The sequence below is a fragment of the Dipodomys ordii genome, unplaced genomic scaffold, assembly GCF_000151885.1.
Source record: "Dipodomys ordii isolate 6190 unplaced genomic scaffold, Dord_2.0 Scaffold37, whole genome shotgun sequence".
NCBI classification, from domain to species: Eukaryota; Metazoa; Chordata; class Mammalia; order Rodentia; family Heteromyidae; genus Dipodomys; species Dipodomys ordii.
In genome coordinates, this window is record NW_012267253.1 from 7,890,677 (window position 1) to 7,956,557 (window position 65,881).

Here is a 65,881-nt window from a genome sequence, read left to right on the forward strand (position 1 = left end):
GCGAGGATTCCAGTCATCCAAGGTCAAATCCCTCTCTGAACCATGTGGATGGGGGAGGATAGGTCCCCCAGAGGAATAGGGGAGCACTCACAAATGTGGGTGAGCCTCCCCTTTTAAAGGGACATGGCAGACACAAAAATACCCGGGGTGGGGTAGAATGTGGAGGCGAGCCAAGCACGCCAAATGGGCCAAATGCAATGCAATGCAGAAATGAGTCAAGTGTGTGAAATGGCCCAGATGGAATGCAAACGTAAAAACTAAACTCTTGAGATGTTCCCGCGCATACAAAATTCAAACCCTGATCTGAGGAAGAAGTAACCAATTAATAAGGCCCACGAGAAACAGACAGCCAACTCTGGGCCAGTGACTCAGTCCTGGGGGATCTGGTTCAAAGCTACCCCAGGCAGAAAAGTTGTGAGGCTTTGTGAGCTCTTATCTTGGATTAACCAGCAAAAAGCTGCAAGTGGAGGTGTAGCTCAAGTGGTAGAGTGTTAGCTTTGTAAAAAAAAAAAAAAAAAAAAAAGCTCAGGAACAGCGCCAGGCTCTGAGTTCAAGCCTTAGAATTGGGAGAGGGGGAAAAAAAAAAGCCAACCAGCAAAATACAGATATACTCCATAAAAGCCTGCCTCAATCCTGTACTGCTAAAGTAGCAGCGACTCTTATTCTTTTTGTGAGTGACCTCTTGCTGTCAGTTTTCCCCTAGCTTCTGTCCTAACAAATCTCTTTTTCTACCTATTATCTTGGTAAGTTCCTAATAAAATATTTGTTTTAACATACGTAGGAGCATCTAACTAGTAATCCTCTGCCTCTACTTCCCAAGTAGCTGTGACTATAGGTATAAACTACCATGCCTGGCTCACTCAGCGTTTTGATGAGTACTTGTTCTCACTGGGCAACAAAATGTGTGTCATTTTTCTCCTTTAACAGCTGTGACTTGGACTGCGAATCTAACCCTTTCATGGGAGACATTTGTTCTTCTTGGTTGACCTGAAATGTGAGCAGGACTTGGGAGGTGCAGCGGGGTCTTCAGAGTTCAGCACCTGCCAATGCTGCTAAATCTTCCCCTAGCTACTTCCCTGCGCACTGCTGTGCAGAGAAGGGGGGGTTTGAAGACCATCCTTAGCATACTCATCATCTTCTCATTTAGATCATTTTGTTGTCTTCAAAAACCCTCATGCATAGTCCAATGAAAGTTTTAGGAGAAATCTGGGCTCTGAACATTGTCCTCAGAGGAATAACTAAGCTTTGAATTCAGGAAAATGGAAGGCAAGACACAGCCATTGTCGAGCGGATGATCACTAGAATTTGAGGTCTTCCTTCTGTAAAAGCGGGGAAAAGGGCTTGGTGGTCTTCATTAGGGAAAGAGAAATGTCTTATCAAGTAAAACACATTCCTGGCATTTGTCTCAGAAAGGAGCTTGAAAAGAGTCCTGGGAGTCTTTTATGACATTTTCATTTCCTGCCAAGTTATTTAAATACGGGTTTGGATATTTAATTTTTGCTTCTAGATTATCTAGCTCTATATTTGTTTCTATAGACAACTAGCAGCAGTTTGTCACAGATAAACAAATGGACGGATGAGTGCATAGATATCCTCCATGCCACCAAATCCAGGATGCTTTTTTCAGTCCCTATTTAATCTAGAATCTGTCTTCATTTGGCTCTGTCGTCTTCCATGCTCTCAGTTTCCTCTTCCATCTCCCATCCTCCTTAATTAGTGTGTTATGTCTTTTTCTTCTACTGCTAGCCCTTTAAGTGTTGGCTATGATCCCCTCCTCCCCCCTCCCTCTCTCCCTTTTTCTCTCCTTCCCTTCCTTTGGGGAATTAGGATTAGTACTCAGGAGCTTTCATGTGTTTAGGCAAGTACTCGACAGATTGAAGCACACTCAGCTCTTTTTGCTTTAGTTATTTTTCACATAGGGTATTGAGCTTTGGCCCAGGCAGATATTAGAGCATGATTCTCCTACCTCTGCCTCCTGAATAGCTGGGACCACAGGCATGAGCCAGCACCTCCTGCCTGAGTTAGTATCTTTTGACAATTCCTTTGGAGAGCCAAGTGCACACTGGTCATGATTCAGTCATTCTGTGACTTTGCCTGCACTAGCCTGGTCTGGCCTAGTGGTACCCTGCACTCAGAGTCACTTCTGTTTTGTAGGTAACTACCCAAGGGACCTCAGAGAGGAGGTGTGAGCAGGGCAGTGGGGAGGCAGGCGGCTCTGACAGACAGACAGCAAACAGCTCAAAGGGTGGCAGGCTACATTTTATTCATCATTAATTGAAATACCCTTCAAGTCCTCCCTCCAGTGCAAGAAATATGTTGTTTAAGAAGGCTTGGAGGCTCACCCGCATGCTCTAACCCCTCCTGAGAGAATGCACAGCGTCAAAAATGAGTTGTGAAGCAAGGGGCTTCCTGAAGGAGAAAGGGAAGGGGTCTCAGGCTGGGTTAGTGCAGAAAGCTCATGGCTTCTCCTCAATGTACGTGAGGCTGCGATTGCTCCAAAGGTCATACTCTGGTGACTGAGTGTGCCAGATCTGCTCCAGGGAGAAGAGTCCAGGCCATGAGTCCATGTGAGCCTGTCCAGGGTCAGGAATGGCTTTAGTGGGTCCTTCCCTTCTTCCCACCCCAGAGGAGGATCCGTCAGTCACTGTGATGTCACACAACCATGCAACCAAGCCCCAGTGCCTCTTCTGGACACAGAAGTGCCCTAAGCTGGCTGTCTGGCTGTGCTTCCCAGACAGTGATGTAGAATTGTGCTTTTTATTTTTCCTAAAGGAGGAAAAAGTTACAGTAAGATGGACCCATATGGCCCACAGCTCTTGTGGTTGCCACCTCAGTGGCTTCCTTCAGTCTCAGCCTCCCAGAAGTATCTCATCTAGCCATGGGGGCTCAGCTACCCATCACCCCAGAACCTACAGGGAAAAGGGTCTGCTGGGGGTATCTGTATGAGGGCTAGAGACTCCCTGGTCACGTGAGCAGCTGTATTCCAGGGGTAGGTTTAGGGTTGGATGCTAGCTTCTGCGTAGATAAGACAGAAACCCATGCATATTGTACAAAAACGCCCTCCAGGCCCTGTAGATCACTAATGAGTTAAATATGGGAAACCTTTCTTCAAGTGGCCCAGTCTGGGTTTTCCTTGGGGAAAAGTAGCTCTCGGTAAGGCTGCTCTGTGTGTGTGTGTGTGTGTGTGTGTGTACACCTATTGGGCAAATGTCCAGGGCTGTTCCCAACTTGCTGAGGACAGAGACTGCCCCAACAGGCAATGGGACCTCAGGAGACTTAGGGGCCAGACCATCTGGCTTTAATAAACCAGGACACCAAGAATGGCTTCTTCCCCTGCCTTCAATGTGAAGAAGGCCTGGTACCTGGCCCAGGACTTCTGCGTTGCCACAGCTAGAGGACAAGTGTTTCTTGGAGTCATGAATCTGTATTAGAGCCTACAGCCCAGCATGAAACAGACAAGTGTGGGCCTGAGGTTAAAAGGCAGCTCCTGGACCTGAGTTGTAGATTGCAGTGAGCTGCCAGCAGTAGGGCAGGCTAGAGACTCCCATGATGGGTGGAAGAGGCTTGGCATCTGAGGGAATGGATATTTCCTTAGCCTGAGGTTCAAGAGAACCTGCAGAAGAGAAAGTGGTCTCTATCAATGTCATTGATATTCCTTTAGTTGCTCCTGAAATGATATAGGATGGCCTATTTTTGCTTCTCAATGTTCACCATCAAACAAGTTGTCAAACCACATGTCCTGGGCTGGGGGTGTAGCTCAGTGGTAGAGTGCTTGCCTAGCATGGGTAAGATTCTGAGTTCTATCCCCAGCATCACAACAACAACAACAAAAAGAGCCAGGCTCTGGTGGCTCACCCATATAATCCTAGCTACTTAGGAGGCTGAGATCTAAGGATCACGTTTCAAAGCCAGCCTGGGCAAGAAAGTCTATGAGACTCTTATCTCCAATTAACCACCAGAAAACCATAAATGGAGCTATGGGTCAAAGTGGTAGACCACTAGCCTTGAGCAAAAAAGCTCAGGGACAGTGCCCAGGCCCCCCGCTGTGACTGAAAACAACAACAACAAAAATAAGAAAACAAAAAAGAACAAAATAAAACAACAACCAAGCAAGCAAACCAGCTGAAAACCCACATATCCCTTAGGGATGGGTCTAATGCTCCATCAAGTCTCCTGCCTGAAGAAGCTCTAGTTTTTCAAGGAAGAAGACCCAGGCATCAGGGGTACTGAGCCCTTTGGCTGGACAGGAAGGATGATGATGTGTTGTAGCATGCAGTAGCATTGAGATTGGGGCTGGATGATGGGGACCTGGGGAATTAGGACAAAAATGGACATGTGCCACAGGATGCCAAGTTAGTCTGATACTTTAGAGGACTGGTGTTTCTCTGGGAAGTTATGAGCAGGCCTTTCCTTGTCTGGCCCCTCAGACCATGCTTCTGAAATTACTTGTTCAAACTGCCCTCCCCCATCACCTCTTTCTAAAGCCAAAGTGTAGGAAAGGATTGACTCTAGGAAGCACTAGAGATGGACCAGGCTGCTAAAGAATAGAGCCAGGTCTGATGGCTTGTGACTGTGATCGTAGCAACCCAGGAAGCTGAGATCTGAGGATCACGGTTAGAAGCCAGCTTAGGCAGGAAAGTCCGTGAGACTCTTATCTCCAAATGACCACCAGAAAAGCAGAAAGTGGCTCTGTGTCTCCAAGTGGTAGAGCACTAGCCTTGAACCAAAAAGCTCAGGGACAGCATCTAAGCCCTGGTTCAAACCCTAGGACAAAACAAAACAACAACAGCAACAACAAAACCCATGATGGTTTATTTTCTCTGGAGGTAGATCCTGGTGCCTCCCACAGATAGGATTTCATGCAGTGTTATGCACTAGGTGGTGTAGCGTGGACTGGATACCTCAGACTCATACAACCCAAGTGGCTCAGTGGCTAGGCCTTAGCTGTGCTCTTGCTAGGGCTCCCTTCCCAAATGCAGGCTGCTACTTTTCAGACTAAGTCCTCATGGTCCAGATACCTCTGCCATGGGGATCTGTGCTTCCCTGTTCTGGATGGCTCAGATCCCAAGTTATTTCCTGTTGCCTAGGTGACATTTCTAATTGAAGGCTTTTTTTTTTAATTGAAGGCTTTTTAATGGTTCCTTTTAAAAGGATAAAACTGGTACTTTATTTTAAAGTTTTGTCAGAAGTCCTGTCCTACAGACATGTGCTTTTCCAAGTATCCTGTCCCATCTTATGGTCACAGCCATTGTTCAGATGGGGAGTCATAGTGGATCAAGAAGTAGAACTCTAGGAAGAGCTTATTTGGGGGGATTTAGCAAGACTGACCTGGCCAGTGCTGCCTTGCTCATTTCACCCTACATTAGGGTCTGAGTTTAGAAGACAACCCCAACAAAGATAAGAAATGACTCCCAAGTCATTGAGAATCACTAAGATCTCAGATCATTTGTTTCTTTCCTACCATAAACTAGAAGAGGAAAGAGGAGTTTGCCATTCAGCCTGACTCTTAAAGCTGAGTGTGAATGTGCATGTGTGCATGTTGGGGTGTGTATGTATGTGTCCTCAAGCTTCGGGGACATTTGCAGGGAGGGGATGTCTCACATTGCTAGATAAGACTTCCAACAGAAGCAGTACGCATTGGGTCACACCACACCTATTAACTCTGGTACCTGTCTTTCGGGTTGACATTTCCTTCGATGAGAAAAAGGGCAAAGAACTGCTCCTTTACAGCCCTAGATCTTCATATTTTCAATGAAGCCTGGGTATCTGGCCTTCCTCCCAGTTAAGGACCTACAAGCTGCAGAGGAGGAGTCTGCGAGAATCTGTCCTTCAGCTTGAGCATCCAGAGCATAACTTTAATCCTAAAATTACTTCCATCTCCGGGTTCCACCAGTTCCCTCCCTCCTGCTTTTCTCCACCTCCAATACAGATTGCATGGAGAAAACAAGCTCACCAGATTGCTGGGGAGGATACACAGGATTTAGAATGGAGTTCTAATTCCCCAAACACTTTACAGGCACGGGAGCCAAATGCACTGACATTTGTGGAATGGCAGCTTTGGGTTCCTGGTGCTGTAGGCCCTAGGTCCCCCCCCACCTAAGCTAGCAGCTGATACAACTCTGACTCAGTTGGAGGAGAGGTGAGGGGTTGGGGGGCAGGGGCTGTGTTCTATACACCCAAGATCTCTAAAAATGGGAACCGTTAAACACCAGTAGTTAAGAAAAAGAAAACACTACAACAATATCTTGTTGAGAAGAGTCAGCTATTCCTGGTTAATGGTGAAAAGCATTCCTGTGTGTGCACGAAGTTTGGGAATGAAGTGGGGGGCGTTGGGGGGGTGTCCAAGATGGTGCTTGTTACCTGGAGATGAAAACAAGACCCCCTGCAACCTGAGCTGCTCCTTCCTGCCGCCACCCAGGGTTGCTGCCCTTTGAAGTCGCTGCCCTGTGTGCTGTGCTGTGCTGAGTGGACTAAACGCAGGCTGAGAAAGGCCAGCCAAGCCCCTCACCATTTGCAATTTCCAAATCTGGGGGAAATGCCACAGTCCAAGTGGGTGCTGTGTTTCATCTCATTGCATAATACTACAGCATTCTCTGTGTGTAGTGGCTGTTCTATATATATATACACCGGGAGGCAACATATGGCTCTCCCCACCCCCACCTGTCAAAACTGTGACTACATCGCTTCTGACGACCAGAAGGAAGCTGCTAGGCCGGGCCAGGATTCTAAATGCTGAGGAGGTAATTCAGAGCCATGAAAAGCTGCACCATATGCTTTGAGGTTGCCAGCTGCTTATGTGCATGGGGAAGGGTTTGGTGCCAGTCTACAAAGCCCAGGAATGCCACTCTCCTTGCTGTGGTGTGCGCACCCGGTGGGCAGGGGAGGGGTTGTGTGTGGGAAAATGGGTCGGGTCTGGGGTGCCATTTTTTTTTCTCCCTGGAGGAGGATCGGATGAGGGCGGTGGTTCCCCCAAAAGAGTTCCCCCAAGAGATGTACAAGGAACACAGGCGCCCCCAAATTCTGCCCTTGATAACATCAGGCCTGGCCAAATTGTATTTCTTCCTTTTCTTTCTTTTTTTTTTAGAAAAAAAGTTTTCTTTTTGGTTTCACTTTATTGGATAAGGATTAAGAACGCGCCAGCTCTGAGAGAAGAGAAGCAAACGCGCCGGGCGGCGCTGGTCTACCTGGAGGCGCTGGTCTCGGCCAGCCTGTTGTTCATGATGCCCAGCGCGCCCACGCCGCCCGAGAAGCCGTTCTGGCGCGTGTTGACGCACACGCCGCGCGGGTAGCCATTGGCCGTCTCGGACAGCTGCTTCTGCAGCAGCGCCAGCGACACCTTGTTGGAGGCGGTGAGGTCGCGCATGGAGATGAGCTCGCCCGACAGGCGGCGGCCCTCGGTGTCGCTGTCGCGAGCCCCGGGATCGGCGCCCAGCGCGGCCAGGCGGCGGCGCAGCCGCGATCCCGGGGTGATGGCGTTGCGCCGGGCCAGGGGCGCACCGGGCGTCGGGCAGCAGCGCGCGCAGCAGCGGCAGCTCAGCTTGCGCAGCATCCAGTTCAGCACCTGCTTGATGAGGATGGAGATGACGTTGAAGAGCGAATAGATGCAGCACACGCCGAGCAGGATGAAGAGGAAGTTGCCCAGGCGGTAGAGTCCCTGGTTCCGGTAGGCGGCTTGCTGGCTGCTCACCAGGTCCCCGAAGCCGATGGTGCTGAAGGTGACGAAGCAGAAGTAGAGCGAATCCACGTAGTCCCAGCCCTCCACGCTGGTGTACATGGCCGAGGCGCAGCACGACAGCAGCACGGCGAACAGGCCCAGGATGAGCAGCACGTGGTACACCGAGGGCTTCCAGCCCGCCAGGCTGTCGGCCTCCGACAGCGCCGAGCCCCGGCGGAAGGTGGCCGGCAGCAGGCCGCTGCGGCGCAGCTGGCGCTCCCGGCACGCGCGCATGATGAAGGCCAGCAGCGAGATGATCCGCTCCAGGAAGAGGTTGAAGAACAGGATGGTGCCCGCGCAGCCAAACAGGCCGTAGGCGATGAGGAAGGCCTTCCCACCCACAGTGGCAGGAGTGGTCATGCCGAAACCTGGGGGAAGCATAAGGATGATCAGCTAGAGCAGGGGGTTCTTGGGAAGTGGAGGGGGGGCGTGGGTGTGGGGCAGGCTAAACCGCAGTGCTGGCCCGGCTCCTTACCTGAGTAGCACTTACACGTTTCCCTTCCTTGGTGTGACTAGATGTTGTTCCTGATCTTCTCAATCCCTAAATTGATGGAGGTGACATGCCCTTACCCTGGCCGCTGTATACACCCACATGGGGAGGGCAGGATGGGAAGAACCCTCAGGCTATAAAGCAGAGGGCAAAGGTGCAAACCATGGAAATACCCCACAAAGCCAACAAGTGACATCTGTTCTACTACTGCACACCCTGCCTCCAGCCCCAAAGGCGTTTTTTTACGCACACCTGGACAGACAGCCTTGCAAAGCCAGAATTCCATAAAGACGTCACTTTAATTAGGATTGTGCACTCTGGAACCAAATAGAGTGTAAGGTCCCAGAAAAGGGATTTGTTTATTTGTGCCCGTATTGGAGTTTGAATTTAGGGCCTGAGCCCCTTAGCTCTTTTGCTTAAGGCTCGCACTATACCACTTGAGCCACAGCTCCACTTTGGGCTTTTTAGTAGTTAATTGGAGATAAGAATTTCACATGCTTTCCTGTCCAGGCTGGCTTCAAACCAAGATTCTCTAATCTTAGCCTCTTCAGTGGCTAGGATTCCAAGTGTGTGCTACCAGTGCCTGGCTGGAAAGGACTTTATGAAACTCACAAAAAGATTGTTTGGGGGGCTGGGAATGTGATTTAGTGGTAGAGTGTTTGCCTAGCTTGCATGAAACTGTGGATTTGATTCCTTAGTATCACATAAACAGAAAAAGCCAGAAGTAGTAGTGCCGTGGTTCAAAGTGGTAGAGTGTTAGCCTTGAGTGAAATTGCTCAGGGATAGCTCCCAGGCCTTGAGTTCAAGCCCCATGACCTGAAAAAAAAAATGATTGTTTGGAGTAATACATGGTGGCTCAAGCCTGTAATCCTATCCACTCGGAGGTAAAGATTGGAGTTTGAAGCCAGTGTGGGCAAAAAAAAATTCAGGAGATTGTATCAACCAATGAGACTGGTGTGGGCCTGCTATCCTAGCTATGGAGGAAGACTAAAGGCATGTCACCTTCTATGACAAGGGGAAGCACAGCATAAGTGGACACACTGTATGGAACATAACCCATGCAAAAAGAGCCTGGAGGCATGGCTCAAGTGGTCTAGCAAGGGTGAGGCCCTAAATTCAATCCTTAGTACTTTTAAGGAGGAGGGAAGAGATCGAGTATAAACCCACGCCTTCAGAGTGTGAGCAAGGCCCAGCCACAGAATTCTAGCACTCTTTTTTCTGATCACTGTCATTCACTCTGGTCTAGGAGGAGGCTTTGGGCCAGCTAGGGGCTGTGCTGCTGGTGTGTGTCTGGGATTTTGTCCTCAGAGATCTTCCCTGCGCATGGGTAGCTGCTTATTGCTTGATACTTTTTATGTCTTAGCCTTATCACTTGTTCAAAGCACAGGCTTTAAAAGAGTTTTTATCCATTGATTTCTGCCGCCTGCCATTCAGGGCAGCACAGCGGGGGCTGCTTTGCCTCTCCATCCTGATCTGCTCTCCTTGTAAAGCCCAGAATTGCCTGTCTGCTGTGTGTGAGTGGGGGGGGGGTGCTTTAATCTCTTGATAGGAAGATTCACTTACTTCCTGGAGTCTGAGCTGAAAATGGACCCTTTGAGCAACTCTGTGACACATCTGAGCACCTCTGGCTGCAAAACAGAGGCATTCCTACTTAATTCATGTCCAACAACAGTCTGTGCACTGCCAAAGTGGTGGGACCAATCCTGGGAAAGAGATGGACAATAATTTGTCTCATTAACTTACTGTCTCCCTAAAAAGGCCAGAGTAAATATTTCTTGTAATCCTCACAGAGGGTTTTCTAGATTTCCCGGAGGAAATATCCAAGCATATGCCTGAATATGCTTAATGACTTAAAGAAAATCCTAACACAGTATTCATGTTGCAAAAGTTTAGTTGGATTCTTTTTCTTTTCTTTCTTTCTTTTTTTTTCTTTTTGTCGGTCGTGGGGCCTGAACTCTGGGCCTGGGCACTGTCCCTCAGCTCTTCAGCTCATGACAAGTGCTCTACCACTTGAGCCACAGCACCACCTCCAGCTTTTTCTGCTTACGTGGTGCTGAGGAATCGAACCCAGGGCCTCATGCATGCAAGGTAAGCACTCTACCATCGAGCCATCTTCCAAGCCCCAGTCGGTTTCTTATATTCAGAATTTGACCACAAAAGAGTGAACTGAACAAGCTGCAGTTTACCTAAGAACTTGATGGAATGCTTTTGCTATACTTCAAAGCAAGTGAAGCTCAAGTTCTTGAGTTCATAAAGAAATCAGCAGCTCTGAATTTACGTAGCTATATGTGGAATGGAATGCATATGTGTTTGTAAAGCATCATAGATTGATAGTCCAGATGTCCAGAAACAGAAGTACATCAGCCTGTTCACGATAAAGAAATGCTACACATGAAAAGAAATGAGCCACAGCTATTTCAACAAGAGTGAGTCTCATGAAAAAGAATGTTGAACATGCATGCAAAGGGGTAGGAGGGTTAGGGGAGTAATAGAGAGTGTTAGGCTGATTTGAGTACATTGTATACATACATGGAGATGTCACAATGGAGCTCCTTTTTGTACAACTGACAGATGCTACTAAAATAAAGGATATTGGACAAGAGAAGCTATCTACAAAATAATATTAATACAAAATCAGGCAAAAACAAGTTATGGTACTTTTCAGGGATGCGCATTTGGTTGGTCAACTTATAAGGAATAAGTGCTTGGAGAATGTATTGGAGCTTCTAGAAGAACACAGTCTCTAGTGTACCCTTGAATGAAGAACATTCTCCTTCTAGGGAAAGTTGTCCTCATTGAGTGAATCTGCAGGGACAGGGATGCCTGCTTGGCCTGCCAGCTCAGCCAAATCAACCCTTCATCAGTTGGCCAGTGGGGTGACTGATATCACAGCCAGATCTCCCTCAGATGGAAAGGAAATTGCTTTTGGTCGGAGATGGGATTTCCTTTCAGGGTAGGCAGAGTGTGACTGGGTAGGGATATAGGGGACCTTGAAATGATCTACTGACAGAGATAGTGATTACCTAAGTGATAGCTGTATGAGGTTTGTGTGTTTTATGAATTCTTGTACTCTCATAAGACACCCTTTGAGGATGAAAGAGGTTGAAAGAGGTGACACTGATCAACGTGAATTGTATTCATAAACTGTTTTGTTTAATGGCAACTCCCCTGAACAACTACTTAAAGACAATAAAATCATAATAAGAAATAAAACAAGACCTTTTAAATAAGAAAACTTTATTTGGACAGGAGAGAAAGGAACAGCAGAAGGGATATGACCTGTAGCTTGTTCAGTTCATTTGGGGACAGACTGACATCCATTTGTCCTGACTGAAGCCTGCTGACTAGACCAATGTACCCAACGCTTCTACTCATTCAGGAATACAAAACCACTAGTAATGGGGGTCATTTCGTTAAATTCCTAAAGAAATGGAAAAGCCTAAGCCTGGAGAATTGATGCTTTGTTTAGTTAAGAGAATATTGAATTGGATTTTCCTATACTTTAAGATTTTCAGCTGAAGTCTTTAAAGCTGAGAATAATTTGTGCTATGTAATTCCAGGTTTTAAAGAGAAGTTCTAGACAAAGCTCTGCTAGACTAAATTGGCAAATTGGGCCTGGCAACTAACAGCACATCCCCTCCCCCTCTCCTCCCAGCCTGTCTGAAAGGCTCAGAATTACCCAGGGATGGGTGGAAGATGGGCACAAGGTAGGAGATTTGTGGTGGTGAGAAGTGCTTAGGCATCCTTCACCCATCTCCAAACCGCACAATGGTTACTGGGGGTTAGGTAAGAGAATCTCTCCCTGCAGCAAGAGGAGAGCTGGGCAGCTCACTTCCAGCTAGGGCTCAGATACACCTATGAGCTTGAGTGGAATGTGAGGAGAGTTCCAGGAGAAGCAGCGTCTGAAGTATGTCCTCCAGAGTCGGAAGCTATACTAGCAAATTGTCTCCGTGGGCTGCTGACAGGGGCTGCTCACACAGACAGTGGAGGAAGAAGGCAGAATGCAAGCAGTCCGCCCTTCTAGGATGGTAGAATCCAGACCTTTTCCTTTCTTCTTTTGAGATGGAATCTCACTGTGTTGTTCAGGCTGACCTCAAATTCCTGGGCTCAAGCCATCCTCCTGCCTCAGTCTCCCTGGTAGCTGGAACTACAGGCATGCACCACTACCCCTGACTTGTAACTTGTATCTTAAATAGCTCTGAGAGGTCTATGTGTTATTGAAGACATGGGCACCGGGGTGGTGCTATTGGGAAACAGTGGAATCCCTAGGACCCCTTGCAGAGGATTTTGTGCAGTATGTCTTCCCCTGCAACGAGCATGCCCTATAGAGACAGCACAGCTCTTCTCTGCTGCCCTATCCAGAATCTGGGCTGGGATTTTTCCTAGCATCTTCTTGTGTCTCTGTCTTAGCTTTTATTCATCACAACCACTCAGTCAGCTGGTAACTGCAGTCCCTAAACAAAGCTGGAATTTCTCTGCCGAGCACACAAGTTTCAGGCTGGCTGGTCTGTAGGTTCTCTGATCGCAGACAGCAGTCAGTGAAAGTATCTCTCCTTCTTGCCTGATTTCTCAGGTCTGGCTCCTTGGATCTGCTTCTCTTCCTCTACTTTGCTGAATACCACAGTTAGCTCAGCTCCTGGGGGGTTGGGGGAGGGGAGAATGCAGTGTCCACCTGTTTTTACCCTCAACATAATGAGCTCTAGGGGATGGGGTATGTCAAGGTTCTGGATCTGATCTATGTCTTGCACCACTGCTTGGTCCCCAGTCTAGGGGATCAGACCCCGATCTCTGGCAACATGTAGGAATTCAGGCTGACTGTGGAAAGGAGCCTTGAAGCTCCAGCTAGGGAAAAGGCAAACTTTGCCATTCTGAGACTCAGCTCCCCACCCGCGTCACACCCTGCAGAGGCGTAATCTGTCCCCAGGCTCACACCAAGCCTGCTGTTTTGTTTATGCCACAATTGATCTGCCATTCTGGTTTGCAAGGAGCAGACACTGGGGGCTTTATTATGTCACTCTGACAAAAGCTGCGAAGCTCATTCCTACAGCCTGTCTGGTGCCTCCTGCGCACATGGGGCCCTGGTGACAGGGCCTGCAAGAGTTCAGCTCCCAGAGCCTGGCTGGGAGATGGGGAGGCAGTGCTGGTCTGCATTGTACACTCCTGGGTGGCAACCTCTCCTGGGCACTAGACATACTCCTCCCCTCCAGCCAGTGAGGGAGGCACTGCCAGCCCAACAAGGCAGGCAAGGAAGAGGCTCTGGGAGATGAAGATTCTCGCCATGGGAATTTGTAAGAGGTTGAGACAGCCTGAAGCCTGTGCCCTTTCCATTTGCCAGAAAGATGAGTGGCCTTGGCTCATTACCCCCTGGGACCTTTTCCGGCCGGGCACTGTATCGTCAGCTCTGAAGGAAACAAACACAATGTATAGTTCAACCTGTTATTCTTTGGAGAGAAAAACTGGCACTACCAGTCATGACCTCAGGTCAGCATGCATGATCCAGAGCTTCTAACTAACTGGGCTGTGAAATTAAAATGCAGATTCCAGGGCAGGTCCCACTTCAGAGGCTTTCTTTAGAAAGTTGGGAAATGGACCTAGGAATCTGCATCGTAACAAAGATTTCTCCATGTGTTGTAAATGAATGAAGTTATTAAGATACAATGAGGTTAGCCCCCATGCTAGTGGCTCAGCCGATAATTCTAGCTGCTTAGGAGGCTGAGATCTGAGGATGAAGGTTTGAAGCCAGCCTGAGCAGGAAAGTCTGTGAGACTCTTGTCTCTAAAGAGCTTGCAAAAAGCCAGAAGTGGAGCTGTGGCCTAAGTGGCAGAGCACAACCTCAAGCAAAATAGCTCAGGGACAGTGTCCAGGCCCTGAATTCAAGCCCCAGGACATGCATGCAACACACACACACACACAAACACACACACTAAAGCTTTTGGGTTTTTTGCATTCAAAAAAACATGTTGGGCCCTGGTAGCTTACACCTATAAATCCTATCTATTCAGAAGGCTGAGAGGATCTCAGTTAGAAGTCAGCCTGGGCAGAAAAGCTCAAGAATGTCTTATCTCCAATTAACCAGAAAAAGGTCAGCAGTGGAAGCATGGCTCAAGTGGTAGAGTGCCAGCCTTACATGAAAGTCAAGTGAGAAAGCCACAGTACTGGCAAATAAATGAATAAATAAATTTGAAGTAGTATACATTTTAATATAAGGGGTTTCAATGTGATCTGTAAAATAACTGTTAATAAACAATTTGTGATTATCTTCTTGATTAGACTCTGGTAGTTGACTTTTAGTTGTCTCCTTACCAGCCATTCCCTGAGCCCTGCACTGAGCAATAGCCAAACCCACCCAACACTGGGAATGTTTGCCTTTAGTCTCTAAACCAATCAGGTTTATCCAGTTTTTTTTTTTTTTTTTTTTTTTCGGTCGTGGGGCTTGAACTCTGGGCCTGGGTGCTGTCCCTCAGCTCTCCAGCTTGAGGCGAGCGCTCTACCACTTGAGCTACAGTGCCACTTCCCGTTTTCTGGTGGTTTATTGGAGATAGGAGTCTCACGGTCTCTCCTGCCCGGGCTGGCTTTGAACCGCGATCCTCAGATCTCAGCCTCCTGAGTAGCTAGGATTACAGGCGTGAGCCACTAGCGCCCGGCTTATCCAGTTTCTTAATCGTGATTGGCTCCAGGTGAGGAAGATCAGTGCAGGACATTTCCATGACTACAGAGATTGGTTCGGGAATTGACACATGATCCCTATTCAGGCCAATGAGAGGAGAGCTTTTCTGAGGGTTTTCTGAGTGTGATTGGCCGCCATCAGAACACAGAAGAGGGAGCCTTAGAAAACAGATGACACTAAAGAAGACTGAGGGGAGAAGGGGGACTGAAATGGGTGGTATTATTATTATAGTTGTTGTCAGTCATGGGGCTTGAACTCAGGGCCTTGGCACTATCCTTGAGCTTTTGTGCTCAAGGCTAGTGCTCTACCACATTGAGCCGCAGTACCACTTCCAGTTTTCTGGTGGTTAATGGGAGATAAGAGAATCACAGATTTTCCTGCCAGGACTGGCTTTGAACTGAGATCCTCAGTTCTCAGCCTCCTGAGTAGCTAGGATTACAGGAGTGAGCCACTGGTGTCCAACATTGGGTGAGATTCATAAGCTGAGCCAGGTTAAAAGATAAAGCTGCTGAAGTTACATAGCTTGCCTTAAATCATGAAGCAAGCTAGTGGCAGAACCTGCCTTTGGAGCAAGAGGAAGGTTCTGATGTGACAGGAGAGAGGGAGGCGAATGTATCGGGGATTGGAAGGCAAAGGAAGGGTTGTTTTGAGTAGTGTTCAACCTCTATTGACAACAAAACCACCTGGCCCGGTCCCCAGGTGTCTCAGGTCCAGTCCAGAGAGCTATAGGCTGAGGTTCTTCTGCTGGAGTGATGACTGGAGCTGTGGTAGAGCAGGTGTTTGTGCTCAGTCTAGAAGACAGGTGGGGTTTCAAGCACAAGGGAACTGAGGCCCAATGTTGACAAAAGCATCCCCTGCGGGAAGTGCTGTGCCTGGAGCCTTGGGCACACATGGGCTTCAGTCTTCTGGCAGCCCCATTACAGCTGTGTTCAGTTCCTCTGGCTGCAGTGAGTGTGCAGGAGCCTTGCTTCTCCAGCAGCCTGCCCTGCTCTGTGGACACTCAGGGATCCTCATGGCGCAGAAGAGAAGCTGAGGCCAGTGTCCTTCCTCAAGCGAGGATAAAGCCACCCACACCTTCCTCAGCAAGCTGGGGGCACAGGGAGGAACAGGCACTTTGACCACAGGCTGGGTGCAGATTCCCCATAACGGGGCCGCATGGATACCATATTTCCTCTCTCTACCCCTAGCTTCTCCCTCTGAGACTCCCAGCACTGGTGCCTACTCCAAATGTTGTTCTGAGGCTGGAAGGAGGTTGGGGGTGGAGCCATAGGCTTCCCACAATGCCTAGAACATGATGAGCGGTCCCTAAAGCCATGGGTGAGGTACAGTGTATCTATCATAACCAAGTGGCCCTGGGGATGCATTGGAGACAGGGAGCATCATCACACCTTGAGCCATCTCAGCAGCTGGAAAAGCCCCACATGCTCTCAGGCCTGCCTCTCCCACGGCCTCCTGACCCTTTTACCTCGCCGGCCTGTTTCTCACCTCTGGGTTCACTCCAGCTCCAGCCCTGCATTGCTGTACAAGGAGCCCAGGTAGCACACCATATTTTCCAGTCTCAAAATTGATTTTTCTTTTTCTTTTTTTTTTGCCAGTCCTAGGGCTTGAACTCAGGGCCTGGGCACTGTCCCTGAGCTTCTTTTTGCTCAAGGCTAACACTGCCACGTGAGCCACGGTGTCACCTTTTCTGTTTATGTGGTACCAGGGCTTCATATTAGGCAAGCACTCTAACACTAAGCCACATTCCCAGCGCCACACCCTCCCCCCCCTTTTTTTTTTGTAATGGTCCTGGGAGTTGTCTCTGAGCTTTTGTGCTCAAAGCTAGTATTCTACAGATCTACTTTTGGCTTTTTAGGGGTTTTTGTTGTTGTTGTTGTTGTTGTTGTTTTGTAGTTTTAGTGGAGATAAGAGTCTCATAGACTTTACTTTCCCAGGCTGGCTTTGAACTACAAATCTCAGATCTCAGCCTCCTGGGTAGCTAGGATTACAGGCGTGAGCCCCTGGTACCCAGCCCGAATATGATATTTAAAAAGGTACTGTTGTGGGCTGCTGTATTTGTGAGTGCTTGTGGAGTTGTCTAATCTGCAGAATTAGATGGTCAGCTCTCATGAGGAGGCAGCCCTGGCTTTCTTCCCTCCCCTGTGTGTGTGCATGCACACGTGCGTGCTGAGAGGGTTGTGTGTGTACGTGTGGTAGTGGCGGGTCTGTTTCACACTGATGCTCAGCAGCTCAGGATGGAGTTGAGACACATGGAATCAGAAAGTACCATCACCCCAGTTCCTTTGTCTGCCTTTGGCTTACTTTGGGGAGGGGGGGAACCTCCGAGATCATTTGCTTTTTAAGGGCAGTAGCCTGCGATGCCTGGTTGGGAGGGGAGCTGGGCAAACAGGGCTCTTAGGAGTGCAGGCCAGTAGTTTTTCTTTCTTGGCATTGACCAAGACACCCATGAGCTAGCCCAGCCCCCACAGCAATTCTTAACATGAGAAAGGTTTGGATGAACTGTGAGCAAATGCCTCCCCGAAGTCTGTGGGCCTCACGCTGCTTCCCTGCCGGTAGGACTGACGTCCACCCCCACTCTGTGCTTCAGCTTGGAGATTAAGCTCTTTTTTCCTCACCAGAAATCATTCAGCAAAATGAGTTATTAAAAGCTGGTTAACTACTCCTGCCTCCGGGTAGCTCCCGCTTAACAACCTCTCCTGGGGAGCAGTTGACAAGCAGGCCCTGTGGAAGTGGCTGGAAGATGACTCATTTACATATAGCCCGGCTCCATCCTGCCCCCCAGATCTGTCCCTGCATCTCTGATGACTAATCCTCTTTTGGATGAGATCATTGCCCCACCTGCCCCCTTCCCCCTAAAGAGCAGAGTCTTAGCCTCTGCCCAGGACCTTGGGAGCAGACTGAATTCAAAACCAGAGAAGGCCTTAGCTGGGGCCAAGGCCTGGCCAAGCAGAGCTTGGAAGTTCTAATACCTGTCCAGCTCTGCTTCTAGTTCTTTTCATTAAAGAGTGTCCACAGGGCATAATGTCAGTTCCATCCCATGTTACTTCGAAGTCTCCATCAAAAAGGAGCAGGACTTTAAGGACACTGGGGTTTCTACTCTCCGTTCAACTCTTCAGCTTTTTATGTTCCTGAAGCAGCGTCCCCTCCGCCCTGTCCATATAGCCACAGGCACCCTGGAGGACCTCTGTGCCTATGCAGAGGGGGTATGTCGAGAAGCAGAACCCCAGGAGCTACATAGAAGCCTCTGAGGAGCACAGAGGCCAGTCTTTGAAGGTAAGGCTGTGTGTGTGTGTGTGTGTGTGATAGAGAGAGAGAGAGAGAGAGAGAGAGTGTTGTGGGGCTTGAACTCAGGGCCTGGGTGATGTCCCTAAGGTTTTCTGCTCAAGGCTAGCTAATGCTTTACCACTTTGAGCTACAGCTCTCCTTCTGGTTTTCTCATGGTTAATTGGAGATAAGCATCTCAAGGACTTTCCTGCCCATGCTGGCTTTGAACTGCAATCCTCAGCTCTTAGCCTCTTGAGTATTTAGGATTCTAGACGTGACCATCAGTGTCCCTCTGGTCTGGCTCTTTTTAAGGTGTCCCCACACTTAGCCTTCTCTCTTTCTCCCTCACCTGTACCTGTCTCGCTCCACAGTAGGTACTCTAGAAGGCTGTTCCAAAGGAAAACACAAAGAGAAGAAACCCATGAATTAGAGCTGAAGTCAGAGAACTACTCAGGAGGGCCTGTCCTGCTAGCCATTGACCTACCCAACCTAAGGGCTGGCAGACAGTCTTAAGGGGCTGTCCACAGCACCTCAGCATAGTAGCCTTAGTGAGGTCTTGGTGGAGACCAGCATGGACCATGACCATTGGGTGGATGAGGCAGGGCTGGTTTTAACTCTCTGGTTTAACTCTGTGGTTGGGGAGGCTGATGGCTGGTACACAGGAAGTGAGAAGGATGGGAGAAACAGAAGATGGAGCTCTATCCCCAGTCCAAGTCTCCAGAGCAGAAATCATTCACTGGGGTGAGGTGGGAGGGTAGGGGATAAGATGGCTCTGTGTAAATGCGTCATCTTCTAAGGCTCAGGGATGGAAGCAACAGGAGTGAAGTAAGATCAAAATCAGAACATAGGGCCCAGCTCTGTCCACACCTCCTCGGAGGCCCAACTCAGCTTTCTGTTCAGAGAATGTGATTTTGCTCTGAAACAGATGCCCAGTACTCAAGTACTCACATAGGAGTACTTGCTGTGGTCCAAATGCCTGACGTGGGTCTGTGGTAGGAGTTTGTGTTATCTCTTGCATGATGGAAGGGCCTGGCAGGCTCTGAGTTCATATCCCAGTAGTGCCAAATAAAGAAGGAAAGGAGGGAAGGGAGCTGAGGTTCAGCTGTTAAAGACTAAGATAACAGAAAATGGCAGTGCCAGGATTGCAACTTCAGGTCTGCCGTTCAAATCCACTACGCCAGCAGCCGCGTGCCCCTCCCCGCCCCAGAGTCCCTGGTGTCTTAGGAGCACCTTTGGGCCCATTCTGTGCCCTGATACCATGAATTCCGTTCTCTAGTTGTCAGAGACACCTTCCACACTCAGCAGTGACTCTTTGCCTCTCACCTGTGTGAATCTGATTCATCATAGCACTTTCAGCGCATCAGGCATTTTGGCCTGATTTGCTGCCTTGTGATGGCCCTTGACCTGTCCACTGGTGTCCCAGAGGATTATTTAATCCTTTGTGATTTGGTACATTGCCTTGTCAATGAGCATACAAGCCACGTTCTAGGTTTCTTCCGGGCTGGGAAGTGCAGGGGCTCTGAGAGTAGTGGCGATGGTTCTCTGCGAATGGATTCTTTGTCTCAATCCTCTTTGGCTTCCATCTCAGTTTGAGTTTCACTCCTTTAGCAAGTTTTTTGAAGCATTTCTTAGTCTTTTGGCTAAGATCAAGCATACCATGGCTTTGAGACATGGGGGCAGGGAAGGGATATAATGATGGGTAATAATGTCCATGCCCCACAGCCAAGATGAACAAATTGTCAAACTGTCTCATTGTGACAAGGGCTCGCCGCGGTGGGGCAGCTCTGCACAGGGCCTCAGAAAGGTCCAATTCTGGGATTGGGGCTTAAGTTAGTGAACTGAGGGAGAGCTCAAGGTAGCAGGCTTTACTCTGGATTGGACACTGGCAGGGAGTAGGAATGGGAGTGATTCTCTGGTGGGCACTTTTCATAATGTACTCAGCTGGGGACTGGGAATGTGGCTCAGTGATAAAGTGCTTGCCTCACATGCATGAAACCCTGGGTTCAATTCCTCAGTGCCACATACACAGAAAAAGCTGGAAGTGGCGCTGTGGCTCAAGTGGTAGAGCATTAGCTTTGAGCAAAAGAAACTGAGGGACAGTGCCCAGGCCCTGAGTTCAAGCCTGAAGACTGGCAAACAAAACAAAACAAAACAAAACAAAAACTACAGAAACATAATGCTCAGCTGTAATCCTAGCTACTCAGGAGGCTGAGATTTGAGGACCGAAGTTTGAAGCCAACTAGGGATGAAAATCTTTAAGATTCTTATCTGCAATTAAGCACCCAAAAAGCCAGAAGTGGAGCTGTAGCTCACATGGTACAGTGCTAGCCTGGAGCATAAAAGCCCAGGGAGTATCCAATGCCTGAGTTCAAGCCCCAGGACCAGCACACACACACACACACACACACACACACACACACACACACACACACACATATGCAATATTTAGCTGGAAGATGTGTTCAGCATAGCACCAGACACTCATATTCCCCACTGAAAGGGTATTGGGTCATTTGCGTGGTTTGGTGATGTTCTTGTTTTGGACTGTGATGGACTTGATGGGGTGAGTAGTCTTGTTTTCATGGAGTAAGCTACTGCTTGTGCCCCCTAGCCAACCAGTTCCCTCCATTGGCTAGCCCCTGGTTCTCAGCAGCTGCCAAATGGTTTTTCCCTCTGTCTCCTAGGACAGCATCCTTTCAGATGCTATTCATTATTTTTGTAAAAGAAATGATGTCTTGTCTGCTCAATTTGTTTGGTGCATGTGTGCATGCACACACATGAACTTGATTCTCTTGGTGGTGGTGGTGGGAGAATGATTTTTAGTTTTTCTTCTGAGTACTGTTGGAAATATTTTACATTTTCTGGGTACAAATGGGATAATTTCTACTTTTGAAAACATTACTTTCAATAAATACTGTGGTTTTTTAAAAAAAAAGTTGATAAGAAAAACTTTTTGGCTGGGGGTATGGCTCAAGTGGTAGAGTGCTTGCCTAGCAAGTTGAAGGCCCTGAAATCAACCCCCAGTAAGATTTTAAAAAAAAATCCTGACCTGATGACACACAATGACCAAAACATCCTATGAAAATGACAACAAAGGGTAATTGATGCCAGGCAACAAGACACAAAACTGGGAGGGCTTCCCAGAGGAGGTGCTGCTGGATCTGAGTGGCAAAAATTCCTTAGCAAAGGAAGTAGAGGTGATGGGGTCAGGATTTGGGGGTCTGTGTTGGGACATCCACAGAGGTCCTATAGGAAGTCTTTTAGGGGGCGCTTATAGTATGAGAATGAGGACCCTTGGGAAACCTCAGCATTAAAACGTTCAGCCTATGAAGGAGATGTCATTCATTTATCATATACTGAGGGCCTACTGTGTGCCAGGCACTGTACTAGGCTTTTGGGATCCATCATCAGTCCAAACCCTGAGAGGCTAAAGTTGCCACATGGCAGATGGATAAAGACCAAACAATGCACACATAGATTATGTGGCTACAGAAAAGCAGAAATGAAGAACATAACAGGTGAAGGGGGTGGGAAGTGCCAAGGAGTGGGAGGAGGAAGGTTCTGGTATTAAGAAGTAATCAAATGATCAAGCATTGGAGAAAACTGTGTAAAAGTGTTCCAGGCAAAGGGCCTGGGGCAGGAGGGCTGGACAGAAAGAAGGCTGAATAAAGGGAAAAAGGAAAACACCAAAGAGAGGAGCCAGAAAATCCCTTACACACTCAAGTGACAGATGAGGAAATCATTGTCTTTGATTTTAGCATAAAGGATAAACAGACAAACCAATGGCTTCACAAAAAAGAGAAGGAAATGCAGTATATATGCAAGTAGATATTAAGTGCAGTGGAGATGCTGACTGTATTTAATAACTGTTCCTCTTCTCTATCAGGAGAATCCCTTGCAATTCTAGAAGGAAATTAGATGACCAGAATAGCCACTCTGGACACTGGAGAGCAAAGTGGTTATCACTGTAAGCCACGAAGAAGATGTCACGATTGTCCCCATTTGGGAGATGTGGAAATGAATCCATGGAAGTAGCATGGCTCACAGGACATCTGACTTCCTTGAGTCTGAGCCATCAGCCATCTCCTCTTTCTTAATCACCTCTCTTACAAAGTTTTTATCTATCATAAGAGAATATGTTTGCATTTTATATTTAGTTACTCTCTTTTATCTGTTAATTTTTTTTTGTTGGCCTTGGGGCTTGAACTCAGGGCCTGGCGCTGTCCCTGAGCTCTTCAGCTCAAGGCGAGCTCTCTACCATTTGAGCCACAGTGTCACTCCTGGCTTTCTGAGTGGTTTATTGGACTTTCCTGCCCTGGCTGGCTTTGGACCACCATCCTCAGCCTCCTGAGTAGCTAGGAGTACAGATGTGAGCCACCGGTGCCTGGCTTCTGTTAAAAATTTTAAGTAATAGTTACAAAACCAATGTGCTTCAGCTCCATGCCTGCAGGGGTAAAAGATGGTGATGACCAAGGGTAGAGTAGTAAGCCAAGGGGGCTACAGCCAGGAGCCAAAACAGTGTCACAAAAGCAGAGGCAATGAACTCAATGAACCTGGAGGCAGGCGGTCCAAGAATGAAGAAGTGAATGGAGAAGGGGCAGAAACTTCTAGAAGTGCCTAGTAAGATGCAACCCTAACTGTTGCTGGGATTTCGCAACCACAGGCAGCCTGCTGTGAGCCTGAGCATTACAGCTTGTGATGCCAAGTAGCTTAGGCTGTGGAAGATGCTGCTAGGGAAAGACATGGGCAAAATACAGGTAGAGGTGTGACTGTGGAAGCCACCTGCGGGGGACACAAGCATGTGGTGTGTGCCGAGGACAAGGATGGATGCTTTGCTTACCTTACCTTTAGGGAGATGGACGTCTCCATGCAGCAGAGCACAGTGGCTGAACCACAGGCCCTGGAGTTGGGGATTGGGTCCCATTCCCCCACTACTCACTGGGGCCTCCACCAAGCTACCTACTATGCTTCAGTTTCCTTGTCTTACCAGGTGGAGACAGTATTACCTGACAGGGCAGCTGTGAGTGCTTAGTGCAAAGTGATCATCATAAATACAACACAGTGCGGTGATTGATGTTAACATCCCTTCTTCCCTCTCTCTCCATGTATCCCTCACTCATCACCTGCTACTGACTTGCCTAAGATTATGAAAAGCCTACCTAGCACCAGCCATGAAAGGAGGCTGCTGTACCAAGGGGCTTAGTATCTGGCCTGGGAGGGTACCTGAGGCACAGGCTCACCCCTCAGGGTCTGCACCAGGGTCTGGTGTCTGTTAGCAGTGAGTCCCCTCTGCTGGGAGTTCCGAATGCCACTTCTAAATTCCCATGGGTCATTTGAAAACAGCAACCACAGACTATAGTGCCCTTCCTCTCACAGAAATGGAAATAATGATATCTCTCTGCCTTTGTAAAGGGATAGCAGGAACATCTGCTTTGAGATTATTTTTAGGAGCCAGGTGCTGGTGGCTCTTGCCTGTAATACTAGCTACTCAGGAGGCTGACATCTGAGGATCGCAGTTCAAAGACAGCCTGGGCAGGAAAGTATGTGAGACTCTATCTCCAATTAACCACCTAAAAACCGGAAGTGGCACTGTGGCTCAAGTGGTAGAGTACTCTCCTTGGGATGAAGAGTTCAAGGACAGTGCCCAGCTCAGAGTTCAAGCCATATGACCAAAAAGATTATTTCTGGGGGCTGGTAATGTGGCTTAGTGGTAGAGTGTTTGCCTAGCATGCATGAAGTCCTGGATTTGATTCCTCAGTACCACATAAACAGAAAAAGCCAGAAATGGCACTGTGGCTCAAGTGGTAGAGTGTTAGCCTTGAGCAAAAAGAAGCTCAGGGACAGTGCCCAGGCCCTGAGTTCAAGCCCCAGGACTGGCAAAATAAAAAGAAAAAAAAAAGAAAGAAAGAAAGAAAAAGAAAAAAAAGATTATTTCTGTCTTCTGCAAAACAAAACAACAACAAATCAGAACCATCAATGTCCATGTCTTTTTAAATTAAGTTCATTTAGTTTTTGAGTTATTGAACTTAGGGCCTTATGCATGCTAGGCAAGCACTCTACCACTAAGCCACATTTTGAGCCCAATGTCCATGTCTTTTATGGAAACCTGTGCGATTCCTTCATCCTAGGCACAGCATCTGCAGTGCTGGGCCTTAGGACACTATTCACTTTTGGTCTACCCATGCTTCCTATTGCTCAGGTAAACCATTCCAAAAGGAAGGTCAGAGGCAGTACAGCACTGGATGGATTTCTGCCATGTTGTATCCCAGACTTGATGCATCTCTCTCCTCTTCTTGCTCATGTCTTAGCCTTCATCCTCCTCTTCCTCTTGCCCACCAGAGCTGCTGTGTGTGTAGGCACTGTGCTAGAACGTGGCCAGGCCAGCTCCTTCTAGGTCTGTCACATATAGTCATACCTTTTGTGGAAATCAGACAGCTCTTACTTACAGTGACAACAATTTCTGAAAAGTTTCAAGTCTTAGTACCAAAGAGATGGAATGCCTTCCTCTGAGGTGATCTTTAAATTCAGACAGGTTCTCTTCAGCAGGGGTCACTGATTCCTGGGATCTCGAGGCATGTGGGATTGTGCCCCCTAAAGTTCACAGGCTGAGGTTTCAATACTCTGAATGTCATGGAATTGGTAGACAGATCCTTCTAGAAGTAACTACGGAGCTGAGTGTGAAAGCACACACTTTGTAATCTCTCTACTCAGGAACCAGAGACAGGAGGAGCATGAGTTCGAGGCCAGCCTGGGCCACATGGTGTCTGTCTCAAAAACCAAAAATAAAGAACAAATTTAAAAAATAAAAGGAGATAACTAAGGTAAAGGGGGCCAATGGGGAGAGAGGTCCTAAATCCAATCTGATTAATGTCCTTGTGAGAAGAGATGAGGAGACAGGTAAGTACATACGAAAAGATGATCAGAGAAGAGGCAACGTGGCCATCTACACGTCAAGGAGCAGCGCCCAGGAAGGAGCCAACCTGCAGGCCCTTGACCTCAGCTCTGCAGCCTCTGAAGCCTGGAGAAGGTAAGTCTGGAGGCGAACCTGCCAGGTCTGTGGCTCACTTGCCTGGCTGTGGAAGCCCAGTGTGGCCGTGCCCTGGCTCACTATTTCTGGCAGCAGCCGAGGCAGCAGGAGCCCAGGATACAAAGCTTCGCTCAGGAGCCCTGATCGGAGCCAGTGTTTATATTTATCCTGCTAACTGCAGGGGACTGTTTATACCCAGAGAAACAGCCTCCCCTGAAAGGTGGGGGCAGCCAAGGAGCCAGCTGCTTCCATCAGGCCTGCTGGGAAACTCCAGACTCACGTGGAGCCTCCCCTAGGCTCACTCGAATGTGATCTTCTTGCCCCTACTTCGGGCTCAGGGTCCAGGACCAGAGTTCAGTCTTCCCAGAGACATGAGGATGGCATGGGGCAGGCTGCTGCCCACTCCAGCACTACATAAGAACGAGTGACTGCAGACATGTTTCTCTCACAGTCAGCGTGATGCTTGGTACTTAATAGATGCTTAATAAATAGAGTAACAAGAGATTTTGCTTAAAAAAGTATCTTCCTTCTAGCTTGATAAACTGTACAATGTGTCTGCACCTACCTGGGAAGGATCACAGGGTGTGTTCCAAACACCCTAGGTTTATTTGGGGATTTTGTAGCTAGGATGGGCTTTCCAGATCCAATAAGAGGTTTTAGCTGGGCCCTGTATTGACTTTTGTCTTATCAGAAGGGTCACCGCTGTGCTATAAACCTTGACGTTCAGCAGGGGTGCATGAGATTAAAGGGCCAGTGCCCAGTGAAGACACCTGGGCTGTACCTGTCCAGGAAGTCAATGCTTGCCCAGTGACAGGCAAGAATGCACAGGCCAAAGCTTCCAGGGTTCCTATGCTGGCTTGTGGAAAGACTTTTACTTCTGAGTGAATAAATACACAGGTCAGTCCACACACTGGCATGTGAATATTTTGTTTTGTTTATTTTCCCTGTCCTGGGATTTGAACTCAGGGCCTGGATGCTGTCCCTGAGCTCTTTTGCTCAAGGCTAATGCTCTACCACTTTGAGCCACAGCACCACTTCAGGCTTTCTGGAGGTTAATGGGAGATAAGAGTCTCACAGCCCTTCCTTCCTGAGCTGGCTTTGAACAGCATCCTGAGTAGTTAGGATTTGGGGTGTAAGCCATCAGCATACGGCTTTTTTCCTTTTCCTTTATTAGTGGTCCTGGGGTTTGAACATAAGGCCTCATGCTTGTGATACAAGTGCTCTATCATTTGAACCACAGTCCTCAGCCTTTTAGTTTGTCTTTCAGAAAGGGATCATGCATTTTTGCTTGGGCTGACTTCAGTCTGAGTTACTCTCACCTCTGTCTCTTGAGTGGCTGGGGATTATGGCTGTGAACCCTAATTCCTGGCTTTGTTATTTGAGATAGGGATCACTATTTTGCCTAGGCTGGCTTTATACCTCAATTTCCTCATCTCTGCCTCCCAGGTAGCTGAGATTACAAGCATGCACACACCACCCCAACTGGCCCTTTATTGGCTCATGAGGAGAAAGAACAGAGGGATTGGACATTGCCTTGGACTGAGCTGGGAGCTGATGTGAATAGTGAGTCACTTCCTCATTCTCTCTGAGCCTGATTCTGGAGCTGTGGCGAGGGACATTTAGTATTTTTAAAGGGAAACACCATGAACCCTGCTATGGATCTCATGACGGCTCCTGCTGCGGGGAGGAGAAGGTTTGTTCCTCTGAGGTGGCAGGACACCAGTCACTGCTGCTGGGAGAAAGGACTCTCGGGCTGCAGCCTCCCCAGTGCAAGCACTGACTTCCTAGAAACACACCCCACTCTCACCTCCTTTCTAGCTGACTAGCTCCACTGCCTCAGAGAGCACTGCAGACACAGAGCTCTCCTGTGACATCTGCACCCTCCCTCTCCAGCCGTCCTGCATCCTACCACTCCTCCACAGATGCTGGTGTCCAGGGCCAAAGGTACATCAAAGCAATTCTCCTCACGTGCTACCTTGGCCTGGGACTCCCTTTTGAAAAGCTGTGCCCTCTGGAAAGCCTCAGCCGAGGGACATTGGATGCTCTACAATGTAGGGCTGCCTTCTGGGCATGACATCTGGGAAAGCCCTTCTCCCTCAGCTCTTTCCTCCTAGGCCTAGTGATGGCTGCCATTGTTCCTATGTTCTTAGTAGAATACAGGGGCCTGTGTACTTTCCTGTCTGAGTAACTCAGACTGCAAAAGCTATAATTTTCTGGGATTTGTTTTAAATGCCCTTTGTTGGCAGATGTGGGCTCCGTATGAGCACTCTATAATTTTCCAGCCTCCTAAATGTCCCCCCTGTAGCTAACACCTACCATGCACCAAACATATCCCACCCTCTTTCCACCCCCACCAGACAACCCAATTAGTCACACACACAGTCTTCACCAGCGCCCTCATGGGTGGTGCAGAGCGAGGTCTTATGGAGGGCATACTCATGCTTCTGACAGCCTCTCCAAGGAATACTATGTACCCAACAACAGAGATTTCTACACAGTGTCTATACATGAGAAGCAAGACCTAAAGTCTCTATTTGGAAAAGAGACTCAGAGGCAAATCTTGGTAGTAGTATTTTAGTGGTGAAAACATGGTAGTTTCCCCCCCTCCTTTTCCTTTTTGGCTTCTTTTTACTTTAAATGTCCTATAACCCCCCCCAAAATTAATAAAGACAACTCTCTTTGTCACTTATTTTTTTTAAGGGCAGGGCTTAAGTCCTGTAGGGAGGGAAGTTGTACAGGCACAAGGGAGAAAGGTGGTGGGAGGTTGGATAACCACTGGCAGAGGCAAAATAGATAGAGAGACAGTAAAGCTCAGATGCTCAGGGTGGGGTGGGGGGCTGCACAGGAAGTAGCCCTTGATCTGCTGTGCGGATTTTTGAGCTGGGAAGAAGGACCCCAGTGTGGATGCATGAAGTCTGTTGCCCTTGGCTAGAGATGAGACAGCAATAAGGGCACTTAGGCCTTGAAAGGGATGGGGATAGCAGGTGAGGACCTGAAATGTAAGGTAGCTTCCCTTGGAGGAAACACGACTGCTGCCTTCAAAGCAGGGTGGCCCTAGAGCCATGTCTGAGGACAGGCGGGGCTTGTCTGAATTACTCTCTGTTGTGTAGAATAGCAGCTTTCAGGATATGCTGGACTTCAGTTAGGACGTTACCTACTTTCTTGTGTGTGTGTGTGTGTGTGTGTGTGTGTGTGTGTGTGTGTGTGTGTGCACGCGCACACACACATGCTCCCGCACTGGGGCTAGAACTCAGGGCCTCACATTCTCAATTGGCTTTTCTTGCTCAAGGCTGCTGCTCTACTCTCTACCATTTGAGCCACACATTCACTTTTGACTTTCTGCTAGTTAACTGAGGATAAGTCTCGTAGACTTTTCAGCCTAGGCTAAGTTTAAATCTCTATCTCAGATCTCAGCCTCCTGAGTAGGTAAGATTCCAGGCATCCTTCCAGCCATCAGTACCCAGATCTTTTGAATATAAATGCCAAAAATATAATAATTCTACATCTTGTTTATACACGTAAACAACTTACTAGCACATCCCAAGGTACAAGCTAGTAAATAATTATTTAGTGGACTCATACGTAACTTATTACTGTTGATGAATAATTTTACAATAAATATATCCGATCATGCCAGAGACACCAGACATCCCAGATGTATCTCCCTTACCTTAGTCTATAAGAGAAGACTGAGATGTGGCAGGCACACTGATGGCCACCTGGTCACCTACATGAGCCTTGTTTAACGAAACTGGATGGTGAAGTCCCTCTGCCTCTGCCATCAAGCTTAAGCTAAGTCTCTCCTGCTCATGACACACATCATACTTCCGGTGGACACTTGACATGACCTACCACCTGGCCCTGCATTTGACAACTTTGCTACTGAACAGCTTTGCACCTGCTTTTTATCTGGTTTCCTACAAAGGCTTTTTTGTATCTGTATCAGCTCTTTGCCTGTGCCTTGGTAATGACCCTTGAACTCTGCAGCTTCTTTAATAGACATTCTCTCTCTCTCTTTCTCTCTGTCTCTCTGTCTATCTCTCTCTGTCTCTGTCTCTCTCTCCCTCCCTCTCCCCCTATCTCTCTCTCTCTCACACACACACAAACATACACTGTGAAGTGTAATGTGTGATCTGAGAGTTAATGTTAATAATTAAGAGTAGAATAAAAGGACCTGTGATTGCCAATAGCTATAGCTACAGAATGAATTCAGTTGTATCTGGTGCAATAAAGCCAATAAAATTGAGGTTGCAGCTGGGCACTGGTGGCTCATGCCTATAAGGCTACTCAGGAGGCTGAAATCTGAGGACCATGGTTTGAAGCCAGCCCGGCCAGGGAAGTCCATGACTTTCTTATGTCCAATGAACTACTTAGAAACAGCTGGAAGAGGCACTGTGGTTCAAATGGTAGAGCGCTAGCCTTGAGCACAAAGAGGCTCAGGGACAGTGCCCAGGCCCTGAGTTTAAGTACCAGGAGCAGCAAAATAAAAATAAGTAAGTTGGGGTTACTTGTGGATTTATATTTAATAAAATCTGATGTTATGGAAAGACACTAGTGTGTCCATCTACATTTCTGACCTAGCTTATGTCTTTCCCCAGTTCAATCATTAATAAGTAGCAATATGTTTCCTCCTAGTTCAGGCAGCACCTGGAGTCTTAGGGGCTGGCCATGGAGTTGGGGACACCAGGATTATAATCACAGTTCTGTCACTTGCTAGCTCCTTGGTCTTAGAAAGCCACATTTCTTTTGTCAGTCATGGGCTTGAACTCTGGACTTGGGCGCTGTCCTTGAGCTCTTCACCTCTAGGTTAGTGCTTTACCTTTTGAGCCACAACTCCACTTCCAAGCCACAACATTTCTTTCCCTCCACTTCCTGCTCTGTAGATGATGGCGTGAGCTGTATCTTCCATCACAGGACAGTGGTGAGGACAAAGTGACTACAGCACACACGGCGTTTCCAACAGAGCCAACAGCACAAACACCCAAGCGGCAACCACTGTGCTGACTATAGAGAACAAGGAATAACATCTCCCCCAAACGGGACAGGAATGGAGAAGAAGCGGTGGCAGAATTTAACTTAATGTCCAGGCTCAATTGAACTTAATGTTCTTTGTTTTCTTTGAGCAAATCAGTCACTCAGGGCTGAGGCCACTGTCATCATCGACTTGCTCCCTTGGGAAACTGCACCCTTGGTTCTCAGCTTCAGTACCCAGGGCATCCCTGCTCCCACTTGAGAACTGCCAGTAGTTTCCTAGGGCCTGGACCTGTGGATCCCAGAGATCTGAAGGGGAGTCATGTGGTTGTAATTTACTTGTTTGCCAGCATTCTCCAAAGCCTTACATTTCTCCTGCATGCCTGAGCTATTAATTCCAAATTATGTAAATGTTTCATGATGAGGAAAAGATGCACTTAAAAGTGCTATTAAATTAATTCAGAAGACTTTGTAGGCCAGTATGCATTTCCCTATTAATTAATGGATAGTGGAAACATATTAACTTCTACCATCTGGATACTGTGAAAATATATCTAGACTTTTTTTTTCTTTTTTCAGAGGTAGGGAATGAACCCAGGGCCTCACACAAGCTAAGCAAGTACTCTACTGTTAAACTGCATCCTAATCCTGTTTCTTAGCCTTGCAGGACCAGAGAGCCTTTTCTCTGTCAAGGGACATTTGGATATTCATAACACCATTCATGATGAAAGCAAAACTATCAATACAGGCAAAAGGCCACAGGTGGCTCATGAGAACGAACCAGATGTGTATCTATCTGTCCCATCAAATGATTCTGCAGGTCTTATATGACCCAGAGGCTGGATGCACCCCACTCTGTCAGTAATGTTACAAAAAGCTGGAGAAACTTCTGGTTACAATGATCATCTCACTACCCAATTCTATCTAGTCTTCCTCTTATGACCCTATTAAAGTGATAGAAGAGGACATAAAGGTATAAATCAGCAATAGCACAGATAACAGGACAAGAAATGTGAGCTCTAGTGGTTGCTGCCTCCCCTTGCTGACCCAGAGAAAAAACTGGCAGCTTGCAAACACTGCCTGTGCATGCATACCAAACTTTCAAGCATGCACAGATCCGTGTGTGTGTGTGTGTGTGTGTGTGTGTGTGTCTTGGGGCTTAACATCAGGGCCTGGGTGCTGTCCTTGAGCTTTCTTCTTCTTTTTCTTTTCTCAAGTCTACGGTTCTATCTCTTGAGCTTTGTGTGTGTGTGTGTGTGTGTGTGTGTGTGTATGTGTGTGTGTGTGTGTTTAAAAGAGTCTCATGGAATTTTTCTTCCTGGGATAGCTTTGAATTGTGATCCTTAGATCTCAGTCTCTTGAGCAGCTAAGATTACAGGTGTCAGTCATCGGCAGCCAGCTAGACAGCTTATTTTTCTTTTTTCTTTTTTGTTGGTATTGGGGCTTGAATTTTGGGCCTCGGTGCTGTCTCTCAGCTCTTCAGCTCAAGGTGAATGCTCTACCACTTGGGCCACAGAGCCACTTCTGGTTTTCTGGTGGTTAGTTGGAGATAAGAATCTCATGGACTTTCCTGCCCAGGCTGGCTTTGAACTGTGATCCTCCTATCTCAGTCTCCTGAGTAGCTAGGATTATAGGTGTGAGCCACTGGCTCCCAGCTAGACACCTTATTTATTTTTATTTTTATTTTTTTGTCGGTTGTGAGGCTTGAACTCTGAGCTTGGGCGCTATCCCTCAGCTCTTCAGCTCAAGGTGAGTGCTCTATCGCTTGAGCCACAACGCCACTTCTAGTTTTCTGGGGGTTTATTGAAGATAAGAGTCTCATGGACTTTCCTGCCTGGGCTGGCTTTGAATCACGATCCTCAGATCTCAGCCTTCTGAGTAGCTAGGATAATTAATAGGTGTGAGCCACCGACTCCCGGCTGACACCTTATTTTTTAATTCCTAAATGGAAGTCCACAGCTTCAGTTCAGATACACTAAGGAAGGACTGTGTAACCCATCTTTCATGGTTCTCTTCCTGGCTTACCCACCTTCATCTTCAAGAGCTTGGAAGCTCCCCCTTCAGGTCTTGTCTTTTGCATCATGGCTCAGAGGGATGAACATTGGCCACAGTTGGAACTGCTTGTGGTTTTGAACATAATACTGATTCCCAAGCCCTACCATTAGGGAGATGGTGATTGACTGGAGGGATTCAGGGTACAGCTTGTAAACTAGGACTTGTAAAACGTTCTTAGGTGAGGCCTAGGGGAATAGCTCAGTGGTAGGATGCTTACTCAGCATGTGCAAAGCCTCAAATTCAATCCATAGCACCCTGTAAACCAAACCAAACCAACCAAACCACAATGCCCCAAATTCCCAAACTCAGTGAGATCCACCGTCCAGGGCTTCAAATAACACAAATAACACACCCCTGCTCCACATTAGAATTATCTTAGGACACTTTTTAAAATGTCAGTGCCAGGCCTGACCCATAAGGATTCTAGTTGAACTGGCCTAGGATTAGGTCCAAACATTGCTTAGATATACATCCTTTGGGTGATTTTAGTATTGTCATAACCAGAATTAAGTCCCACTCAGTCCCACTCCGTTCCTTGAGTTCCTGACTCATATCTCTACCCTTGTAACTGGCATAGAAGAATCATCTTGAGTCAAAATGTTCCAAACTGAACTGTTGATTCTTTCTACTCCTCACTCCTAGCTTCTCCTTCAGCATTTTCTACTTCCACACATTGCAAATCCATCCTTCTAGTTGTTCAGATCAGAAGTCTTAGACTCTCATCTTATTTCTGTATCTGATCCATTGGCAAGCCTTGACACTCTACTTTGTGTTTGTTTGTCATGAAGCTTGAACTCAGGGCTTGGGTGATGTCCCTGAGCTTTTCTGCTCAAGGTTAACGCTCTACCATTTCCGAGCCACAACTCCACTTCTGGTTTTCTGGTAATTAATTAGAGATAAGAGTCTCATGGACTTTCCTGTCTGGACTGGCTTTGAACTGTTGATTCTCAGATCTCAGCTTCCTGACTAGTTAGGGATATAGATGTGAGCCACCAGTACCCAGCTAACACTCTACTTTTAATTCAGAATCTAATCACTGACTTTTGCTTCAGGCCAGGGGAGAGCAGCTGAATAAACACTTTTCTCCTGCCCTCATCAGTGAGAACACTGGACAAGATGTATGAGACGATTATTTCCAGACACTGGGAAAAAAAGGTAGCACAGAACTACAGTCCAGAGAGAAGGGGTACAAACAAGGTTAGCCCTTGATTACTCAGAGACAGAAGGAGGGATCCAGCCAGAGCTCAGCTGTCTTCAGTCCTGTGGAACTGAGGAGACAGAGGAGCTCAGGGAGGAGAAGGCAGCCATAACCTGGGGGTAAAGGACCAAAGAGCAGGGGAGGTGCCTGGAGAACAAGTTCCAGAAATCTACAGGGGCTCCCTTGGATCTTTGTGTAGGAAAGAATCATTCCCAGAGCTCTCACAGAGCATGTTTTTTTTTTGTTGTTGTTGTTTGTTTTTGTTTTTAGTTCCTCTAGAAGAAAGTTGGGAAGGTTTTGGGTATCAATAGAGGCCCAGAAAAGGCGTGTTTTCACATCAGGGCTGAAATAACCTTAGAGGAAAAGCTTTCATAAATCTGTCTTTAAAAACCTAAAAAGAAGCCTGATTTCTAGTCTACTTGTAGCTTTTTTTTGCCAGTCCTGGGTGGCTTGAACTCAGGACCTGGTCACTGTCACCGAGCTTTTTTTGTTTTTGTTTCATGGGGCTTGAACTCTGGGCCTAGGTGCTGTCTGTCCTTCAGCTCTTCAGCTCAAGGCGAGCACTCTACCACTTGAGCCACAATGCTACTTCCTGCTTTTCCTGTTTATGTGATACTGAGGAATCGAACTCAGGGCTTCATGCATGCTAGGCAAGCACTCTATGACTAAGCCACATTCCCAGCTCTACTGTAGCTTGTCAGTGAGAATCAAGCCTAAGACTTTTCAAAGCACAATATAACCAGCATCAGGAAAGTGAAATTCAAAGCTGGGCATGGTTGCTCATGCTCCATTGCCACTTGAAAAGCTGACAGGAGGATCACAGTTTGAGACTTATCTGGGCAAAAAAGTCCTCAATACCCCATCTCTGCTAGTTACCCTGATACATGCCTCTCATTTCATCATGGTCATGGTCCAGGCTGGTCCAGATATAAAGTTGAGACACTATTTGAATATGATGAAAGCCCAAAGTGTGAGGGGTGTGGTTCAAGTGGCTGAGCATCTGCCCAGCAAGCACAAGGCCCTGAGTTCAAACCCCAATACTACTAATAATAATAGTAAGTCAGTGACACAGCTGTGTACTGTGTCTCATGCCTGTAATCCCACTGCTTGGGAACTGGAGATCAAGAAGATGGAGGTTAGACTCCAAGTAGTCCAAAATGTTACTGAGGTTCCCATCTCAACTAATAAACCAGCCAATGGTGACATGCACGTGTAGTCCTAGTTATTGGGAGGCATAGATATGAAGATCTCAGGGTGAGACCTACCTGGGCACAAATAAGATCCTATGTGAAAAAGTAGTCTTACAAAAGAGTACTCAAGTGGTAGAGCACCTGCTTAGCACGTGTAAGGCTCTGAGTTCAAACCTATTACCACCATGAAAAAACAAAGGAATATATAATTCAGATCTGGGCTGGGCACTGGGAGCTCACGGCCATAATCTTAGCTGCTACTCAGGAGAATGAGATCTGAGGATTGTAGTTCAAGGCCAGGCCAGGCAGAAAAGTCTGTGAGACTCTTATCTCCTCAGAAAAAGCAAGAAGTGGCACTGTGGCTCAAGTGCTAGAACACTACTAGCCTTGAGCAAAACAAACTCAGAGACAGCTTGAGTTCAAGCCCCAGGACTGGCACACAACACACACACACACACATCCACACACACACATGAATTCAGGCCTGAGAGTGGTGACACACACCTGTAATTCCAGCACTCAGGAAGTTTAAGGCAAGAGGATTATGAGTTTTAAGCCAGCCAGCTTAGGTGGCATAGTGAGGTTCTTATTTCCAATTAAGTACCAAGCTGTAAGTGAAGCTATAGCTAAGTGGTAGAGCATCAGCCTTGAGCAAAAAAGCTAAGGGGACAGTGACCAAGTCCTGAGTTCAAGCCCTAATATGGGAACAAAAAAAAATGAAATGTTGGTGCCAAAACAGAGGAAAGTGACTCTTGGTCTAAGGTTCAGCATTAGCTACAGGCTTCCTGTACACAGATCCAAAGAGAGAAAGAGAGCATCTCTGAGTAATATGTGTCTCTTTATGGCGGCCTTGTAGGGGAAGCCGGGAAGCAGCATGAGGAAGCACATGGCTTCCTGTGACATGGAGAAGTGGGCCTCAGTGTAGGCCTGTATTCTCTCCTTCCTTCCTGCTCAGCTCTGTGTGGGGCAGGGTCATGAGGTGGACAGAATTAGAGCACCAGCTTGGAGCCAATAGTTAGGGTGCCCTTCAGCCATAAAAGGCCATAAAAGAAGCAGCTTTATGGAAAATAATATTAAAAAAGAAACAAAGCAGGGATTGAGATGAAGGTAATGGAGAATCTAGGGACAAAGAGTGGATGAATTAAGGCCATTGCTGTAGCTCTGTGCCACATCACAGCCCCGCCCCCAGTCCTTTCCCATACACAGCCCTCAGCAGGGGAGGGCTCTGTTGCCCCTCACTTTGAAGTTTAGCTGAACTTTGTTGCCCTCCTCATTATTAGACATACACACACATCTCCACACTCTGTTGGCATCTCCAGCCCCTCCACCAGCCCCTTTCCCTGGATCTTTAGATATCACCTGACTGTCAAAAACTAGAGGAATAGAGCAGTCTAAGGAAGAAATAAAATGACTTACATAATGTTGATCATAATATTGTTATAAATATGATGTAATAAAGGGTTCTGTAAATTTGAATTAAAAAAAAAGAAATAGAGGAATAGAGAGGCAGAGCTGGGCAGAGTGGCAGATGCCTGTAATCCTGACACTCAGGAGGTTGAAACAGAAGGGTCAAGAGTCTGAGACTAGGCTGGACTACATAATGAGACTGTCATAAAACAAAACAAAACAAACAGACAGATGACTAGCAGAGTTCAAGTAGTGTCCTATTGAATGCCAATCAATAAATCTTGCCATTTAGTTCCTGAAAGGGTCTTTTATGCCTTTTCCTCTCCTTCTTTCCAAAGGCCATATGATTCCCTTTCCCTTTTCTTTGGTCCCCTCTGCACAGTAAGGTTCAGCATCCAGGGCAGCCACATAAGCAAATCGACAAACATTTATGGACCCTGAGTCTGTGATGTAAGGGAGCTCCTTATAGTTCTAGGAAGTCCTTTCGGGACATCACTGTGACTTGTATACAATAGCTACTAAATCTGTTATGCCAGACTCCACTAACTCTCTACTCTGTCTGTATACCAGTACCTATAAAATCAAATTATAACCACCATGGATCATTTACCACTTAGAGCACATGAAACAACATACACTGACAATCTTCTTGAATGAGTTTGGAATCACAGAGCTAACTATACAAACCAAGGCATATTCCTCAAAGGACTGACTCCTGATAGAGACACATAAGCTCTTGATAAAGTGAGGGGACATCTGGCAGTGGGCTGATTTAAATGCTGGAGGTAAACAGCCAAGATGAGGGACTTCACAATTATCCGGTCGTTTCTAGGCAGTCTAGAGCCAATGATTTAGGCTGTCTAAATTGCTCGGCATAATGGCACAACCACATAGTGATTGCGTAGTCAGGATGATCTGCTAAATACTCATCGCTGGGGGAGAGATGGAAGGAGTGACATGGAGCGAGATACATTGTACTCAGAAACTGACATGTTGAATTGAAACCCTCTGTACAACCACTTAAAGACAGTTTAAAAAATAAAAATATGACATCACATTATATCCCTCTAGAACTTACATTGGCTCCCTATTGCTCCCACTCCAAGTCTAAACATTTCTACCCAGCCTTCAAGGCCCTCCAGCCCAACCTCTGCAATTCTGCAAAACTGTTCTGTAATGTTTGCAAAACTGTTCTGGAAGGTTGGCTAGTCCTGACCTTACTGGCCTGCTCCCAGGCCTACCCCCCCCTGTCAGACATAGCAAGAGAGAGAGAAAAAAAAGATCTGGAGCCAGGGTCTTGACCACAGTCTAGCTTTACCACTCACAGTGTGACTTAACTCAAATTATCAATAAATAGAAACACGACCTCACATTAGTACTCAATAGATGCACAGATTAAACATCTACACTTATCATCTCACAGAATTCTTCCAACAACCACGTGGGACAGGCACCATTCATTGTCAGGCTTATTTTATAGACAGTGAAACCAAGCTTTGGAAGTTCATTCCTTCATTTTTCCAAACACCAGGTGTTACACTAGGCAATGGGAATAGTACAGGAGGTGGGCAGAGGCCAGCCTTCAAATCTATGAATAGAATGGTTTCTGAAAGCAGCACATGCACTTAGGACAGTATGGCAGGGTGGAGGGACGATCAGCAACCAGGGGTGAGTGGAAAATTCTACCACAGTCAGGAAGACCAGGGGCAATTCTCCCCAAGGGCAAAATTTTACCTCTAGACATCACTTGCTAGTCTACAGCTGGGGAGTCAACTATGCATTGACTCAAAACAGTGCCCCGAGGAGCAGGAAAGCAAGTACAAATGTCCTGAAGTCTAATAAAAGATCCAAGGCCTTTCAGGTCATGGCAAAGAGTGGTATTTTGTGTAATGGGATGCTTGCTATTGAAGGATTTAAGTAAGTGAAATGACCTATTTTATGCTTTGAAGATCTCATTGGCTATTGGGTGAACACATTAAACAGAAGAGGAGAAGAAATTAGGGATGGGTTAGGACCCTAACTGAGTCGCTCCAGTGAGAGACATGACAGCTGGACAGTGAAACAAGTAGAAGGTATCAGGATGGGTTTTATAGGTTGTACCAACAACATTTGATGGTGATTGGATGGAGTGCCAACAACATTTGATGGTGATTGGATGGAGAAGGTTGGGAAAAAGTGGAATCAGGACAACTTGTACTAATGATATTGACTGAGATGAAGAAAGCAGAGAGGGGAACTGTTAAATAGGAAATAAGGCAAGGAACAAGAGTTCTATACTTGTCTCTTAAGGCTTATTTTGTTAAGATATAGTCTCACTATGTAGCCAGGTTGGCCTTGAACTCTTAATCCTGCCTCAGCTTCTTGAGTGCTCGGATTACAGGCAAGCTCAAAGTTAGCAAAACCTTATCTCAAAAACAAAATACAAACAAAAGGGCTGGTGGCATGTGTAAGTCCCTGGATTAAAGTAAAGAAGGAACAGGCACAGTGGCTCACACCTGTAACCCTAGCTACTCAGGAGGCTGAGATCTAAGGATCAGGGTTCAAAGCCAGCTCAGGCAGAAAAGTCCCTGTGAGACCCTAATCTCCAATAAACCACTAAAAAACTGGAAGTGGCACTATGGCTCAAACTGTAGAGAGCTAGCCTTGAGCACAGAGGCTCAGGGACAGCACCCAGGCCCTGAGTTCAAGGCCCACAACTGACAAAAAAAGAAAGAAAGAGTGGGCTGGGAAAGTGGCTTAGTGGTAGAGTACTTGCTTAGCATGCATGAGGCCCTCTGTTTGATCCCTCAGTACCACATAAACAGAAAAAGCTAGAAGTGGCGCTGTGGCTCTAATTGTAGAGTGCTAGCCTTGAGCAAAAGAAGCTTAGTGACAGTGCCCAGGGCCTAAGTTCAAGCCCCAGGACTGGCAAAATGAAGGAAGGAAGGAGAAGGAAGGAAGGAAGAAGAGTCCAAGGAAATAATGGAATGTTAATGAAGTTTAGGTCTGTGGTCAAAAGTCTATTGTTCTGGGGGCAGTGGAGGGTAAGAACTGGCAGAACAGGAGGTAGAGTTCAGAAGATAAGATATTTGAAGTAAAAAATGTCTTGGGCCATACAGGCAGTACAAGAATGCAGATAGGCTGGATGCCGGTGGCTCATGCCTGTAATCCTAGCTACTCAGGAGGCTGAGATCTGAGAATTGTGGTTCAAAGCCAGCCTGGGCAGGAAAGTCTATGAGACTATTATCTCCAATAAACAACCAGAAAACCGGAAATGGAGTTGTGGCTCAAGTGTTAGAGCTAAAGAGCTTAGGGACAGTGCCCAGGCCCAGAGTTCAAGCCCCACAACCAACAGAATGCAGATAGAACAGAATGACCTATTGCAACAGGATGGAGAAAAACCTTGCAACAGGGTTAAGGAGCCAGGTCTTGAGAGGGCCGTCTGTGGGGGACTGCTGGGGTATAGAGCGAAGTTGGTGAGTGGACCTCATTGAATGAGCAGGAGTGTGTCCTGAGAGTCCCAACGCCAGAGTGAAATCCAGACTCAGGGCCAGGCTTCCCAGCACCCTCTCCCTAACCACTACTTGCACTGCACTGTCTCTTGGCAATTCAGGTTTCTTCATTCCTAAAATGGAGACATGAATAATGCATACCTGCCCACTGGCACAATGTACATCGAGGAGTTGGCAAGGCAATTTCCATATGTTAAACCTACAATCCAAGCCAGGAGCTGGTGGCTCATGCCTGTGATCCTAGCTACTCAGGAGGCTGAGATCTGAGGACCAAGGTTCAAAGCCAGCCTGGGGGGGAAAGTCCTTGAGACTCTTATCTCCAATTAACCACCAAAAAGACAGAAGTAGAGGTATGTCTCAAGTGGCCAAGTGCTAGACTTGAACTAAAAAGGTCAGGGACAGCACCCAGGCCCTGTGTTCAAGCCCTAAGATGGGCACAAAAACAAAGCAAACCATAAAACCCTACAATCCAGTCTCTGCTTGACCACTGCAAGCACCTGCGGGACCACAACCAGTGCAGGGTACTCAATTCACTTCTGCCTTGTTGCACATGCTTCTGAACGGCCCATAGGCACCAGGCACTGCCTGCATTGACTTTAGGGACGGAGGCTGCCTCGGACATTAAAGACTCAGAAGAAGGCAATAGAAGGCAATAGCAGAGACTTCTTCCCTGCCTGCCACTGGGGCTGCCAGACCTCTTTCAGGATTAGTTCCCATGACACCTCAGCTTCTTCTCCTGGGCTCCCATGTTTGGAAAGAACCCAACAAACCTCTAAGAAAGTATATGGAGCAAATCAGCAACTCAGCAAGAGCAGTTGTGTGTTTTCCTTTTCCTCTCAGGCCAGGGCTGTCCCTGCAGCAGGGCTGGCCAGGTCCTGGTGTTAGCAGCTGAAAAGGCTCACAGGAGGCAGTCCAGATTCAGAATAGTTGGCAGCAGGGAAAAAGATCCGGCCATTTGGAGTAGATTAGGAAGGGTTTGCATTGATCTCAACTGTAACTTTCCAGAAAGCTGGGACACCCGATTCCAATAAAAGCTGCCTCAAGTATTTCTGGAGGCATTGTGGAGGTGCTGGGCTGTGTGGGCAGGGGTGGCTTTTCTTGGTTTATGGAATTACAGTGTGTTACTGATAAAATAGCCTTCAAATTTGTGAACCAGTGTCCCGTCTCCAAGGGGGTGTGTCCTGGGCAGATGAAGTGAGGGGGAACTGTGAAGTCAAAAGGTAGAGTTGGGGCAGGGGTAGGGGCTGTCTTAGGACTGAGGGATGCAGCTCAGACCTAGGCCTGAAGGGAAATTGAAGTCTGTGAAAGAGAAAGAGGACTAGAAGACAGAAGACAGGACTCTCTATTCAGACTGAATTTTCCTGCCTCTTCTTGGGGATGACAAGATCGAACACAGGGATTGTCTGGTTTGGTTTTCACTCCAGGGATTCTGGATTGGCCAGGCATCCCATGAGACCCCAGGCAGAGTCAGGATAAGGACTTAGCTGACTCACAGAACCATGCAGGAAGCAGGGGAGTCCTAGGCAGAAGGAGCCAGCGACCGAGCAGCACACCTGCCAGCCACTTGGGAGAGATCGTTAAACCACTGGCTTGGACAGACTCTCCTCTGGACCAGCCAGCTTGTGGAAGGCTTGAAATGGTTATGCCACTAGACCTTCCTTGCTGACATGATGTTCTTACAGTGAAGATTTTCTTTCTGTCCTGCCTCTCCATGCCTGCCTGACCTGAAGATATGCCTCTTTGGGCAGAGGGTTCAGGGCCATGGGCCTCCCAAGGTCCTATCAACACAAGATCCCAGAGTTCTAGTGAGTTCTGTTGCAGTATCATGCTGGTCTGCTTATTGGTTTTCCCAAGGAGGTGCTGGGATGTGTCAGGTGGAAAGCAGGCTGCCTCGTTTCACTGTGGCCGTGAAGGCTGTAGTCAGATCGAGCTCCTAGACTGTGCTTCAACCTTTGCTGGTGCCTCCCGCTCCTTCATTCCCACCACTTGGCAGACATCAGAGTGGGCTGTGGTAGTATGCCATCCAGGGATGGCAGAGAAGATCTTGGGCAGTTATGAGCCTTGATCCTTGAGGGTGCCATGGACTGACTGGCTCTTTGATACCTAGAGAGTCATTTCTACAAGCCTTTCTCTGCCTCTGTGAGATGGGATACCACATTCTTTGCTCCCCCAGGGAAGCTGCAGGGATGTGGGGAGGTTTCTAGGAAAACAGAAAGACACAGTAAACTGGTCACATGCTACTTGACAGGGAAGGGAGTTGGGTAAAGAGACTGGTGTTCCTTTGGCTAGCCTCCTCCCTTCCAAAACAAGGGAACTGCTTGTTTCCAAGCCTCGCAGCTTCTTCTCACCACTGATTCCATGCTATCCCCAAAGGGCCGAGAGTAAAGTTACCCATGGCTTAGCTCTGGGGCTGGGAGGGTAGAGGGCAGAGGAGCACTTGATGACACTAGACTAAGCTACCACTCAACCACTCATTGACCAGATCTTTAAAATGATCAAAGAGTACTACCCATATGAAAGATGATTACAGCTTCCTAGATGAGAACACAAAGAAAATGTACCTTCAAGAGCAGTCGTGTAAGAACATAGAACCACCACTTAGCTACTCAGAGTGTGGCGGGTCCTGTGAGCTGCAGGGGATGCACAGGACAGCCTTCACTTTACAGAGGGGAAACTGAGGCAAGGAGCAATATATCCCCTCACCAGGAATGCACAGCTTGGAAGAAGGTCTTGGAAGGGCCTGGAATCCTGACAGGCAGGTGGCATGGCTACTGTGTTTTTCTCTACCAACCCACCCTGGCAGTTCTGAGTGAATTATCCTCCTAGTGAAGAGAGTGTCAGAACTGGAAGGGACCCAAATGACCTTTAAAGGATGAAGAAATGAGGCGCCAGGTGATGATACAGCCTAAGTTTATACTGCCAGGGAGTGGCAGAGAAGGCCTTGCTTCTTAGGGTTGAACTCAAGGCTCTATAGTCTGGCTCTCAAGTCTATGGCCTGCAGACCTATAGTCCTGATGCAGCTAGGAGGTTTCGAGGAATTCAGGATGGCAGGTCCCACCACAACCACACTGAACAGGAGCCTGCATGGTGACAAGATCTTGAGGTCCCACCTGCACGGCACAGCGGGAGGAGCACGGCTGTAAGCCATCTTTCTAACCTGCCACATGTTACCCTGAGTTCAGGGACATTACACAACTTGAAATGACAAATTTTTCCTTGCTAGTCAAATGCTATATATACCACTCGAGCCACAACCCACACCTGAAATGTCAGGATGCTAGATGCCCCATTGGAGTCACCTCAGGATGCGTCCTCTGGGATCCTGGGTAGCAGATGGTGCAGGTCCTCCACAGAGCCCAGGCATGTCTGTCATCAATGACTGCTAATGAGCTGTGACCTTAGTCCTGAATGAGAGGTTGCCTAAGCCTAGGGAGGTAAGGCTTGCAGACAAGGTACAGAGGATCCTCCACCCTAGCCACTGGCTACCAAAGGAGGCTTAGTTGTTGCTATGGAAAGACTAGATCTGGCAGTTGGCTAGGAAATGGCAGGGTTTAGGATAGAACTTCCTAGGCTGGAGCCTAACAACAGCAGTGGCAGCCAGCAGCCAGCCAGGGGCCTCTGTGCCCTGTGTAGCTTCTAGTAGTACTTCTTCTGCACGGTGACTCGGCTTTTCTCAATCCATTCAAAGCAGGATACGCCTATAGCTTCACTGTCTCCCTCACCCCGTGTCCCCCATCCTCCTCTCCACAGGGAAAGTCTGGAGTGGGGGTGTCAGAGGCTGGGCCCCTCCTACTCCACATGATGATCCTAGAGACATCAGCAGAGCTGGACAGAGGCAAGAAGAACATCAGAGAGCCAACTGATCCTGAAAACAGAAGCAGACAGCCTGTGGCTGACCCCCAGTGGCTCTGAATCTGAGGTAGCCAAGCTAGGCCACTGTAGTTATTGAACTCTGCCTTCAACATGGCTTGAAGCTGTCCCCACCTCCAGCTCAGAATGTTTTCACAAACACACTCATCTCTTCTTCACGTACAGTGAACACTCATGCCCTCTGGAAGCCTCGCTACATGTTTGGCAGGGCCTTGGCTGGATTCTGTACTTGTCTCCTGGACAACCCCTGTCCTTCTCTGGGCCTAGTATGAAATGAGGATGGAGGGGGAGCCTGTCCTCTCTTTCCAGGCTGGTCTTGGAGGAGCTCCAGTCCTTCTCAGAAAAGTCTTCAAGGAGTAGATGGCATTCAAGGGCCGAGCCAAGGGTTGGGGCTGTGGCCTACTCCCAGTCAGAACAAGTTAGCTACTGATGGCTTTCTATTACAGGCTGACAAAATGGTGTAAACACGTGGGGAAAGTTCTAGAGGATCTTTGTGGTGCTTCCAGCTGGAATATTCTAGGAATGTACTTTTGCTCTATTTTGTGCAATTGTAGGCCATTCAAGATTGGGGCGCAGTTGAGACTGGGTGGAAGAATGCCTGCTAGTTTGACTTAGAGATAGCAGCAGACTGAGCCTATGAGCCCAGGAGACAGGAGGGAAGAGGGCCTATGTCCCTGTTTGACCTCATCGATTTCTCTTTGCTCTTCTCCCATCACACCATACTTCTACTGGGAAGCAATCTAGGAGCAACACAGGAAGCAAGGAAGGGCTGGGCTTCCCGACCCACAGCCTTGTGCAGTAGTCAAATGAGCCCCCAGATCTGAACACGCTCCTGGAGAAAACCAAGGAACTGTGTGGCCTGCTCCCAGGAAATAATGTACTGGTCAGTCTCTGCTCTGCTCTGTAGAAGCAGAGGCTCTGCTTGAGAGAGACTAGACAGTTCCTCTCTCTAAAAGGGCTGGGCACAGCATGTGAAGACAGCAGTACCCAGCAATTTCACTGACTCAGCAATTTCATTTCTGGAAATGCAGCCCAGGGAAAATATGAGCACTGTGGCATTACTCAAAATAGCCCCCAAACTGGGCACCACCCACACCCCAACACTAGGGGAAGCATCAACTAAATGGAAGATTCTGCATCCCTTCAAGTCAGCCTGTGAAGACCATGTGGAATGCAGAACCAACAATGATGAAATGTTAGCAAGGCTAGGTGCTGGTGGCTCCTGCTTGAAACACTAGCTACTTAGGAGGCTGAGATCTGAGGATGGAAGTTCAAAGCTAACCCAGGCAGAATGCCCATGAGATTCTTAGCCAATGAACCAGCAAAACAAAAACAAAAAACAAAAACAAAGTGGAGCTGTGACACAGCACCAGCCTTGAGTGGAAAAAGCCAAGCAAGAACACAAGGCCCTGAGTTCAAGTTCCAGTACCAGCACACACACATACACACACACACACACACACACACACACACACACACTCACACTCACACGACACCCCCCCTCCAATACACAGACGCACAGACACACAAAAAAACATAAAAGCAAAACGCCTTAACAAAAGGAAGAAGATAAACAGTGAAGCCATACCAACCAGATTCCCTTTCTTTTCATATAAAAGGTATGATAAGGAACTGTGGGGTTCCCTGTGGAAATGAAGAGTTGCGTTGGGGCAGTGGGATTATGAGCAATTTGTTCTCTGAGTCAGTTAATGACTAAGTGTTTACTACATGCCGGGTCCAGTGCTGAAGGCTGACTATGGGACCGCAGCTCCATCACCACCTTTAAATCCAACGATACACTTTTTATCGAATGTCCTTCAAGTCTGTCACAGCATCGTGTTTCAATAAAAACCAGTTCATGAGAAAAAGAAGCAGGGAAAGACATTTTCCTCTTTTTGGAAATGAAATGTATTTCATTTCAGGTGTCAGTCCCACCTCCGGCTACAATGCATACATGTAAGAAGAAATCTGGTAGTGACATTTCCATCTTGCAATGTCTGAGTTTCCTCTGCAGCAAATGCATTTAAAAAATGTTGAAAAAGAGGAGAAAAGTTAGGACTTGTTACTAATCTCGTGGCTGAATAATTAAGTGCGCCTAATTCTGAAAGTAGCAAGCTAAATTATGCAGTGTCAAAAGCGACAACTCTCGTACCTACACCATCCCATCGATACCGGCATGGGTTTAGCTTTACAGCTAAAAAATGCTGCCAGGAAACCTAATAAAAGGAAGCAAAAATATTTCTGTTTCTATCAAGCTGCCATTTGAGAGAGACTTTTAAATATGTACTTTCCTATGTGTAAATCTGACAGCAGATGCATAATTAAAGCCCCAGTGGAGATTTCCTTTTAATCTTTTCAAAGTAAATGAGTAAAACATCCTTTTGGATGTGAAATGATAGATTAATACTCTTTGGATTATTTTAAATATCTCAGAGCTGGAGTGTTACCTCCAGGAATATGATTTAGAACTAGAAGAACTCAAGCCACTATTTATCTTTAGTTCATATGACCACAGAAGATATGCAAAAAGCTGGGTGCCAGTGGCTCCCCTCTATAATCCTAGCTACTCAGGAGGCTAAGATCTCAGAACAGAAGTTGAAGGCAACTTCAGGCAGGAAAGTGCTTGAGATTCTTATTTCCAATTAACCACCAAGAAAGGCAGAAGTAGAAGTGTGGTTTAAGTGGTAGAGCACCAACCTTGAGCAAAAAAGCTAAGGGAAGTGTCCAGGTTATGAGTTCAAACCCCAGTACTGGTGCATGTACACACACACACACACACACACACACACACACACACACACACAAAGATGCATGCTAAAGACCACACATTCATGCATCTTCAATAAGTTACATTTGTCTTAGATATTTATTAAATGGAAAATGAATAAACAAATACATTCACATTGAAACAAACTTCATTTTAACCCCCAGGGAATATGTCACAGAGTATAAAAAGGAGAAATAATTATCCAGAGTTTCCGTTCTGTGTAAGCAATCAGTAAGAATAATTTAGAGCACAAAGTAGATTTTTTTTTTTTTTTGCTTGAGCTACTGGGACTGACTTTCTATACAGCCTCAACTGTAGCTGGATGATCACAGACAGATGGTCCTGCTGGGTCTGTTTGTATACATTTGTGTTTACACAATTGCAAACTGTCCAGCTCTGGATATGAGGCCCTGTTCAAGCCAAACGTCAGGACAAATGTTCTATCTCATTACGCTGTTCCATCTGACCTGAGTATATTCAGTCAAATTGGACCTTACTTTCTTTTTTTTTGTTGTTGTTGTCGTTGGTGGTGGTCATGGGACTTGAACTCTGGGCCTGGGCTCTGTCCCTCAGCTCTTCAGCTCAAAGTGAGCACTCTACAGCTTGAGCTACAGCACCACTTCCGGTTTTCTAGTGGTTTATTGGAGATAAGAGTCACACGGACTTTCCTGCCCGGGGAAGGTCTAGCTTTGAACTGCAATCCTCAGATCTCAGCCTCCTGAGTAGCTAGGATTATAGGCGTGAGCCACCAGCATCCAGCTGGACCTTTCTTTATGTCCCCCACTAATTGAAGGCCTATTCCTTTCTTGCCTTCCTCTGCATTCACACTCTTGAGAAGCTGAATGCATGTACACCTGCCTATACTCTTGTGCAAAAATAGGCAGAAAACAGCTAGTGGCTCACACTTACAATTCTAGCTACTTAGGAGATTCTGAGATCAGGAAGGTCAAGGTTTGAGCCTCACTCAAGACCCTTCTCAGCCAATAGCTGGGCACTTGAACTCACACCTGTCATCCCAGGCTGAGATTAGGGAGATCACAGTTGCAGGCCAATTGAAGCAGAAATGTTCATGAGACTCCATCTCAATGGAAAGAAGCTGGACAAGGTGGTGTATGCCCATCATCCCAGCTATGATGAAAAGTGTGAAATAGGCAGATTGAAGTCCATTCTTATGCCAAAATAACCAGAAAAGGGGCTGGACATGTGGCTTAGTGGTAGAATGCTTGCCGAGCATGCATGAAGCCCTGGGTTCGATTCCTTAGTACCACCTAAACAGAAAGCTGGAAGTGGCGCTGTGGCTCAAGTGGTAAAGTGCTAACCTTGAGCAAAAGAAGCTCAGCGATAGTACCCAGGCCCTGAATTCAAGCCCCAGGACTGGCAAAATAATAATAATAATAATTAAAAAACAGAAAAAAGGGCTTGCTGGGGTGGCATAAGCGGTAAAACATCCCTAGCAAGAACCAAGCAATGTTCAAACCTCAGAACCACAAAGAGGTGGGGGTTTAGAAGACAAGAGGCTTCAGTCCTTTACCAGAGTTTACCAAATGTTTACTCTTTAGGAGTAGCCCTGTTTCTACTCTTCTTCATCCTGGTCTTTGCTTACATATGTTTCTAACTTTACAATCTGTAAGATCAGTGTGACTCTTTGTTTTCTCTGGATGGAATCAGTTGCTTGCCTGACTAGCAGACCAGTCCCTGTTCTGGTGTCAGGTACACACTCTGTCCCTGTCTCTGTCTCTGTCTCTCTCATGATCAATACTTAAGTCTTAGGCAAGACTGTTCCCATCAATGATATATTTGTGATTCATGAGACATGCACTGTGTAACTTGGACTTTGAACCTAGCTAAACTCTCATTAATGATGTCACCTTGGCCAAGTCTCTCTCCTTTTTTTTTTTTTGTTGGTCATGGGGCTTGAACTCTGCCTGTACTGTCCTTGAGCTCTTCAGCTCAAGGCATGTGCTCTACCACTTGAGCCACAGTGCTACTTCTGGTTTTCTGGTGGCTAATTGGAGATAAAAGTCTCACCGACTTTCCTGCCTGGGCTGACTTTGAACCACGATCCTCAGATCTCAGCCTCCTGAGCAGCTAGAATTACAGGCGTGAGCCACTGGTGCCTGGCTGGCCAAGTGTCTTAGCACTATGCCATATAGGTTTGGATCAAAGATCTTGTTTCAGTCATCTTTATTGAGGATGACAAAAATAGGCTTCCGTCTAGCTGCCCCTGTTGGAATATGTTTTAACTCTTGCCATGTAGAATAAATTTTAACCTTTCAAAATACAGCTTGACACACATAACACTTCATATTTATGAAATGAAGAAGGGCGAGGAGCTCTACTGAAGACTAGATGAATCATTTAGCTAAGTTTATATGATCCAAAAAGAGATTCCTGTTTGATTAGCCAGTATAAACAGTTGAGCCAAATCATTTTGGTTCCCTGAATTCTACCCTGCCACATAAACCATACACACTGTGAGATTCATTGATCAAATAAAGCTAAGTATGTGCTCATTTTCCTCTTCAACGGACAAGGTGGCAGGCAAAGAACCCTGACTATCCACTTAGGACTATCCATTTAGCTCTGTGAGCTGTTGAATCCATAAAAGCATCAGGGAGTAATAAAAATTGTCTCTGAAGAGCCAGGACATTTAAGGGAAAGGAACTATGTAAGCTGAAGAGAAACTGACATACATAGGTCTTTACTTAAATCTCATCCAATTGCCATTTTCAAAAAGAAGACTGAAATGATAATCATGCTATTGAGGGATTCAGTAGAACTCATTTGTTTGACAGAAGTGACCAATTTAAACCACTACCCTAGGCTGCCACAGCAAGTGGATAGCTGGTGGAGACTCTGCTATCCTGTGGCTTGAATCTTGGTATCCACACAGCTTAATTCTGTGCTGTCCATAGGCTTGTTTGAATGTTTCTCTATAGATTTTGGAAGCAGCGTGCATGGTCATTCATAGCTCAGCCACATGCTTCACTGTGGTCCTCCCACACTGCTTTGCCTACATTTAAAAACACAAATCAAGAAAGAGAGCATAGTGTTTTTTTTTCTGCTTGACAAAAATACAGCCCATTCTGCCAGTAGATTAAAGAAAGGCTGGAACAATTTTCCAACATGCTGACTTGATTTTGTGCACAGAGCCGAGAGAGAAGCTTTAGAAGCTGTGGCTGGACTCAGAATCACTATCTCTGACAGGGCAGTGAGTGGAAGATTGATGGGAGCTCATCAGAGAGGCATAGTGACCAGAGATCACTGGAATGGGGGTTTATCTGGATGGACTCACAGCTCACATAGGAAGATACTACAGGCAGCTTCCCCTTTGGCCTGCGGGTTCCAGTAGAGCACATCATTTGGAAAAAGATTCTGTGACACCTAATATGTTCACAGGTGTGCCTCTAGGTGATAGAAAGCAAGAGTGTGTTTACAAAAGGAAGAGCTGAAGTTAATAATGAGCTATGAATGTATGATGTCATCCTCCAGGACTAAGCATCCTTAGTACTTTTAAAGCACTTACCAAAAAAAAAAAAAAACCCTCTAGTTGCTATAGCAACTTGATGCAGCTCTTAAAAGGGGCTTTTTTAAGGGGGTCATTTTATATCTTCAATCACCATAACAACGTGATATAGCTTTTAAAGGGTATTTTTATCCAATTGTGTATACTTTGGACTCGGGCCATATTTGCCTTTCTATTTAAAATAATCAGATGGAGCATGACACATGAAAAAAAATCACTGAAGAGAAGGAAGCCCTTTCATAGACTTTACATATATACTCAGAGACATCTCTAGTTGCTCATATTCTGCGCATGCATGCACCCCCTCTCCCAGCCTCTGAGCAGCCAGCCATATGCAATGGCTGCCACTGGTCAGTTCAGTCCATGTCCTCGGCTGGCATAGGGGACCACCCTATGCCATGGAAGGTGTGTCTATGAGCTCTTTCACTTCTCAGCCCTATAAATACAGGGCCCCTCCCCCATTCAAACAGCCCCTAGAGAAGACAGTTTCTTGCAGTGACTAGTTTAACCAGCCAAGTGCTTCTCCCTTCCTGAGATTCAAATAAGTACCATCAAAGTACAAAGCTTGTAATTCTACTGCCCTCCGTACAGGTGAATAAATGAGGAGGGGACTGTGTTTCATATGATAGCCAGGGAAAAGGGTGAGCTGGGAAGAGTGCATGCCAAGCCAAGAGGAAAGAGGTGCAGTGGATGGCTCTGAGGACTTCAGAATTTCTCTCCAGGAGGAGCTTGGAGGCTGCAAACTAGCCAAAAAGGGAGGAAGTAATTGGGACTTGAAAGAGTGTCTACACAGTATCATATATCAAAAGTGGCAGAAGCCAAGCTGAAGTTGCTCATGCCCGTCATTCTACCTACTTAGGTGGCTGAGACTTGGAGATAACAGTTCAAAGCCAACCTTAGCAGAAAAGTCTGTGACATTCTTATCTCCAATTAACTAGCCAAAAGCCAGAAGTGGAGGTTCAAGTGGTAGAGGGCCAGCCTTGAGCAAAAAACCTACGGGACAGTGCTCAGACACTGAGTTTAAGCCCTTGTAGTGTTACATGAGCGTGTATATACGCGCGTGCGCGCACACACACAGTGGCAGAAAGGATCGTGGAAAGTGCAGGGGAATAATCTCTGCTCCTGGGCACACTTCGGTATTACAGCTGGTAGGGGGAAACAAAGTGACAAGGAAGCAAAGAAATAGAAGGAGAAGCTGGAGGTAAAGGGAAGAGAAAAATCAAAGTGAGGGGCAGTGGATACAGAACCACGAAGCTACAAACCTGGCCTCTGATTTAAAGGGCTTTACTTTGAGGAGGGGGAATCTTAGGAGATCTTAGGAAAGTGGCCCCTTCACGGGGGGGAGCGGGGGTACTGGGTAAAGGAGGGGGACAGTGCGAAGGAAGAGGAAATGAAAATGTTGGGAGTAGCGGGAGACAGGGCTGCCCAAGTGATGAGAAGACTGAGGCCAGGCTGGTGTGGGAAAGCAGGAAGGAGTCTGCGGCATCAGATGGGTAATTGGGGAGCTGGAGTCCTAGGCAAGGCCCATTTCTATCGGGACATCAACACACTAGGTAGGCGCCAGGGACGGGCCACCCTCAGGCCACTTTCTGAGCAGAAAAGAGAAGCGGGGACGGTAGGAAGAGGGATGCGCAGAGAGGACTGAGCTTGATTAAAAGTAGGCACTGGGGCATTAAGACAGAAGGGCCCGGGGAGTGCGGCCCGAGCCAGCGAGGGTGGAAAGGGGAACGTGCAAGGCGCACCGAGGGAAAACGCGCGCGCGTGCGCCAGGGGCGCACCGGCTCACCTATGGTCGACACCACGGTGCCCACGAAGTAGAAGGCGCCCGGGAAGTCCCAGCGCGGGCGCAGCGCGTCGGCGCGGACCCCGGCGGCCAACGCGGCCTCGTAGTGCCGGAGGAAGGCGCGCAGCTCCGGTTCGGCCACGCCGTGCGCCGCGCTGAAGTTGCGCAGCGTGGCGCCCCAGCGCGCCCGCGCCTCCGCCTCGCTGGGGCTCTCGAGCGCCGAAAAGACGGTGGCGCCCGCCACCAGGTAGAGGCCGATGAGCGCCGCCAGCAGCACGAAGCGACCGGTGTCTTCGTTGAGGTGCGAGCGGCGGCAGCAGCAGCAGCAGCAGGAGGGGCGCGGCAGGCGGCGGCGGCAGCGGCGGGGCGGGGGCCGGGGGCTGCGGGAGGACATGGTCCGGAGCTCAGCCCCGGAGCTGGGGTGGCGCTTGAAGCCCGGGCCGCGACATCCCCCCCGCGGGAGCAGGAGCGTAAGAATGGTGGCCAAGGGGTCCGGGGGGGCCGCCGCAGGAGCCCCTTTGCCGCCTCCGCCTTCTCCCGGGGCGCTTAGGCCACACACGGGTCAAGTGGTCCAGCGGGCGGCCGGCTTGGGGCGCCCCTCTTCACCCCCCGACGCCTCGCCGGCTCCCGCAGCTCCTTACCCCCTGCCCTCGGGCACGGGACTCGGAAGCTAGGCCCCTGCCGCCCTGTGGTCAGCGTCCACGGGGCCCCAGGCCTCATGCTCCCCTCCAGACAGGCCTTGGGCTGCGGGCGGGACGAATCGTGGGGCTCTGGAGCCTACGACTGGGACGCGGTAGAAGGGCGCAGACAGTGTCCTCGGGGCGGGGGGGTGCCCCAGGAGGCTCTCCGGGTCCTGCGGCTTTGTGGGTGCTGGGTGCGCGATCGATCAGTCCTGCGTCCACCCCCGGGGCTGAGCTAGCGGCGTCGGCTTCCGAGCCTCCGAGTCTGGGTAAGCACTCCCTTTCCCAGCTCCAGCCGAAGAGCCGCCTGGCACCAAGAGGCGGAGTCAGCGGAACCTGGGGCGGGGTGTTGGGGAGCGGTGAGGGAGAGAGGGAGGGAGGGGTGAGGGAGGGAGGGAGGGAAGGGTAGGGAGTTGGGCTGCCGCGATGCCTCGGGAGGTGGTTCTGGCAGCGTCCATGAGGGGCACGAGAGCAAGGGTCCGAATGCGGAGCTGCTGCCACCTCTGCGGGGAACCCCGTCCCGTCCCATTCCCTGCGCGGCGTCTCCGGAATCCCTCCTTTATCACCAGCCAGCCGCGCGGAAACTTTGTTCAACTTGGAGCTGCGAGGTCTCTGGGGCCGGGGGACCACGGAGCGCGATCCCTCTCGCCAGGATCTCCGGCTGCAGTTGGAAGTTTCAGTTCCCCTCGCGCACTCTTTTGTCCTGCATCCAACTGCAGCGCTGGGATTCGGCGGGACCCATTTGGGCTTGGGGAGGGAGGAGCGGTTGTCGCTGGGCTTTGGGCGACCCGAGAACCGGGACACTCGCGGCCCCCCGCCCGCCGGGCCGAGCGGGCGGCCACCGTCAGCACCGCGGACAGCGCATCGGTGCCGCAGCCTCGCGGCAGGCGGCGCCTGGGCTGCGGGTATCCTCGGTGCTGCCGGGTGAGGCTGATCACCCCGCGGCGGAGTACCCCGCCAGCCCTTCCTGCTTTCCTTCCCGCGTGTCCCTCTCCCCCCCCCCATCCCCAGGCAGGTGCGGTCGCCAAAGCTGCGTGCCGACAGGGCGGGGACGCTGCGGAACCGAGACGGAGGACTCGGCGCGGGTGGGGGACTGAGGGCACCCGGGGAGGAGGCGCCCTGGCCTGGCAGGCTGCGGGGCTCGCTCGCCGCTCCAACTCGCCCATCCGGGGGCCTCGAGCCTGCGGCAGAGCGGAGGGAAGTGGCTTGAGAAGCTGGCTGGTCTTTTCCCCCAGAGGCTGGCAAGGAAAGGGTGTGCTTTCAGGGCTCCTGGGGGGAGGGGGAGAAATGTGGCCTTCTCCTTCCCACCACCCGAGGGGAAAGACAGCGGGCGCTCAGCGCTGCTGCGGCTATGTCTCTGTCTGACACAAGCCAGAGTGGCTGCAGCCAGAAAGTTCTGAGGTCACACGAATGTTCCTTTGGGGGAGCCAGCCCCTTCCTTTTCTTAATCTCCTTCCACAATCCTTGGGATGAGGAACCGGACCATGATATATACAGATGGGGAAACAAATGGAAGATAATGATGATGAGGCCTCCAGGTGGGTGAGCGAACTGTGACCAAAGTTAGAGCTCCAGCCCTCAGGCCCAAACGCAGGCTGTGTGGTCTTTACTACAGAAAAACCTCAACTAAGGTCTCTCCTCAGACGGATGGTCCCAAACACCAGCCCCTGCCCCCCACCCCAACGGGGTGCTTGCATTCCCCGAATGAACTTCCACCACTCATGAGCATTTCTCAGCGATGAAATTGGGGTCCTCTGACCCCATACTTGACAGATGGGCTGAGGGCAAGAGAGCAGCCAGAAGTCTGTGAGGCGCCTGACTTGGCATGTGGATTATGGCAAACCTTTCCAGAAATGCCGGTCCACTAATTATTGGAACGGACTGCACTCCTTTCTTAGTGCAGACAGGCCGCCACCCGGGTCAGAACTGCACTGGGTTGCACTGGAGGGCACAGAAGGCTAGTTTTGCAGCCATTTTTTTAAAGGAACGAAGCAAGGGAGGGAACGAATGAGGGAAGGGGAAGAAACATCCACTGATGTCTGAGCCCCTCTTCTTTTTCTGAAGCAGAGTGGCAGCCTTATACAAACATAATACAGTCAGTGCAGACCCTTCTTGTCAACTGCTCTCCCACTCTTTGCCTGTCCTGGGCTCTCCACAGGTGTTGACCCAGGAGGCACTATACCCCTTGCTGACAAGATTAGCTTAGCCATGGACCTCAGGGGCTGAATTCCATTTGGCTGGTCAGCTTAGAAAGAAGTGCTGAGAGGTGTCATTTAGGAGTTGGCCCCGAAACCTCCAGATGCAGTTAGAGGACACTGCCAGGCCGGTGCTTCTTTGCCCAGAATCCCAGAGCAGGGACAAGGTGCTCTGCTGCAGTGTCCTGTGCCTTTGGGACCAGCTCCTCACGCACAGTTGGAAGAAGGAATGCCTGTCCTCCAACTTGTTATTCTGGCTTGATTAGCAGCAAACCTCTGGCATCCATTTCAACTCTGAATGACCCAATCAATTTATATAATAGGGAAATAATGAGTTCCCTGCTCATAGACATGTGTCCTCTAGGAAATAAGGCCCATGATGAATGTGGCTTTTGCCTGCTAAGTCAATAGTTAAGCCATTGACTGCCAGCTGGCCATCCTCAAAGCCTTTACCTCAGCCCTCCTAAGGACAAGGCTTGCTGCTGCAAATGTTCCTCCACATTGGTCCATCCTGCCTGTACCAGCTAGTCATTGCTTTGATCCCATCTGATCTAAGTCTGTGATTGATACCTCTTAAATCACAATCTCCAGTGGCTCCCTAAGGGTATAACAGGCATTTCGCCTTTAAACCCTTGAAATTGCCACTCAAAACCCTTAATGATGCAATTCTAGGCAAATCACTTCAGCCTTGCCTGCTATCTCTTACTTATTTCCAAATCAGCCATCAGCTCTTTACTTGTGTTGTAGCCCATACTGGAGTGATATCTTTATTCATCTCTTCTCCAGTTCTTCACATAGAGAGCTCTACTCAGCTTAGATATTTTCCAGGAAACTTTGTAGAATATTTTGACCCAATCATTTTCCATCATCTCCACCTAAGATTCTTGAGTCTGCCATACATTCAAGCACATTACATAAAACACTTGAACAGGTGCAGCATTTCTCTTTATCACTTTTTCTCTCTGTGCCTTTCCATCGTTTATAAAACCCAAGAAGATGGTGTAGTAGCCATGCTTGTAATTCCAGCACTTGGGAGGCAGAGACAGGAGGATCTCAAGTTTGAGGCCAACCTGGGTTTTATCACAAGATCCTCTTGAGACAGGACATGGGATGTAGGCCCCTTGAAATAAAATTATTCCAAGAAAAGAAAGTCTGGCTCGAGTCTTGGACTCAGACAAGAGTATAAATGCTTCAGGGTGGTACAAGATACAATGAATACTAGATGTCTTATAGGCCCATTGCCCAGGAACTGTATGAAATTTGGAGATAGAATTGGGTAGCCCTGGTGACCAAAGTGGAGCTTTATGGAAAAGTGCAACTGAGCAGACACACAAGCAATAGCACAAATGGTACAAGATCACATACAAGAGCATGCATGAGAGCACATACTATGTCTTACTCTTTTTCTTTCAACTGATATTTGAAGGGAGAGCTCCTTTAGATTCAATAAAATTCATGAGGAATGTTAGTCTTTATTCTTATTTATCTCATACTTAGACATTCTATCTCATACATTTATCTCATACTTAGACATTATTGAAAGTAGGATATTGAAGTCTCCAACTATTAGGGTAAATCTGTCTGTTGCTCTCTTCAAATCTATCAATGTTGCATCATTCATCTGGAACTCAGTTGTTTGGTGCATATCTATTTAGCATTATTACAGTTTCTTGATGGATTATTTTGTTAATGTGAACTGCACAACTGAAAGATGAGGGTCTTTTTCCTTTTAGAGTGGGCGTCAGATATCACATACAAGTGGAATTGAACTTGATGAAGGCAGTTTCATGATAGGTTTTCACTTTCTCCTCGTGCATTGCTACTTGGTGAGGCATTAGTTGTGTTTGCAGAAGAGAAGAAGGACCAAGGAAGAGCATCTCTCCAGTTTCCACATCTGTCTGTGGGAAGAATGCACTATATATCTTCATGTTGCCATGATGCTTGTGAACTAATGAGGCATCTAATAACTCTGTGTTTACAAGGATTTAGAAGTGAAAGGCAGAGTCACAGGGTGCAGAGGAGCTTCAAGGCCACTAGAGACCAGTTTTATCTTCAAGTCTTCCTGTCTAGCCAGGTGCTGGTGGCCTATGCCTGTAATCTTAGATACCCAAGAGGCTGTGATCTGAGGATCTTGGGTCAAAACCTGTCCAGTCAGGAAAGACCATGAAACTCTTATCTCCAATCAGCCACCAGAAAACTGTAAGTGGTGCTGTGGCTCAAAGTGGTAGAGCACTAGCCTTGATTAGAAATGCTCAGGAATAATACCCAGGCCCTGAGTTCAAGCCTAAGACCAACGAACAAACAAGAACAACAACAACAGCAACAAAAAACTCCCCAATCTTCCTGTGCAGAAAGCTGAGGTCTCCCTGTCAAAATGTATTCGTGGGAGCCCTCTTTTACCTTCTTTAAAAAATATTTTATTGTTATTATTAAGGTGTTGTACAGAGGCATTACCATTTCACAAGTCAGGTAATGAGTACATTTCTCCTTTTGGACAATATCAGTCCTTCCTTCACGCTCCCCCAGTTTTCCCCTCCCATCCCTGCCCACAAGTTACATAGGTCATTTTTCACATAGTATGTACTGAATAGCATGATTGCATTTGTTCACCCTTCCTCCCTCCCTTTCTTTCCCCCTCCCAGTCACCCCTAAAAGAAACAACCCAAAGCAAAAACAAACATCACCACCACCACCAACAACAAGAAAAACAATAAGTCGGGTGCTGGAGGCTCATGCCTATAATCTTAACTACTCAGGAGGCTGAGATCTGAGGATCAACATTTGAAGCCAGCCCAGGGAAGAAAGTTTGTGAGACTCTCATCTCCAATTACAGAGAAAGCTAGAAGTGGCACTGTGGCTCAAATGGAGCAAAAGGAGCTCAAGGACAGCGTTCAAGCCCAGAGTTCAAGTGCCAGGACCAGCAAAACAAAAACAACAACCACCACCTCATTTTTCCATTTCCTGAAATTTGTTTCAATAAATGGTATTTTAACTATTCAGAAAAGTTGTGTTCCTCCCTAAGAAATCCTCCTTTACTCTCATTGTTTTTGTGTAAATGACTAGAGTCTGGTTTAGATTATGTCCGTTATATTTTAGGCCTAGCTTCCACATATGAAAGAAAATGGGTGTTTATCTCTCTGAGGTTGGCTTACCTCACTTAGCATGATTTGTGGTAGGTCCATCCATTTACCTGAAAAATGACATATTCTTACCCTTTCTAATGGCTGAGTAAAATTCCATTGTGTATATATATCACATTTTATTGATCCACTCATCTGGCTGTTTCCATATCTTGCCTATTGTGAATTAGTGCAGCAATGAACATGGATGCATGTCTTTGCTATATCCTGATTTGTAATGATCTGGGTAGATGCCTAAGAATGGTATGGCTGGGTCTTTGAGTTCTTTTTAGTTTAGGAACCTCCAAACTGCTGTCCAGAGTGGTTGTATTAGTTTACATTCCCACCAACAGTACAATAAGGTTCCTTTCCCCCACATCCCTGCCTGTGTTTACTGTTGTTCAAATTCTTGATGTTGGCCAATCTAACAAGAGTAAGAATCTCAGAGTTGTTTTGATTTGCATTTCCTTTATGGCCAGGGTTGTTAAGCATTTCCTCTAGTGTCTATGTGTCTATTTGCCATTCTTTCTCCTTCTCCTCCTCCTAATTCTTGGCTCATCTTTTTTTTGCTTGTCATGGGGCCTGAACTCTGGGCCTGGGCGCTGTCCCTCAGCTCTTTAGCTCAAGGCTAGCACTCTACCAGTTGAGCCACAGCACCACTTCTGGCTTTTTTCTGCTTATGTGGTGCTGAGGAATTGAATCCAGGGCCTCATGCATGTAAGGCAAGCACTCTACCACTGAGCCACCTTCCCAGCCCCTTGGCTCATCATTTTTTTTTTTCCCAAATACTATCTCATTGTTTACCTAGGCTGACCTGGACCACGATCCTCTACTTATACTTCCCATTCACATACCACAAGGATGCATCACTGAGCCCAGCTTCTTATTGGTAGAGGTGGGACCTCATGAACTTTTTGCCCAGGCTGGCCTCCAAACTGTACCTTATCTCTGCATCCTGAGTAGCTAGATATATAGATATAAGTTACCGTACCCAGCTCTCAAATGGACTTTTGTTATAAAATTTGAAGGCTATATAAGTAATGCACTATTAACTTAGAATAATTGGAAATTTCAGAAAAGAAAATAGGAATGATTCCAAATTCTATCCTATTGTCCACAGTTACCACTATCAAACATTTAAATGACTCTTCTGCCCAGTTGAATGGCTCTGACTATATATAGATGCATATGAATTGACTTGATTGAAATCAATGTGTGTGTGTGTGTGTGTGTGTGTGTGTGTGTGTGTGTGTGCGCGCGCGCTAGGTCTTGAACTCAGGACCTGGATACTGTCTCTGAGCTTTTTTATTCAAGGAGTGCTCTACTACTTAAACAGTAGCTCTACTTCCTTTTTTTTGGTGGTTAATTGGAAATAAGAGTCTCACAGACTTTCCTGCCCAGGCTGGCTTCAAACTGCAATCCTTAGATCTCAGTCTCCTGAGTAGCTAGGGTTGCAGGTATGAACCACCAGTGCCTGGCTAACTTATCGCATATTGCTTTAAAGTTGCTTTTAAAGTTAATTGGAGATGAGTCTCACAAACTTCCTTGCTCAGTCTGGCTCCAAACCATCATACTCAGATCCCAGTCTTCTGAGTAGCTAGGAATACAGGCATTAGTGTGGTGGATGGGGTACATTGAATCAATGTATGGAAATACCACAATGAAAACTCCCTTACACAACTAATGCATGTTAATAAAAATTTAAATTATTTTTAAGCCAAATGCATGACTCATGCCTATAATCCTAGTTACCTGAGAAGCAGAAGTCAGCAGGATCACAGTTCAAGGTCATCCTGGAATAAAAGGGAGACCCTATTTCAAACTGTCATCACAGCACTGCAGGGAGTTTAAATAGGAGTATCATGGCCCAGAACAGGCTTAGCAAAAAGCAAGACTCTATTCAGAAATAAATAAAGCAAAAAGGGTTGCAGGTGTGACACAAACTGTGGAACAAGGAGAATAAGATTGTAGAACAAGATTTACACCCCAGTACCACCAATTTTTTCACATTTAGCATTACACAGATCTTTCAGAAACTTTTCAGATATCTCTATTTAAAACTACAAGTTGAGTGCCTACTACATGTAAGCACTCTTTTAAAGGTTTTTGGGTGGATCATGTTAATAATTATATATAAAGTATCATCTATTTGCCTGATATCCTCCCACATGAAGTTTTAGCTGAATCTCCTTGGCAGATATTGCTAGATTTTTCTTTTTAAGATTTCCTTCACTTTCTTTTCCCTGTCCTTTTCTCCTTATACTTTCCCATTAAAATATCAGGAAATGTCTGGGTTTGGCTTCTTGAGGAGACCACTAACTCCCATGCCAATACACATTCCACCTCTTTGTCAGCAAGAAAGTGCTCATTTTATTTGGATATCAATGGACCTAACCAAAAACCCTATTTTCAATCTGGAAGCGAGCGGCTCCCACCTGTAATCCTAGTTAATCAGGAGGGTGAGATCTGAAGATCCTGTTGTGGGCGGTGAGATGCCTATCTCTATTACCTAGCAAAATTCCAGAAGTGGAGGTTTGACTCAAGAGCAAAAAAGCTAAGAGAGAGTGCCCTGATCTTAAGCCCAAGTAGTGGCACAAAAATCAACAACCAACTTCCTTAATTCCCTGTCTCCACCATACTTAGGTGGAACTGTATTTGTTTTATTTCTGTTTTGGAGCTAGACATTGAACCCCAGCTTTTGCACATACTCAGTGCATCCCTTGCCACTGAGTCACACCCCAGACATTAGATTTTTTTTAATGAAAAAAATATTGTCGGTTATGGGGCCTGAACTCTGGGCCTGGGTGCTTCAGCTCAAGGCTAGCAGTCTACCACTTGAGCCACAGTGCCACTTCCGGGTTTTTCTGCTTATGTGGTGCTGAGGAATCGAACCCAACGCCTCATGCATGCAAGGTAAGCACTCTACCACTGAGCCACCTTCCCAGGCCCCCCCTCCACCCCAAATCTTTAAGTAATTGTACAAAGGATTTGTCATTCAACAAAGGAGATTGTATTTTTAAGATCTGGCAAAATATTGTGTAAGACTCCAGGAAGATTATGCAAAGAAACCCAAATTCCATTGGAAAAGTGGTCCTTTTATCCTTTCTTCTTCCTTGGATATGCTTCCTAGAATGTGAATGTGATGGCTAGGGCTCCAGCTACCATATTGAATCAGGAGATATTGATCTCTTTGGAGATCAAAGCTACAACATAAATGAGGGAGATGATGTAATAATCTCTATTCTCCTATTTTATAGGAGAGAATTAACCTCAGGTATTTGATTCACTGTTGCTCAAGTCTCTTTTACTAATTAAATATTCTGGATGCTCAAAAGTTCACTTGAAATGAGTATGAGATGGCTTATCTGTTCCATTTGCTTTGAGTTTCCCGTTATTGTCCAACCTCCCTTCTCTCAGATGTTTTCTGTCCTGTGATCTTATCATGGTTTGTCCCCACTCAATTCCTCCATGTTCTTGTAACTGGGAGAAATGAATATCAGTAACTTTTATTTATTTATTTTTATCCTAAAACAAAAACAAAGCCAGAGTGCTGAGCATAGGAGAAAGAAGCTCTGGGATTGCTCTAGCTAACTTTGAAGTGTTGGAAGGAGTTGGAGATCTAGCAATATTGGACTGGACTGATGCTTTAGGGGAGTTAGAACATTTATTTTAGCTGGGAAGCTTTTCTTCAAAAGGGAAGGGGGTGAGGCCTCTTGAAGAGAAGGAATGGAAGCAGCACTGGACAGGACAGACTGTGGACAGAAATTACTTGTTTGTTTTTGTTTTTATCAGTCATGGGGCCTGAACTCTGGGCCTGGGCACTGTCCTTCAGCTCTTCAGCTCAAGGCTAGCACTCTACCACTTGAGCCACAGCGCCACTTCCAGCTATTTCTGCTATGTGGTGCTGAGGAATTGAACCCAGGACCTCATGCATGCAAGGCAAGCACTCTACCACTGAGCTACCGTCCCAGCCCCATGTGGACAGAAATTATGAAAGCAACTGTGTTTGTAAGCAAACCATTCTTCATCTGTGAAGAATGTGAAACATGAAAAGACAAGAGATCAGTTCATTCAATGGCAACAAGAACTCCTGTGTTGAGAGTGATCATAGCTCAGAGCATTTGTATCTTAAACTTTCAGAACAGAGAGGAAAAGTGGGGCTGGCCCAGAACTGAACCTCGAGGGTATGGAAGCTGAAGGAGGGGTATACAATGGAGATGATGGCTACAGGGGTAGGACTGTTGGAGGTGGGGTGGAGAAGAGATATACCTTTCCGGGGGATATATAAGTCTGTTAGGGCTCTTAGGGCCAAGAATATTCCTAAGTATGGAGGGTCAACTTTAAAGCTGAGCATATGAGGATGGTCTTCTGCTTCCCTGTTTCCTTCTCCCGCCAGATCTCTGCTCTGTGCCAAGCACCATGCTATTCAGGGTCCCAAGTCAATTCTGGTTGCCTCTGTCATAATAACTAGGTTGGAGGGAGAGCGGAAAGTGTCTTTGGGGATGCTAAAACCCAGAGGTGGATGAGAAGCATTCAGCCTTGGCACATTTGCAGCCTCCAACCCCCACTGGACTGGCTGATGGACTCCATTTTGTCTCCCACCTCTGTTTTCCCCTAAGGCTCTGAGTGAATGAGCCCCCTGTGCAGTATATTCAGCAACTCCCTCATAGAAGAATTTCTGGGTAGAGAGATGAGGGAGCGTACCCACAGAGAATGGAGGGACCAGCTCCCCAAAGGTTTGCTGGGAAAACTCAAGTCTTTGTGAGCATGCTGAGCAGAAAGGAAAGTGCTGAATACATTCTCTTCCTCAGACACAATTGCAATGTGGGAGGTGTTTGTCATTATAAGCGTCCTCATTATGTTATATGTAGAAAGCATAATATACTGTGACTTGAGGGTCAGAAGCCAGCAAAGCACTAGCTGGATCCCCTGGGAGCTGCCACTACCCTGGCATTCCTCATAAGCAGATTTTATGTGGTGGTAGGCCCAGGCTGCGCTATTGAAAACATTTCAGTTTCCTTTGCTCATTTTTAATTTTTCTAAATGGGACACTCAATTACAGGCCACATAAGCTGCTCTAGGCTGGTTACAAGAGCTGAAAATGGCTTGCCATCGAGGAACTTCAGACCTGATGGTTATGTAAGTATACGGAAGTTGCCAGATACTGATGGCTGGTGTCTGTAATCCTAGCTACTCAGGAGGCTGAGATCTGAGAATAACAGATCAGGCAGGAAGGTCCATGAGACTCTGATATCCAATTAACCACCAGAAAACAAGAGGTGGAGCTGTGGCTCAAGTAGAACACCAACCTCGAGCAAAAAGGCTAAGAGACAAAGCCCGCAAAAAGGCTAAGAGACAAAGCCCATAGCTTGAGTTCAAGTTCCAGTATCAGTACAGGCACAAGCACCCGTGTATGTGCATGTACAGATACACACGCACAAACACACACACAGTGATCATAGTGACAATAGCAATGAAGGCAGACTGTTGGCTCTGGGGACACTGATGGTGATGCATAGGCTTAGGTGGTAGCCAGGAAGAGGGTGTGTGTCAGAGAGTAACTTTGCACAGCAAGCCACACATGCCATCAATGAGAGGCAGAGCTGAAGACCACTGAGAGTCTGGGGAGGGGGATGGGTAGAGGCCTGACCCTCCAGGGCTTTCCAAGCACCATAGGAATACCTAGGACAAACAGGAAGTCATGTGTACTATGCAGAGGGCATACACTGACAAGTCTGCCTTGGCTTATCCCAAGGTCTGTGCATCAAGACAAGTGTAGCCTAACATTTAAGAGTCTTCTTTCAGCAACCCACAGCTGATCCTCCTTGAAACACATAGCCCATCTATGCCTCGCCTCAATCTCTTTGCTGGCTTCTCCTAGGGCCTAGAAACTCTGTCTTGTCATAGGAGCCTCCAAAGCTCTGCTCTTTCTGACCAGACCTAACTGCCTTATCTCCTTGTTCCTACCTCCCACATGCTATGTTTTAACCCCACACTTAATGCTACACTCCAGAAAACTTCTGCACCTTCCCAGATACATATGGCATCTCTGTTTCTCTTTCCTGGAATGCTCTTTCCTTGTCATCCCTAGAACATGACTTTGACATTGTCCACATGGCAACAAAAATGTCAGGACATCATCAGCTCTCCTAGGCAAAATACTTCTGGTCCTTTTCCCTGACCTTCCAAAGGCAGACATTCATATAGTATCTGCCCATGGCAGGTACTCAAGAAATGATGACAGGAAAGGTCACAGCATACAGTCCTATTTATATGAAATTTCCAGAATAGGTAAATCCTTACAGATCAGAGGCCAGGGAGAAGGGGTGGATGGAGGACTGGAAGCTATGTTACTGAATTTATAGATTCTTTCCTACTTAATACTATTGGCAACTAACCAAGTAGTTCCAAGAGCAGGCAGGGAATTGTATTCTATTGGTCAAAGACTGGAGCAGGAGAGGTCACTGTCTCTGAGCAGCTCTGTAGTCTTTTTTTTTTTTTTTTTTTACTACATCTGGTGGTGAGGGGGTGTCATACACAGGCTGTTATCAGAGTTTTTCATGAAAAAGGGAGGAGGCTTCCAGGAGTCAGGCTGCCATCTCTTTTCTTTCCTAATTTGGGCATGGTTGGATCTCTCATAGTGCCAATGGGTGTGTTTTAAATCATTACAAGGGGATTTTAATGAGTTTAAGGTCGTCTAGAGTGTCAATATGGCCTTCGAAGCCCCTGAAGCCAATCTGGAGAACCCCTCCATGTTGGGAGCCTGTGGGGATCAGTATCTTGCTTTAACTTTTACAAACAAGCAGCATCTTTCTATAAAACACAGCTCATGCCGCAGCAAGATGGATAGGGCAAGGTGTCAGGGAAATTAGAAATCCAAAAACATCTGAAAATAAGCCAGAGTCAGAAGCGGAGATTAAAAAAAAAATCACTAGAGCAGCAAAAGTTGAATTCATTGTTGAAGCACTCGGCAGCATGCATTTCTGGGATCACATTCCCCCTTCCTTTATGTGTTAAGTGAGTTATAGTTTCCTCAGATGGGTAGTTTGGCCTGAGAATAAAAGGCAATTCTTTGACTAGAGAGGAATGTTTAAGGTCACAAGAAGCTGATGCTTATGTCACAAGGTCTGCTGATTATAAAGTCACCCTAGACCCAGTGTCTCCATGTTTGGGTAACCACAGAAAAACAGGAACTTAGAATTATTGAAGGTTGCCAGGCTCACTCTTATCTAGAAAATGTTTAAACAGAAATCCTACTGCTTAGAGGGTGTCAATATTCTTGGGATGAAGACCACCTGTATGAGCCTCTCTTTCTCTGTCTGTCTGTCTGTCTCTGTCTCTCTCTCTCTCTCTCTCTGCCAGTCCTGGGGCTTAAACTTAGGGCCTGGGCACTGTTCCTGAGCTTCTTTTGCTCAAGGCTAGTACTCTACCACTTGAGCCACAGTACCACTTTAAGCTTTTTCTGTATACGTAGTAGTGAGGAATTGAACCTAGGGTTTCATGCATGCTAGGCATGCTAAACCACGTTCCCAGCCTGAGTCTCTTATTTTTCAACCTCTGGATGTCGGAGCTCTGCATGTTAGGAAGTGCTCTTTTTCCCCTGTCTTAATTTGCTCTATTAAATAAATCTTTACTGGTTTCTTTTTTTTGGGGGGGTCCGGTCGTGAGGCCTGAACTCTGGGCCTGGGCGCAGTCCCTCAGCTCTTCAGCTCAAGGCTAGCACTCTACCACTTGAGCCACAGCGCCACTTCCGGCTCTTTGCTTATGTGGTGTTGAGGAATCGACCGAGGGCCTCGAGCATGCAAGGCAAGTGCTCTACCACTGAGCCACCTTCCCAGCCCCACTGGTTTCTTATTTTCTAAGTTCCTTTTGTGAATCATTTTGAAATTCTTTTTGTCATTGGATCCACAAACCTGGGTACCAGAGGGTAAATGGGGAGCCGAATCAGTGTCTACTCATTGTTGGGGATTCTTCTCTTTTCAAACTTCTTCTTGGTGACAATAGGATGGTAAGGGGTTAGAAATCTGGGGTGCAGGTTGGTGGCAGGTACAAAGTTTCTTTTAGATGCAATACAAATGTTCTAGAATTAGATAGTGGTAACGATTTCACAATATTGTATATACAGGAAAAACTACTGAAACTATATTAAAACTACTGAACTATATTAAAAGTGACTGTTGGGTTAATGCGTTTTAATGATGGTTTTGTTTTAAAAAAGTTAAATAAAATGTATAAGAGACTATTGATTTAGACTGAGTCCTGTGCTAGGCATAGAAGCTAGGCATAGAACCCATAGTGGGAGAGGACGGTGGGGGAATTTTAGAGGCCATCTTAAAGGAAGTATAAATGATTTTTAGTGCCAATGAATATGATGAAAGAATAGGCAATTGGTTGAGACAAAGTCCCCTTGGGCTCTGCAGGAGGTGGTGACATTTTTTTTTTTTTTTTTTGTCGGTCGTGGGCCCTG

General features: G+C 47.2%; 1 protein-coding gene across 1 annotated transcript; it reads right to left on the minus strand.

Moving 5' to 3' along the window:
- Positions 1-7,101: 7,101 nt before the first annotated feature.
- On the minus strand, positions 7,102-51,940 carry Kcnk12 (potassium channel, two pore domain subfamily K, member 12). Its single transcript, XM_013017984.1, has 2 exons — positions 51,424-51,940; positions 7,102-8,082 (listed from the first exon to the last, which is right to left on the minus strand). The coding sequence occupies exons 1-2, from the start codon at positions 51,812-51,814 to the stop codon at positions 7,181-7,183; spliced, it is 1,293 nt and encodes a 430-aa protein (XP_012873438.1). The 5' UTR covers positions 51,815-51,940; the 3' UTR covers positions 7,102-7,180.
- Between the last annotated feature and the right edge of the window lie 13,941 nt (positions 51,941-65,881).

Bases quoted from the DNA above. Each gene is read 5' to 3' on its own strand.
- Kcnk12 (XM_013017984.1), bottom strand. From the start codon at position 51,814: ATGTCCTCCCGCAGCCCCCGGCCCCCGCCCCGCCGCTGCCGCCGCCGC. The intron at 8,083-51,423 runs GTGAGCCGGTGC...TGCTTCCCCCAG, and splicing joins CACCGTGGTGTCGACCATAG to GTTTCGGCATGACCACTCCT.